This window comes from Pelophylax lessonae (genome assembly GCF_965119305.1).
Source record: "Pelophylax lessonae genome assembly, chromosome: 7".
Classification (NCBI taxonomy): Eukaryota; Metazoa; Chordata; class Amphibia; order Anura; family Ranidae; genus Pelophylax; species Pelophylax lessonae.
Window position 1 is genome coordinate 72,147,362 of NC_138774.1, and position 72,089 is coordinate 72,219,450.

The following is a 72,089-nucleotide window of genomic DNA, read 5'->3' on the forward strand; positions in this document are numbered from 1 at the left end:
TGGCACCCCCCAAACTTAAAAATGTACAAACACCCAAAAAAATTTGTAATGTTTTCAAGAATATTTATTGTACACATTTCACAGCCCCCCCCCCCCCATCTCTCTAATCACAGTGCCCCCTTTTGCACTCTGTGCCTTCCCTGCACAGTCCTACCTTTGGCATAAACAGATCGCTGATACTATTAGCAATGTGTTTAAATCTGAGTAAGAGATTGGAGACATCCTACAGGAGATGGTCAGAGACTGCGGACATGATACAGGAGAGGGTCAGAGACTGCGGACATGATACAAGAGATGTTCAGAGACTGCAGACATGATACAGGAGATGGTCAGAGACTGCGGACATGATACAGGAGATGTTCAGAGACTGCAGACATGATACAAGAGATGGTCAGAGACTGCAGACGTGATACAGGAGATGGTCAGAGACTGCAGACGTGATACAGGAGATGGTCAGAGACTGCAGACATGATACAGGAGATGGTCAGAGACTGCAGACATGATACAGGAGATGGTCAGAGACTGCAGACATGATACAGGAGATGGTCAGAGACTGCAGACATGATACTGGAGATGGTCAGACTGCAGACATGATACAAGAGATGGTCAGAGACTACAAACATGATACAGGAGATGGTCAGAGACTGCAGACATGATACAGGAGATGATCAGAGACTGCAGACATGATACAAGAGATGGTCAGACTGCAGACATGATACAAGAGATGATCAGAGACTGCAGACATGATACAGGAGACGGTCAGAGACTGCAGACATGATACAGTAGATGGTCAGAGACTGCAGGCATGATACTGGAGATGGTCAGAGACTGCAGACATGATGCAAGAGATGGTCAGAGACTGCAGACATGATGCAAGAGATGGTCAGAGACTGCAGACATGATACAAGAGATGATCAGAGACCGCAGACATGATGCAAGAGATGGTCAAAGACTGCGGACATGATACAGGAGATGGTCAGAGACTGCAGACATGATACAAGAGATGGTCAGACTGCAGACATGATACAAGAAATGGTCAGACTGCAGACATGATACAAGAGATGGTCAGAGACTGCAGACATAGTACAGGAGATGGTCAGATACTGCAGACATACTGCAGGAGATGGTCAGACTGCGGACATGATACAAGAGATGGTCAGAGACTGTGGACATGATACAGGAGATGGTCAGACTGCGGACATGATACAAGAGATGGTCAGAGACTGTGGACATGATACAGGAGATGGTCAGAGACTGCAGACATGATACAAGAGATGGTCAGAGACTGCAGACATGATACAGGAGATGGTCAGACTGCGGACATGAAACAAGAGATGGTCAGACTGTGGACATGATACAAGAGATGGTCAGAGACTACAGACATGATACAGGAGATGGTCAGAGACTGCAGACATGATACAGGAGATGGTCAGACACTGCGGACATGATACAAGAAATGGTCAGAGACTGCGGACGTGATACAAGAGATGGTCAGAGACTGCAGACATGATACAAGAGATGGTCAGTGACTGCAGACATGATACAGGAGATGGTCAGAGACTGCAGACATGATGCAAGAGATGGTCAGAGACCGCATACATGATGCAAGAGATGGTCAAAGACTGCGGACATGATACAGGAGATGGTCAGACACTGCGGACGTGATACAAGAAATGGTCAGAGACTGCGGACGTGATACAAGAGATGGTCAGAGACTGCAGACATGATACAAGAGATGGTCAGAGACTGCAGACATGATACAAGAGATGGTCAGAGACTGCAGACATGATACAAGAGATGGTCAGACTGCAGACACGATACAGTAGATGGTCAGAGACTGCAGACATGATACAAGAAATAGTCAGAGACTGCGGACATGATACAAGAAATGGTCAGAGACTGTGGACATGATACAAGAAATGGTCAGACTGCAGACATGATACAAGAGATGATCAGAGACTGCAGACATAGTACAGGAGATGGTCAGAGACTGCAGACATGATACAAGAAATGGTCAGAGACTGCAGACATGATACAGGAGATGGTCAGAGACTGCGGACATGATAGAAGATAGAAGAGCACTAGGGAGGCTGGAGAGCACAGGAGGAGCTGAAGGGCATGGGGGGGCACTGGAAAGAAATAGGGGGGGTTGGAAAGCATTGCAGGGGGGTTAGAAAGCAAGGAGGTGGAGAGCAGGGGGGGCAGGGAAAACCAGGGGGACAGAGTACGGGGGAGGGGGGGGGACTGAAGAGCACTGGGGGGGGGCTGTAGATCACTGAGGGGGGAGCCAGGCAGCACAGGGGGGTGGAGAGCACTGGGGGAGTCAGAGAGCATGGGGGGGGGGGAGCTGTAAAGCACTGTGGGGAGCTGAAGAGCCCTGGGGGAGGGGGGGCTAAAGAGCACTGGTGGAGGGGGGCCTGAAGAGCTCTGGGGGGTACTGGAAAGGGGGGTGTAAAGTATGCATTTATTAGATACAGAGCAGAAAAATACATCAACATCAGCAGTTCTATGGCACATCATCATTCTTTGTCAGTTAAACACTCTGACCTATACATATCTGTGAACACTTGCAGATTAATATGTGCACAATATTCTAGGTATATTTGGGACAGTGGCGGCTGGTGCTCAAAATTTTTTTTTTTTTGGGGGGGGGGGGGGCGCAAACAGAAAAATGTAATAGGTATTGCTTTGCGGCAAAAAACGCTGTAAAAAATTGCGTGACTTTGAGGTTGCAAAAGTGTGAAAGGGGCCTTCAGTAATTAAGGTATAGTGTGCCCCCTTTCAATGCAGAGTGGCCAGAGTGCCCCTTTCAATGCAGAGTGGCCAGCGTACATGCCCCCTTCATTGCACAGTGAGCTAGCGTACATGCCCCCTTCATTGCACAGTGAGCCAGCGTACATGCCCCCTTCAATGCAGAGATCAGCGTACATGCCCCCAATGCAGTGACCAGCGTACATGCTCCAATGCAGAGATCAGCGTGCGTGCCTCCAATGTAGTGACCAGCGTACATGCCCCCTTCAATGCAGAGACCAGCATACCATTCCCCCAATGCAGAGATCAGCATACCATTCCCCCAATGCAGAGATCAGCATACATGCCCCCAATGCAGTGACCAGCATACATGCCCCAATGCAGAGATCAGTGTGTGCCTCCAATGTAGTGACCAGCATACATGCCCCCTTCAATGCAGTGACCAGCATACCATTCCCCCAATGCAGAGATCAGCATACCATTCCCCCAATGCAGAGATCAGCATACCATTCCCCCAATGCAGAGATCAGCATACCATTCCCCCAATGCAGAGATCAGCATACCATTCCCCCAATGCAGTGACCAGCATACATGCCCCCAATGCAGAGATCAGCGTGTGTGCCCCCTTAACTACCTGGAGCAGCAGCGGTGGCGGGCGGCTTCTTCCGAGTCCCGGTGACCGGCGGCGCGTCTCCACGAGTCCTTTCGCTTCTGCCTCCTCCTCCTCGGCTAATGGCAAGGGGTTTGCCTTGCGGCCAATCAAGAAGCGCGTATTGGACGCGCTTCCTGATTGGCCAGGAGGAGGATCGGTGTGACAATAGCGAATTTTCATTCGCTATTGTCACACAATGGGTGGGATCGGGACGCACTGCTCTGCGCCCCGGGTCCACCCTTTGCATCGCCCTATTAGAGCCTCTGGCTCTAATCAGGTGATGCCAAAAAAAATCCCATTGAACTCCATGTACCCTCTGTACACGGCCACCACTGATTGGGGGTCTTTTACAACCTTATGGCACTAACCTTCTTCCTCCTCCCTCCCCCCCTTGGGCATTCACCTTCTTCCTCCTCCCTCCCCCCCTCAGGCACTAACCTCCCCCCCCCCTCAGGCACTAACCTTCTTCCCCCTCCCCCCCTCAGGCACTAACCTTCTTCCTCCTCCCTCCCCCCCTCAGGCATTAACTTTCTTCCTCCTCCCCCCCTCAGGCACTCACCTTCTTCCTCCCCCCCCAGGCACTAACCTTCTTCCTCCTCCTCCCCCCCCAGGCACTCACCTTCTTCCTCCTCCCTCCCCCCTCAGGCACTCACCTTCTTCCTCCCCCCCAGGCACTAACCTTCTTCCCCCCCCTCAGGCACTAACCTTCTTCCTCCTCCCCCCCCTCAGACACTAACCTTCTTCCCCCCCCCCCTCAGGCACTAACCTTCTTCCTCCTCCCCCCCCCCTCAGACACTAACCTTCTTCCCCCCCTTCAGGCACTAACCTTCTTCCCCCCCCTCAGGCACTAACCTTCTTCCCCCCCCTCAGGCACTAACCTTCTTCCTCCTCCCCCCCCTCAGACACTAACCTTCTCCCCCCCCCCCTCAGGCACTAACCTTCTTCCTCCTCTCCCCCCCCTCAGACACAAACCTTCTTCCCCCCCCTCAGGCACTAACCTTCTTCCCCCCCCCTCAGGCACTAACCTTCTTCCCCCCCCCCCTCAGGCACTAACCTTCTTCCTCCCCCCCCTCAGGCACTAACCTTCTTCCTCCCCCCCCCCTCAGGCACTAACCTTCTTCCCCCCCCCGGCACTCACATTCTCCTTCTCCCCCCCCTCCCCGGCACTCACATTCTTCTTTTTCTCCCCCCCCGCACTCACATTCTTCTTTTTCTCAACCCCCCCCGGCACTCACATTCTTCTTCTTCGCCCCCCCCCCCCCCCCCCGCTTTACTTCCTTCGGCTCTCAGCTCACCTCAGCGCTGCAGCCAGAAGACGGAGGGGGTGGAGGCGGAGCCAATGCTAGGCGGCAAGGAGAGGAATTTGAAATCCTCCTCCGCTCCGAGAACCTCTTCTGCTGTCACATGAGGAGAGGAGGAGGATTGCATTGGCTCCGCCTCCACCCCCCTCCGTCTTCTTCTGACTGCAGCGCTGAGGTGAGCTGAGAGCCGAAGGAAGGAGGAGCATGTTTGACACTCGGGGCTATTGATTAAAAACGATCCACACGAGATCCGGGGCTTTTTGGGGGCACACTCGGGCTGAAGCCCCGGTCAGCCCCCCCCCCTGCCGACGCCACTGCTCCCAGGCCTTGTGGGGATATACAGACAAAAACATGGGAAAGAGGGACATAAGGAAGAGAAGGAAAGAAAAAACAAGAGCAAGAAAACAAAAGAAGAAATGAACAGTAATGGATTAGGGCCATCTCTCTCATACATATAAGGACATATGCTGAAATCAAACAGATGCTTGGGAAAATGTGGACTGAAATAAATTGTGCACAGTTTCCCATAGTGCTAATACTATTAGAGGAAGGGTTTGTATGTGAGTACCTCGTTGATGCCAGGAGGTATAGTGTCATTGAGGTATTCTGTCCAGTATGTTTCCTGTTGCAAAATGTTTTTGTCCCAATCCCCACCATGAGGGTCAGGAGATATCACCTCCAAAATGAAGAAGGAAATAACGGAATTGTCATATTTGTGATGGAGGCCAATGTGGCGTGTGACTGTAGTAAGAATTTTACCTCCTTCCGAGTAATATAGGTGGTCCCCTATGCGTTGGTTAAACTGTCTAATTGTCTTACCTACATAGTAGGCTTTACAGACACATTGCATCAGATATATGATGCCTCTGGTGGTACAATTTGCATGTTGCCTTGCTCTATACCAGCTACCGTTGGGTAAGCGTATACCCCTGCCCTCTACAACCCAGCTGCACCGTGTACATTCCCCACACCGATATGTTCCCTTACGTGCCAAATGATTCGACCTGTCAGTTTGAAAGTGGCTGGACGTTAGACTGTCACTTATTGATGGAGCACGTCTGAACACTAAATCTGGGTGGGGTTTTAAGTATTTGTTGAGCGTGTAATCATTGGTTAAAACATGCCAATGTCTATCAATGATTGTTCGCAATTCCTTTTCATGTACAGAGAATTTAGTAACAAATCGGACCGTATCAGCTTGTGATTTGGGACAGGTGTTGTATTTTAACTCCTCTCTAGATCGTTGTTTTGCTCGGTTAAAAGCTTTTCTCAATATAGACTTGGAGTAACCCCTTTCCAAAAGGCGGTCCCTAAGGGCATCGGATTGATTATGAAAATTGATTTCACTTGAACAATTTCTTCTAAGACGAATGTATTGGGCATAGGGAATACTATTGACCAGGGGGGTGGGATGGGCACTTACTGCACACAGTACGGTATTGCCCGCACTAGGTCACAAACATTATTCAAGATGCTAATTTACTCACACATCCTACTTGCATCATTAGTCTGGACATCCACAAGGCTTTTGACAGTGTCAGTTGGTCTTATCTAGAGTACCTCCTTCCTAAATATGACTTAGTTGATACATTTTTACAGGGTTTTAGGGCCCTATATGATACTCCTCAAACTAGAGTCAGGGTCCCTGGTTGTAATTCTGAGTTTTTCCAACTTTAAAGAAGCACTAGACAGGGTTGCCCCCTTTCCCCTCTATTATTTGCCTTGGCAATTGAACCATTTGCTTGCGCTATTAGAAATAATCCCAACATTAGAGGTTATAGTAAAGGTAATAAGGGATTTAAAATCAGTTTAAATGCCGAAGAAGTTTTATTGTTTCTTTCAGATCCTCATATTTCACTCCCCAATCTAATTTTTGAGTTGAAGGCCTTTCAGGAAATCTCTGGTTTGGGGGTGAACATCTCTAAATGCTCAGTTTTGTCACTGAATTTACCAAACTGGTTGACTGTCTCCTTGAAAGAAAGTTTTTCTTTCTCATGGTGTTTAAAGTCCTTTAGATATCTAGGCGTACAAATCACCCCACGTTATGAATCTCTGTACTTGGCCAATTATCCTAATTTGTTTGCTCATATCAGATCTCTTATATCCTCTTGGTCATCATTTCATATTTCTTTCCTTGGCAGAATTGCGGCTGTAAAGATGGTAATGTAGCTGGCCAGCTAGAACCTGTCCTAGGTTGCTAATATGACCTACATGCATATACAGCTAGACGTGTTAATAACCTCAATACAGTGCATATGTTTATATGTGAGAGACAAAAGCAGAGTTATTTACTGTAATTTCATGTTTGGATGTCACATAACAGTTGTATGTTGTGTTCACAGAAGCAAAAGGAAATTTGCCTGTAAGATTCATTTGTATGCGTGTAAGGTAAGCTCAGACACAGCAGAGTTGAAACCAGAAAGCACAGAGTTAAACTTTATTACCCATAAGGAGTTTGTGGCCAATCACAGCCAATCTCACACTCAGCAACAGTCTTGGCCAATTACAGCCAACCTTACGCCCATTTTTTCTCTGAAGCCTCATGCTTTAGCCAACCTTCTCATTCCACTACAGAGCAAGAGAACTGAATAGACACACAGATCCACAGAGCAGTTTTATGGAAGCAAGTGGCCAAAAATAGGTAATTAACAGTTATACATGTTCCTATTGTTAGTAATGTGATTAGAGCTGTATACTGAACTAGTTATGTGTTCACTTGTAGTTCCACGAAAACAAACTCGAACACGAAATCAAACAAACAAACTATCAAACTTCAAAAGTTATATCGAATTTAAACTATCGAACAAACCCAAACAACTCTAACAACTCAAAACCAAACCCAAGCAAACAAACTCAAACAGCAAACAGCAATAGAGAGAGAAATATATCCACCATTTGTTATACTGTATTCAGCACATGTTGTACATGGACTGTCTGCTGCAAAAGTGTCAGTGTTATCTATGAAGAAAAGTTGAAGTTAATAAAGAAGATATCTTAAGCGTTTGGTGTGCTCTTTAAACCTACTGCTTTCCATAGAACGGTATTAGAGGAATTTATAGAGTAACAGACAGTCTGGTTAGACTGAAGTCAGAGAGATCCAATTCTTCTAATGCCACAGTGCATAAGGCACTTTGTAGTGCTGCGCCTGCCACAGTGGAACTATTTAGCCCTTTGAGGGCAAAGTAATAGTGCTCCTCAACTTGCAGAGTAAAGAGCGCATTTGAGCAGGGGAGCTACATAGAGGCCATAACGTGTGGTTTTAGTAAAACTGCAGCCGGCTCTTAAAGTGGCAGAACGGCAAAGGCAAGATAGACACAGAAAGAGCGCCAACCCTCCTGCGATTCCTAGAGAGAGAAAGAGGTGTGGGAGGCCAAAGTCCAGAGCTAGAGTGCCTGCACCGCTACCCACGGAGAGACCACGTACTGCAGCCAGCTAGTTTCCCGCCACTAGGCCCAAAGTCTGCAGCACAAAGCATCGCAAGTCAGCGCAGAGCATCGCAAGTCAGAGCAGAGCATCGCAAGTCAGCGCAGAGCATCGCAAGTCAGCGCAGAGCATCGCAAGTCAGTGCAAAGCATCGCAAGTCTGCATAGAGCATCAGATCAAGAAAGACAAGTCTCCTTTAAGATATTTGTTCCAGCAACCTACAGATCGCAGTATCCTGCTCTTCAGAATAAGGTCAGAACTTTCCTTTATTACTTATCATTGCAATAGGCTTGACAAGAAAGAGACATTTTCGTGTTCAGGAATAAAAGGACTGTAAGTAAAAAACAAGGGGCAGTTGTAGTACACGGACTCTAAAGTATTTAAAGTGAATGTCATTTTTTACTGCCTGCACCTATTGCTATTGCACTTAAAGTGAAAGTCATTTTTATTGCCTGCACCTATTGCTATTGCATTTAAAGTGAACGTCTTCTTAATATTCTTATTGAGTGTTATAGCATTTAGAGTAAAAATGTCTAAGTCTAGTATTGCTATGCCACTGTTAGAGGATACAAGGATAGATAAGTTAAAAAGTGAAGAGCAAGGGAACCTGTCTGAGGTAAAAGAGTCAGATGCAGCATTAGTCTTGCCCCAAACTGATATATCCCAACCAGACGAACTAAGACGTGCAGAACGTATCAGAAAACCCGACCGCAAAGATGCTGGAAAATTTGGAGAAAGAAGCAGCATTAAAAGGAAAAAAGTTCACCAGAATGTATGATAAGTGGAAATTATACATTAAAGATGTTCGTAGAAGGCTAAAGCAAGAAAGTATAAAAGGAAACTTGTAACTAAATAAATCCGCGCTAAGGATGTCAAGGGATTGATAAAGTATGTGCACAAATAAGCTGCAGCCTCCCTTAAACTATAGCCAAAGGCTATAAAGATAGATAAATAAAATGGAAGGTGATGGCGCTGCTTATAGCGCCATCACCTTCCATTTTATTTATAAAAGGAAACTTGAGTGATATTGTAGAGACGATAGAAGAATCTGAATCAGAGCTCATGGCAGCATATGTCAATCTGCGGTCATCCACGACACCTTCCCAGGATATTGTAAGGAACATTGACACGTGTACTGCAGTCACTAAAGGTTTAGTAAAGCTCATGAGAGAACTATCATCTGAAGCTAACTATGATGAAGTTAAGGCAAGAAAGAGAATGAACGAGCTCTTTATGAGAGACTATGCTAGGTCGTTAGGGGGAACCACAATCTCAAGTAGGACTTCCTTCACTAGCAGAAGTGCCAGTAACATATCAGAGTCCTCAAGTACCTTAATAGCCAAAAGAAAGGAACTGGTCGAACAACTTGCTGTCAAGAAAGCAGAAATTGAGATGGAATCTGCCATTGAGGCGCAGCGCCTGCGAAAAGCTGAAATGGAAGCTAAAATGGAAAGTCTGGAAAGGCTGAAAGAAGTCAAGATTATAGAAGCCAGACTGAGAGTACACGAAGAGGACATGAATAGTAATCATAAGTCCAAATCTGTACTAAGTGAAGATGCAGACTCCTACTTCCTTTCATACGCCCAGAAGAATGAAAGGAAATCACCAGTACGTAGTGAAGAAAAAAGTCAGTGCCCTTCTATCCCTGCTCAGAAAGACAAAGAGAGAGACTTACCTAATTCAGAACTAGGTGAGAAAATAAAACTAGATGATCCTATTCCTAGATGTCACTGCAATGATCAGGAAAATGTTGCAACTATTGTCCCAGCAAGACGACAGAGAACAGTCCCAGCAAGACTGCCCGTTCCAGAACCTGCTGTATTTTCAGGAGACATACTGAAGTTCATAGAGTGGAAGGCGGGTTTTGAAATGATCATTGAGCACTATTGCTCCAGGCCAGTTGACAAGTTATTCTACCTTCAGAAATATGTTGGTGGAGAAGCAAAGAAAGCTCTTGAAGGTAACTTCTATAGAACAGACGGAGAAGCCTACAAGCAAGCTTGGGAAAAGTTAAATGCAAGATATGGTCATCCTTTCTTAGTACAAAGAGCCTTTAGGGAGAAATTTAATAACTGGCCTAAGATAGGTCCTAAAGAACATTTCAAACTCCAAGAATATGGTGACTTCCTGCAAGCATACAGCAATGCCATCCCACATGTACGAGGACTAGAAGTACTGAACGACTATCTGGAAAACCACAGGATGCTAGCTAAACTACCTGAAGGAGTGGCTTCTAGGTGGAATCGCTATGTGACTGAACAGTTAGATCTAAATAAGGACTTCCCAAGTTTTGAAAAGTTCTCTGAGTTTGTCAATAAGGAAGCACGAATAGCATGTAACCCAGTAACAGCATCTTATGCCTTAAAATCCTTAGAAGAAAGGCCTGCGAGAGATATAAGACGTTCAAGAGCAGCTAGCTTTGCAACCAACACAGCAGCTAAAGGTCTAGATACCTACGAGAGCAAGTTCAAAGTCACTACTGGGATCAGTAGAGAGACAGAACTGAAAAATCCTCAGACTACCTTTAAGTGTATGTTCTGTGGAGAGAACCACTCCATACACAAGTGCCAACAATTGAAAGAGAAGTCCTCAAATGAAAAGAAAAAATTTGTACTTGATAATCAACTGTGTTTTGGATGCCTAAGAAAAGGACATATTACTAAGGAGTGTAAGAAAAGGGCCACATGTAGTGTTTGCAAAGGATGCCATCCTACACCACTACATGAAGAACGTCCAAAGAAGGATGAATCCTCAATACCTAAAGATGCTGAGGAAGAAAAGAAAGTATCAATATTCTCTTGCAGAGTAAGGGAAGGAGAAAGCAACGACACATCAATGGTCATACCAGTGTGCATTTCAAATCCTAAAAGGAGGAATAAGAAGGTATATGCCTATGCACTATTGGATGCCCAAAGCGATGTTACCTTCATTGATCAAGAAATCTGCAAGAAATTACAAGTGGCTACAGAACCAGTGAAGCTCAAACTCACCACAATGACTGGGAGACATACATTAGTGAACAGTCAAAGAGTTAAAGGATTGAGAGTTAGAGGACTTCATTCAAACCTCACATTAAATCTACCTCCAGCCTATACGAAAGACGATATACCTCTAGATCGAGATCACATACCTACCTGTGAAACAGCCAATAAATGGGAACACCTATCTGTCATATCACATGAAATGTCCCCGCTGAAGGAGTTTGGTGTTGGACTGTTGATAGGCTACGATTGTCCCGAAGCTTTGGTACCACGAGAGGTAATCCCAGGAGGAAAGGGTGAACCCTACGCTGTTTGAACTGATCTATGATGGGGTGTTGTTGGAGGAAAAACAGCAGATTGCAAACTCAAGACAGGTGACAGGATTGTGTCATCGAATATCCGTCCAAGAGTTACCAACTGTAAGTTCAGCAAAAGTAATCAAGATCCTTGAGTCTGACTTTGCAGACATAAGTTCTGAAGAAAAGAGTGTATCTCAAGAAGACATAAAGTTCGTACACACTCTAGAAGAAAGTATTCAGCAGAATCAACAAGGTTATCTTGAAATGCCCTTACCCTTTAGAGAACGACCTTGTCTGCCAAATAACAGAAATCTTGCCCTAGCAAGATTGAAATGCCAGAAGAAAAAGATGGGAAGAGATCCCAAATTCAAGCAAGATTATTTTAAATTCATGGAAGGCATCCTTGAAGAAGGACATGCAGAGAAGGTGAATAACCAACCTAAAGAAGGAGAAGTTTGGTACATCCCACATCAAGGTGTTTACCACCCAAAGAAACCAGATAAGATTAGAGTAGTATTTGATTGCTCAGCAAAGTATGATGGTGTTGCATTGAACGATCATCTACTAAAAGGACCAGACCTTACAAACACTCTGCCTGGAGTACTCTGTAGATTCAGAAAGTATCCCGTAGCGGTCATGTGTGACGTTGAATAGATGTTCCACCAGTTTCATGTGAAGAATGAAGATAGAGACTTCCTGAGGTTTCTATGGTGGGAGGACGGAGATACAGATACAGAGCCAGCAGAATACAGAATGAAAGTACACTTGTTTGGAGCAGCATCGTCTCCAGGTTGCGCCAATTATGGTATGAAGTACCTGGCCAACAAAAATGAAGAGGATTGCCCATCAGCAGCAAATTTTCTTAAGAAAAACTTCTATGTAGATGATGGTCTTATAAGTCTAGAGTCCACAGAATCTGCAATCAAACTAGTAAAAGAAAGCCAAGAGTTATGCTCAAGAGGAAATCTGCGCCTTCATAAATTCATCTCAATCAACAGAGAGGTACTGGAATCCATCAGTGACTGTGAACGTGCATCAACAATGAAGGATGTAGATCTCAATTATGATCATCTTCCAGTTCAGAATGTACTTGGATTGGGATGGAATGTAGAGAATGATGAGTTCTTCTTTGAAGTATCCTTTGAAGAGAAAGTTGCAACTAGACGTACCATTCTTTCCGCAGTGGCTTCTATATATGATCCATTGGGATTCTTGGCCCCAGTGATTCTCAAAGCAAAAGAAATACTACAAGAATTATGCAGACGGAAGTTGGGATGGGATGAACCCATACCTGAAGATTTGAGGCCAAGGTGGGAGGCTTGGATAAGAGACTTGCAGAATTTAAGAGAAGTTCGGATACCCAGATGTTTTGTACCTCATGATTTCAGAGAGTACAAGAAAATAGAACTTCATCACTTTTCAGACGCCAGTAGTTATGGTTATGGTCAGTGCTCCTACATCAGAGTGATAGGAGAAGGAAAAATACACTGTGCCCTGGTTATGGGAAAGACCAGAGTCGCACCTACCAGTATTCAGACAATACCAAGACTTGAACTGACAGCAGCTGTTGTTTCAGCATCAGTAAGCAAGTTTCTGAGAGAAGAATTAGAGTTAAAAATAGATGAAGAATACTTTTGGACAGACTCACGAGTTGTCCTAGGATACATAAATAACGAAGCTCGAATACATAACGATACATAAATAACGAAGCTCGAAGATTCCATGAACAGAGTTCAGAAAATTCGGCAAATAACAAATCCGGAACATTGGCATCACATTGATACAAAGCATAACCCAGCAGTTAGTTGTTCTACTTGAAAGTGATAAAAGACACTTGGAAGTTTAGAACCTGATAGAAAATTCCCCAAATTCATGTTCAAATCCTACTATAGAGAACATAGAATTATAGATAATTTTGGTGGGAGTGTAGCTGGCCAGCTAGAACCTGTCCTAGGTTGCTAATATGACCTACATGCATATACAGCTAGACCTGCTAATAACCTCAATACAGTGCATATGTTTATATGTGAGAGACAAAAGCAGAGTTATTTACTGTGATTTCATGTTTGGATGTCACATAACAGTTGTATGTTGTGTTCACAGAAGCAAAAGGAAATTTGCCTGTAAGATTCATTTGTATGCATGTAAGGTAAGCTCAGACACAGCAGAGTTGAAACCAGAAAGCACACAGTTAAACTTTATTACCCATAAGGAGTTTGTGGCCAATCACAGCCAATCTCACACTCAGCAACAGTCTTGGCCAATTACAGCCAGCCTTACACCCATTTTTTCTCTGAAGCCTCATGGTATAGCCAGCCTTCTCATTCCACTACAGAGCAAGAGAACTGAATAGACACACAGATCCACAGAGCAGTTTTATGGAAGCAAGTGGCCAAAAATAGGTAATTAACAGTTATACATGTTCCTATTGTTAGTAATGTGATTAGAGCTGTATACTGAACTAGTTATGTGTTCACTTGTAGTTCCACGAAAACAAACTCGAACACGAAATCAAACAAACAAACTATCAAACTTCAAAAGTTATATTGAATTCAAACTATCGAACAAACCCAAACAACTCTAACAACTCAAAACCAAACCCAAGCAAACAAACTCAAACAGCAAACAGCAATAGAGAGAGAAATATATCCACCATTTGTTATACTGTATTCAGCACATGTTGTACATGGACTGTCTGCTGCAAAAGTGTCAGTGTTATCTATGAAGAAAAGTTGAAGTTAATAAAGAAGATATCGTAAGCGTTTGGTGTGCTCTTTAAACCTACTGCTTTCCATAGAACGGTATTAGAAGAATTTATAGAGTAACAGATAGTCTGGTTAGACTGAAGTCAGAGAGATCCAATTCTTCTAATGCCACAGCGCATAAGGCACTTTGTAGTGCTGCGCCTGCCACAGGTAATATTGCCAAAACTTTTTTTTTTTTTTTTAAAGCCCTCCCTATTAGTGTCCGTATTCTCATATTTCATCTTTACAAAGGGACATTGGTAAATTTGTCTGGAATGGCAACAAACCTAGATGTAATAAACATGTCCTTCATGACCCTCAACAGTTGAGTGGTCTGGGCCTTCCTGATTTCTGGTCCTATTATCTAGCAGCAAAATGTATACAATTTGCTCAGTGACATTCTTTGGGTTGTCTTTGAGCAATTATCAGTCTCTCCCTCTTTTTTACAGTCCTCAATTTGGACTAAGTATAGTGTGTCCAAATCTACGCTTCATTCTAATAAAATAATCAATCACCTTTATCCGATCTGGAACAAGTGCAAGGGTAAATATAAATAAGTCTCTGAGGTTTCGCCGTTGACCACATATTTGGGGGAGCTAGGTGCCCCACCCGTTCCCCTGGACCCTGATTCTTTCACACCTTGGATTTCTAGAGGTCTGGTTCATTTGAGACCCCTCTCTATCAATAACACGTTCTGTTCGTTTGAACAAATACGCTCCATTCACAAAATTCCCAGTACTGAATTGAATAATAATGTCCATATCAGAGATTTTTTTCAAAATCACGGCTCTTTAAAATTGAGTCCTCCCCATACGCCCTTTGAGGTCATATGCTATTCCTCCCCTCGGGGTAAAGGCCTAGTTTCAATGATGTATAACCTTCTTAATGAGACCCCTCTCCCTGACAAACATACATATATGTGGAACAGGAGTTGGGGTGTTCTATATCTGTGCTAGATTGGCATAAAATGATGCATAATCTTCGTAGATGTACTTGCCCCACCTCTAGCAGAGAAACCCAGCTTAAACTTTTTATTAGATGGTATATGACCTCTTCTTTAATCCACTCATTTTATCCTTACACATCTTCTGATTGTTTTAGGGGGTGTTCGGAGGAAGGTACGTTACTGCACTTATTTTGGAGTTGTAGTCATTTGAGAGGACTGTGGGATCTCACCTCAGCAAAATTTTGCAGATAGCAGATAGAGATGTTTATATCACCCTTAAAATGTGCCTTCTCTTTGCACCTATTCCTGATATCCTTATCCCCTTTTAGATTAATTCATACATTATTCAGTGCCATCCAATGGATGATTGCATTTAACTGGAGATCCCCCACAATATTATGGTCCCAGATATTCATAAATATGATACCCAATATCTTGTATCCCTACAATACCAGTATCTGATAGACTTGATATCTCTCATATAGTATGAGATGCCATATCTGTGTGAATATATTGTTGTATATTTTTATATGACCTATATTTTTTACTCAACATTTTTCATTTTTGCTGCTTTTATATGTATTGTTTGGTATTGACTTTCCAATAAAATCTTTTATAAACAAAAGAAAAATTCTATAAATTGACAACTTTGTGTAAAACAAAATGCGTTTTCATTTTTTTCCCACATTTTTCAAAAACTTGTGGAAATGTAATTTTCCCAAGAATTTTGGGAAAAAAATAACCAAAAAACTCACCATGCCTCTTATTAAATACCTTAGACTGTCTACTTTCCAAAAAGGGGTCATTTGGAGGGTACTGTGCTGACATTTCAAGGCCTCAAGAAAGGAGATAGGCAGTCAGTACATCAGGTGTGATCAATTTTCAGTGATTGGTACCATAGTTTGTAGACTCTATAACTTTCACACAGACTAAATAATATACACTAATTTGGGTTATTTTTTTAAAAAAGATATGCAGCAATATAAATGTTGGCCCAAATGCATGAAGAAACATTACTTTTTTGCAAAATGTTATAATAGAAACTAAAAACATTTTTTTTTTCTAAATGTTCAGCTTATATCACAAAAAATAAAAAACCTAGTTGTGATCAAATACCACCAAAAGAAAGCACTATTTGTGTGAAAGAAATTATAAAAAATTTGTTTGGGTACAGTGTAGCATGACTGAGCAATTATTATTCAAAGTGTGAGAGTGATGAAAGCAGAAAATTGCTCTGGGCAGGAAGGGGGTGAAAGTGCCCTGTATTGAAGTGGTAAAGCGGTTCTTCAGTCACCTTTCAAAAATTAAAAGTCTGCAGCTACAAAAACTGTAGCTGCTGACTTTTAATAATTAGACACCTACCTGTCCCAAGATCCAACTATTTCATCATCTGTTTCTTTACCAGACTTCAGTCCCTGGCAGCTGCATATTAACTGTGGGCACCCGACTGTGACTGCTTGCAGCTTTACAGCTGACTGCGCACTGCGCATGCGTGAGCCATGCTGGGCTACTTGAATGGTCCCGCAGCTTTCTGGGTCCTGTGATGTGTCCCAGAAGGCTGCAGGGAAAGGGGGGGGGGAAACTTCTGCACTTCCAGAAGTGAGAGCAGGTACCTGTCAAAACCAAACACCTGCTAACCCCCCCCCCCCCCCCCCAAAAAAAACATGTGCCAAATGTGAAGGAGGAGGGGGTAGGAGGAGAAAGAATGGAACTTCCCCTTTTAGGAGAAGTACCACTTTTAATTAAAGACCATGTGTTCTTTGATACAATGCAGAGATCAGATTACTTGAAGAATTCCTTTTTGATTTACCAAGAATCACTGGCCCTCGTAGAGTTAAGCCCCGTACACACGTACCAATCGTCGGCCGAACGATCGGCCGTCATTTGTCCAGGGCTGTCGGTGTCTGTTGAAAAGTGCAAAAGACTGCACAAGAATTTTGTCTGCCGACTACAGCCGACTGCAGAAGTGATGTCATGTAATGGTTAACTTTCCCTGTGTTTTTTCTTTTCTGAGCATGCCCAGTCTTGCAAATCTGCTGTCTGTCGGCCGAATTCTGTACTGACTGGCGAACAATAGGCCGCTCTGGTGTCGGCATACAAAAATTTTCATGCTTGCAAGACAGATTCTTTTCGGCCGAAAGTGCGCTGTTGGCTGTCGGAGGCATCATACTAACAAGCCGAAAATAGGCCGATCGTTCGGCGGCCGAACATTTTCGGCCGACAATCGGTACGTGTGTACGGGGCTTTAGGGTCCTTTCACACGAACGATCCGATCACATCCACCTGTCCGTTTTTCAGGCAGACCTGATCGGATGCCCCATGCATCCCTATGGGGCAGCGGATGTCAGCGGAGACACCCGCTGCTATCGGCTGCCAATCCTGTCCGTGAAATCCAGACGGGTGGAAACCCTATTTTCCATCCGTCCAGCATATCAGATTGGATGGGATAGGATGAGAACGGACAGGCGGTCCGTTCTCATCCAATTCCCCCATAGAGGACAGCGGGGATCTGACAGCTCCGTCTATGCACACAGAGCAGAGATGGAGCTGTCATTCGCCTGCTTAGCGAGGATCGGCAGATCGATCCCCTCTGAGCAGAACAGAGTCTGTCGGCGGATGCGGACCGTGTGAAAGGACCCTACCTCTTAGCAATCATTATTAGTTCTGATGGTAAATTGAGTTCCCAGCTGCAGCTGGAGCTATGTTTTCATGTCTCTGGACAGTGTTGCGGATCCAGCTCCACCCAATCTAAAGATCTGAGGAGTGTGTTGCAGGTGTGTTATAACGTGTTTTATATATTTGTTGTATAATACCCAGTGGAGCCCTTAATGCCAATACCGATATGCGATCGGCAAAATATCGGTATCGGCACCGAAAAAACAATATCGGTCGATCACTACTTCCAATCCAGGGATGTGCCAAAGTTCTGTCAGAATAGCGCTACCTATCAGATTTTGCTACCAGAAGTGACATAAGGACTAGAACTTACTGCGCATGCGGCATGCAATCCAACATGGCCACTATGCGTTCCAATAGAATTCCTAATGTTAAAGAACATCTTCTTACACCCACGCAAGTCCTGAATTTTACATTTATTTTAGCAGTAAACTCACCTTATAGAATAAATAACAGTATTACTTTTGTGTTATTATTGTATTCTAGCAAATACAGCGAGAAACCTGCAGCCAGAAGGTGGTGACGGCCATCTTGGTACACTCCGCACTGCTCAGCGACAAACTGATTATATAGTGAAATAGACTATTTCACTCCCGGCTTGTGCCCCACATCACTTCAATTTATGTTTTTCAATGTAATTGGGATGTGGTACCTTTAATTTATTATTGATTTTTAAAGAGAGACGTTTTTTGAAATTATATATTTCAGTATATAAGGTGAGTTTACTGATAAAATAAATGTAAAATTGAAGACTTGCGTTGGTGTAATAAGATGTCCACAGCTGCTTCATGTTCTGTTACATTAGGAAACCCATTGGAACGCATAGCGGCCATGTTGGAACACATGGCGCATGCGCAGTAAGTTGTTCTAGTCCATACGTCACTTCCGCTAGCAGAATCTGATAGGTAGCGCTATTCTGACAGAACAACGGTACATCGATGGGCAGGAAGCGGTTAAAGGGGGGTGGTTTGACTGCCCATGTTTACTGTCCCCCAAACACAAGTTTAAAGTAGCATTTCACTATGTCCAATGATCATCAGCATGAAAATCACACAGGCTGCAGGTGCCCTGTCACAGTGTCACATGGCTGCTGGGGGTGCTGACTTTGATATGCAGTAACACTCAGTACAGCAATAGCTTAATAAAGTCAGCATCCCCAGCAGCCATGTGACACTGTGACAGGGCACCTGCTGCCTGTGTGATTTTCCTGCTGATGAACATAGGACACAGTGAGGACTCATTCCTCTGTTCTTCACTCACTGTGTCCAATGCAGCCACGCTGTCCTCCTGCTGCTCCCTGTCAGCTGCTGAGCCGTCTGCCTCCTTACATGATCACTCTCGGCACCTGAATACAGGAGGCGGGAGCTGAGCAGAGAATAATTGTAACCCTCTGCCAGACAAGGCAGTTGACAGCAGCAGCAGGGTAGCAAATCAACATGGGACTACATCTCATGTATACATGCGCCCCTGAAAATGAAAAAAAAGTCCCATCACTGCACTCACCTCCTGGGCCCTTCTGTTGACATAATAGGGCCCAGGAAAATGTAATTACACCCCCAAGAAAGTAAAAATTAGGAAAAAGTTTAGAAAAACCTATTTTTTTTAACATGCAGAAATGCTGCCTGGGCCCCTTGTAGAGCTGATGGAGCCCGGGGCTTGGTACAACAGGGCTGGTTGTATTGCCCTTTCAGCAGCCCTGGGGGGAGAGGGGTTTGTACTGCCCTGCCATTTTAGCACTTCAAGAAATGAGATAGGCAGTCAGAAAGTAAAAGCTGCGTAAATTCCACTACATACACCATAGTTTGTAGACGCTATAACTTCTGCGCAAACCAATAAAAATACACTTATTGAGATTTTTTTATCAAAGACATGTAGCTAAATATATTTTGGCCTAAATGTATGACAAAAGTTGAGTTTATTGGATATTTTTTTTATAGGAAAAAGTAAAATATTTCATTTTTTCTCAAAAATGTTCGCTCTTTTTTTGTTTATATCGTAAAAAATAAAAACCGCAGAGGTGATCAAATACCACCAAAAGAAAGCTCTATTTGTGGGTAAAAAAGGACGTAAATTTTGTTTGGGTACAGCATTCCATGACCGTGCAATTGTTAGTTAACTTCATGCAGTGGCAAATTGCAAAAAGTGGGCTGGTCATTAAGGGGGCAAATCCTTCCAGTCCAGAAGTGGTTAAATGTTAAAAATGTTTACAATTATTTTATTTTACAATTGTTTAAAAATGTTTAAGGACAGAGAAGCTAGCAGCGCTGCGGTGGGGGTGGGGGGCAGTGAAAAGAGGACACACAGGAAAGGGGGGGTCAGAAGCAGGCAGAACAGGGAGGGGGAACGGTGTCGGAGAAGCAATTACAGGAATGATGCCCTATGTCTGCGTTTCTCCCTGCAGCAGGTGAAAGTTGGCAGGAGGAGGAGAGACTGGCTTTCAGCTGCTGCAGAGAGCCGCACAGGGCTTCCTTCTGTAATTGCCCCTCTGCACAACCGCACAATTCCCCGTGCTCTTGGGGTCCCCCCATGTGCTTGGGCCCCCTAAGGAGGGAGGACTGGTGGTCCCCTCCTATCAGCGGCCCTGTTTATAGACAAAAACCACCATTCTTTAGCCCTGTAAAGTTGTTTTTTAGCCCTGAAGAGAGCGGAGCTTCTAGCAGCAGCGGCCGCTCCCGTCCATGCCGCGCATGCGCCCCGCAATGAGGCTAATTTTTTCCCACTCAAACCAATGATGGGATTAGTTTCCCCACACTGACACCAAGGATGGGGCTAATTGTTTACCTGTGCTGCCAATGGTGGTGCTTATTTTATCCCACTTACACCAACAATGGGGCTAATTTTATCCTTCTGACACTAACTACGGAGATTTCCAATTGTCACCAACAATAGGATTTATTTTACTTCAACTGTCATGAAGATCTTCTTACAAATGTTCTAGCCCAAATCAGGATAATTTGTGCAGTTGTGCATAGAAAATATGGAGGGAGAGACCTGGAGGGAAGGGGATACAATAATGTTTGCGCAGTCAACTTTCCACTAAGCAGGTTTGCTTAAGGATAAAAATCACAAAAATCCTGCATTAAAATGAAAATTATATGTGAATAAATAATTTGACAGTGAAAGCAGCTGAAACACTTGATCTATAGAAAATCAAACGATATAGGAAAAACAAAAATAGTGCAGCGATATCATATACGGTGCAAACCATACAATGTAATGCAATAAACCGTGCATTTAAGTGGAAAGAAAGTCCATTTAAAATAAATAAATGTGAATCCAACAATTGTGCACAAGTCCTAGAGCGGGCAGTGGTAGAACAGGAGGCTTGAATCCCAAGGATGGAGCAGGAATACACCCGTGATAAACGTATTAATTGGCTGCTTACCAGAAGCTTAGGCCTCCAATTTAATGGAACGGCCACACACGCTTAGATGTAGATCCTAATAAAATTCCTCCTTCAGAAGTCAGGGAGAGAGATGTAATCTACTACAACCTCTTTGACTAAGAACTCCAGGGGTATTGCCATATGCATGTAGAGGAAAATAAAGGCACATAGTGTAATCCCATATAGAACATATAAAAGGTTTACTGGAAATGCACTTACAATGAGCAGACTTGTATCAAGCACATCAGAAAAGTAAAAAGCCAGACGTCACGTATGACGAAACCGGTCGGACGGTACCGGATGCACAGCTGTCACGCCCCCTAGACGCCGGCTCTTCCATACACGTGGGACGCCACGGTTTTATACTCTTCTGATGTGCTTGATACAAGTCTGCTCATTGGCTGAAAACTGCTGACAGACACCCGCTGTGTACAGTCACAGGGGTGTAGGTGAGCCGTGGCATACACCCGAAGACCCTGAAACAAGCAGCGACATACTGGTACGTCCTGGTGCCTGTGGCTGCCATCTGCGGTGGGTTGGCAAATGGTTAATTACCAAAAGTATTTGTAATATGCAGCACAAAGGGGTTAATGTAATGCCACTGGTCACTGATGCATTAGTAACCAGTGGTAGTTAATTAACTACTTTGTGCTGCATTAGTGGAACCAGTGTCAGTGTTAATTAACCCACTGGTGCTACTAATGCAGCACAAGGGGGTTAATTACCTGCCACTGGTCACTAATGCATCAGTGACATTACCCCCCTGCATGCTGCATATTACAAATACCATTGGTAATTGATCAACCTCCCATCAGCCGCCACCCCATTCAAAGAGTTAATTATGTCATCTGCAGATTCTTACTTGTGTGATGCACTGCTTGGGTCCTCCTCAAACACACTCGTACTGTATGTCGCATCTTTGGCAGGTGGCAGCACTCTATGCTCCTTTCCCCTCCCGGCGTGAAATCACTGAGAGGCCGGCCAGGACAAGGAAGTGCCTGTTGGGCAGAGATTACTCCACCTGACAGGGGAGTGAAAGGCGGGGCTGGTCTTAGGCGTGTGCCGGTACAGGATCGCACTCGGCACATGTTGCAGCTATTACCTATGTAATGTGGCCGGTGTGTACAGTCAGTGTACTTGTCCAGCCACAATTTAACAGCACACTGCCATCACTTTTCCTGCACCCCCCCCCCTTCCTCAAGTGATTGGTGCCGCCCAGGGCATCTGTCCTTCCGCCCCCACTTGTACCGGCTCTGGCTGCACCAGATTCTGAGTGCTAAAATTTTATTAAACTTCCCCTGCCCCCAGGGTGTCTGTCTATTCTTCTATTTAGCTATCTGTTATTTATGTAGCAGCATTCCCAGGCGTTTTGCTGGTTATGGATACGCCAGGGTTACCGCTAACAACAACAGCACATTTAAGCATGTTCTCCAAGTGTGAGCACTGAGACAAGGAACAGTCCGGTATCTTTGGGTTTTTTATGTTTATTGTGAGCTTGGATGGGAGAAGGGATGAGTGGGATTCTCCTCTGGCTCGATTATGCACAATTTTAGTGGGACAACTGAAAAACGCCTATTAACGCCGGATGACGTTGGTTAACACTGACCTGCTGTCTGTTAACTCTGAACTGACTTCTGACACTTTCATGTGGCACAAAGTCCTAGTTAAAGCTTCCTTTACCCCTCTTCACTGAGGTAGCTACTCATAAGACTGCTGCATTGCTTAACACTTCAGGGCCCGCACTGGCACCCTCTTTCACACACACTTATCTTCAGGGCTTAAGCACTGGCACCCCCTTTCCAAGCCCCCTCTACTGGTTAGCTGGCTCCTGGATCCCTCCAACCTCCAAATCCCTCCTGGGCAGTTTACAGTACTCACGACACTGCTTTCCTGGAAACTTCTGTCTCAGCAGCTCCACTCGGTCCTCAGCACACTGGATCCCTCTCTGCAGCCCAGCTCAACCTTCTGTCCTTCAGGCCGACTGCCAAGGACACCTTCACTACCGCTGACAGGAGGAGAGACAGCCATCACCCTCCTCCTGGGACTCTGCTCCCCGCCAAAGACCCAGGATGCATTGCGGCAGATTCTGCCCTCTGGGATAGATACAAGCCCTGCTGTGCTATTGGCCAGGTTTCTTCCACTGTCCAATGAGAGCCCTTATTGGACACAGTGGGGAGACTCCCCCAGTTCAACAGGCACACCTGGAAACACATGACACCCTAGCTGAACAATCAGGTGCCCCTGATAAGCAGGCAGGGCCCCCTTCATAGGTTTTCCAAGCACCTACCTAGGAGGGTGCTAGGAAGTTACTGTAATGCGGATCATGTCCCTCGCCAGACATGCATCCACTCTTCTTACTTGCACTCTTCTTAGCTGTGCCTCCCTCTCCTGGAGCCAGCTGTCCCTCTTTGCCAGGCAAGAGAATTATCCCACTGTCACAAGCACGGTCAATAGTCCTCTCCCCCACACATGTGCAAGTAAGGCCCACCATACTGTCTCCGAAGATAGTCCCACTGCCTTCCCCGGCATGGCCGACTGCAATCTTCAAAGTATCAATGCAATCACTGTATAGAATAAATGTCCCGCTGTCATACAGTAAGCACGGTCAACATCAGTCCATATAGCTTGCACACACACCTGGCCCCTGGTACCTTGCTTCTCCTGCCCCTGGCCACCATTTTCTTCGTCCCTCCCTGGTCCTTTCTCTGTTAAGCAGCTGCAGCTTCAGTTCACTGACATAAACTTCTTCCCTGCTCTCCAATGCCTGATAGCAGAGTACATGTCATAACTGAAGTGGAAGGTTCCCACCATTTTGCAGAACTGACTGGAACATTTGCGTTGCCATGGGCAACCTTCCATGTGCACTTCAATCTTCATCCCACTCTCCCTGCCTCCCGCAGATCCGACCTCACATTTGGCTTGAGTTTTGTAGAAAAGTTCCGGACACAAAAATTGAGGTTTTTGACATTTTCTTTGGTCGTTGCCAAGGGCAACCGATCCAGTAACCCATGGCGAAATCCCGGACGAGCCCCCAAATGTAACAGCATTCCCAGCCGTTTTGCTGGTTATGGGTCTGCCAGGGTTACCGCTAACAACAACAGCACATTTAAGCATGAGCACTGAGACAAGGAACAGTCCAGTATCTTTGGGCTTTTTATGTTTATTGTGAACTTGGATGGGAGAAGGGATGAGTGGGATACTTCTCTGGCTTGACTATGCACAATTTTAGTGGGACAACTGAAAAACACCTATTAGCGCTGACTTGACGCTGGTCAATGCCAGATGATGCTTGTTAACACTGACTTGCTGTCTGTTAACGCTGAACTGACTTCTGACACTTTCATGTGGCACAAAGTCCTAGTTAAAGCTTCCTTTACCCCTCTTCACTGAGGTAGCTACTCATAATACTGCTGCATTGCTTAACACTTCAGGGCCAGCACCGGCACCCTCTTTCACACACACTTATCTTCAGGGCTTAAGCACTGGCACCCTCTTTCCAAGCCTCCTCTACTGGTTAGCTGGCTCCTGGATCCCTCTGACCTTCTGGAGTGGTCCCCTATCCTAGGCAGACCCCTGGGCAGTTTACAGTACTCACGACACTGCTTTCCTGGAAACTTCTGCCCCAGCAGCTCCACTCGGTCCTCAGCACACTGGATCCCTCTCTGCAGCCCAGCTCAACCTTCTGTCCTTCAGGATGACCACCAAGGACACCTTCACTATCGCTGACAGGAGGAGAGACAGCCGTCAACCTCCTCCTGGGACTCTGCTTCCCGCCAAAGACCCCTGTCATGTGCTCCCCTCAGACTTACACCCCTTCCCAGGATGCATTGCGGCAGATTCTGCCCTCTGGGATAGATACAAGCCCTGCTGTGCTATTGGCCAGGTTTCCTCCACTGTCCAATGAGAGCCCTCATTGGACACAGTGGGGAGACTCCCCAAGCTCAACAGGCACACCTGGAAACACATGACAGCCTAGCTGAACAATAAGGCACCCATGATGAGCAGGCAGGGCCCCCTTTATAGGTTTTCCTAGCACCTACCTAGGAGGGTGCTACATTTATATGCATTAAATATGGATTTGTATTTGGGCAGTAGTTAAATAAGGGGCCACAAAAACTATCTTACACAGGGGCCCTTTGGTTATCTGTCCCATTGCCAACATTGTCGAATAAGCTTAAATAAATATTTTGATGAAATATCTTTCAGCATTCCGCACACTTAAAGGGATTGTAAAGGCAGAAGGTTTTTTTTTTCTTTTTTTTTATCTTATGTTAAGATAAAAAAAAGCCTTCTGTGTACAGCAGCCCCCTTCAGTAATGTTGCAGGAGTGTCTAAGCTGCCTGGGACTTCCCTCCTCATGGCTGACACAGAGATTAACTCCCACTGCTGTCAATCAAAATCATTCAGCTAATCAGGAGAGAGAGGGGGCAGGGTTGAGTCACGGCTACGTGTCTGAATGTACACAATAAGCTGTGACTCGGCTCGAGTGCCCCCATAGCAAACTGCTTGCTGTGGGAGCACTCAACGAGAGGGGGGGGGGCCAGGAGCACAGAAGGGGGGACTCGAGAAGAGGAGGATCGGGCTGCCCTGTGCAAAACCATAGAGCAGTTAGTTATGACGTTTGTTATTTAAAAAAAAAAAAAGACTTTACAATCACTTTAAAGGAGTTGTAAAGGCAGAAGGTTTATTATCTTAATGCATTGTATGCATTAAGATAAAAAGACTTCTGTGTGCATCAGCCCCCCAAACACACCCCCCCCCCTCTCAGCCCTCCTAACACTTACCTGAGGTCCTTCTCTATCCAGCGATGTCCATGAGTGTCTCAGCCATTCAAGATTCTCCCTCCTGATTGGCTGAGAGACAGCAGCGTTGCCATTGGCTGCCGATACTGTCAATCAAAGTCAGCTAGCCAATCAGGAGAGAGAGAGGGCGGGCCAGGTCAGGGCTCCATGTCTGAATGGACACAGGGAGCTGTGACTCGGCTCGGGAGCCCCCATAGCAAGCTGCTTGCTGTGGGGGCACTGAACAGGAGGGAGGGGCAAGGATCACAGAAGAGGGACCCGAGAAAAGCAGGATCTGGGCTGATCTGTACAAAACCACTGCAACAGAGCAGGCAACCATAACATGTTTATTTTTATCGAGAAAAAAAATGCATGGTCCCCTGCTATGTGGTTTGATTCCTTCTGCTGGCCCATGTTTCCTGTAGTAACACTGGCTGGTAGAGGAAACCACATAACACAGCAGGGAACAGCAACATTCCACACTGCCAACAGTGTCAAATACAGAAAAACATAGAGCAAGCTTCACCTAAGCCAAGGTCATGGTATAAACAGCAGGGCAAGTAAGTAATACTGCATTGCTTAGAATGGAGACCTTTATTTCATGTTTTAAGATAGCTGTTTGGTGACATTGCGTCTCTCACCTCCAGCCTACTGGCTTTTTCACTGTCTGCTCCACAGAATATCCATGAAATTCTTTATCAATTTAATTTAATGAAGGTGCCCTACTATTTATCTAGTTATTAGCCGTATGCATCTCTTTTCTTTAATGACCTTTATTTCATGTTTTAAGATAGCCAAAGAGTCACTAAAATTGCCTGTAGGTATTAGGTGGTCATTGGGATGCCCTCAGACCTGTAACTTTATATGCTTGGGGGGAATAGACTGTCGGAGCTGGATTCAGTAATTGCTATTCCACCCAAATAAGGATAGTGCAAGAAGATTCTGCTGGAGGTAAATTTGCAAATCTAAGAAAGAGACATTTATGTTCCTTTATCTCTGAAAGTTTAACAGTCTTTTACACAGTTATCAGAATATCAAAACTAGATAACAAGAATCATGCAATTTGTCCAATTTCTCATTGAAATGTATACATTTTATAACCTAGTTGCCATTTACAGCTTATCACATCCTACTTTCATTAATGAATAACAGGGGTAGACGTGATTCTATAGGTATAAATAGTGGGACAGTAGAAGCTCATCAATACGGAAGACCAGAGAGGCACCATGTACACCTTCTTCATTCTTCTGCTCACCATCTGGCAGACTCAAGCTGTCACTTTGGTAAGTCTTAACAGAGATTAAACAATATTAACCACTGCTAAAATTTTAGGGAAAGGTTTCCTGCAAAAGCATTGTATTATTTTCTTTATTTTTCTTAAAAGCACAAACCGCAGTTCATATGCAGATAGAACAATTTGCTGCCAATGTCACTGATTTTCATCTAACGTTTTTTCTCAGTAAATATTTAAAGCCGGCCTATGGCCCTGCATTAAAACTATGTGTTGCAACACTTAAAGCTGAACTCCCAGGAAACAGCTAAATGGAAAAATTGATTAATTATAAGGCCACAGTTTTACCTGTCAAATGATTTGTATTTCTGTCCACTCAGTCAGGAGATTTTTACAGCTCTGAAACACAGCACTGCTCTATCTGGCAGGGCAAAAGACCTGCTTTTTCTCTCCTAAAGTTTAGTAGCACTTACAAGTCTTGACCATCCCCAAGCTAAGACTGGAGACCTGTAGACAGATGAGCTAATCTTTCTGTCACTTTGCTCCATTCTCCTATTAGCATGTCCCCCTTTATTAGCACATGGGCACGTCAGCAACTGACTGCCTCCTTGTGGTGCTTATCCCTTTCCACATCTAAGCTCTGCCGTACAGGGACTGAAAGAAGCTCATACTAGGTGATGATAAAATGTATTGTTACATTCAGAGCTCAGTAGAATTGTCTGCCTGGACTCCACCTTTTTTTTTTTTTAACTTTATTTCTTTATTTTTTCCCTTCAAAGGGCAAAAAACGAACATACAAAAATAGAATCAAACATATAATAATCTCTTTTCACCCATCCCCCCCCCCCCACACACACACACACACACACATCCACCTCCATCCACCCTTTACTTAAAATGATATTATTCAATCAGACATTTTAGATGTCTGCTATCCCAGGTGCAGGGCCAAGAGTTTCTATCCATGGTTTCCATACTTTTTCAAACCTTTTTGTACTTCCTTTTCTTATATAAGCCACCTTTTCTCTAATTATTATATTGTTAACTTTTCTCAACCAGTCTGTTATATATGGTGGTTCAAGTTTCATCCATTTTCCTTTTATAACTTTCCTAGCTTGATATAGGCATTTTAAGACTGCTGTCTGCTTTGTCCCGTACCCTCCTCTCTGCTCCATGTACCTCAATATACATAGTACCGGATCCAATCCATAAGTTTATTTCAAATACTGAGCTTATTTTATCCAACACCTCCTTCCAGTATCTATGTAGCTTGGGGCACCTCCATAAATGTGGATCAAGTCCTGATGAGATACACCCAAAATTATTAAAAGAGCTTAGTGGTGAGCTGGCAAAACCATTAACAGATTTATTTAACCAATCATTAGTATCAGGAGTCGTCCCGGAAGATTGGAAATTGGCAAATGTCATGCCCATTCACAAGAAAGGTAGTAGGGAGGAATCGAGCAACTATAGACCAGTGAGTCTGACATCAATAGTAGGCAAATTAATGGAAACCCTATTAAAGGATAGGATTGTGGAACATCTTAAATCCCATGGATTGCAAGATGAAAAACAACATGGGTTTACTTCAGGGAGATCATGTCAAACAAATCTTATAGATTTTTTTGACTGGGTGACTAAAATAATAGACGGTGTAGGTGCAGTAGACATTGCATATCTAGATTTTAGTAAGGCTTTTGACACTGTCCCACATAGAAGACTTATCAATAAACTGCAGTCATTGAGCATGGACTCCCATATTGTTGAGTGGATTAGGCAGTGGCTGAGTGACAGACAACAAAGGGTTGTAGTCAATGGAGAACATTCAGAACAAGGTCATGTTACCAGTGGGGTACCTCAGGGATCTGTACTGGGACCAATTTTGTTTAATATCTTCATAAGTGATATTGCAAAAGGCCTCAATGGTAAGGTTTGTCTTTTTGCTGATGACACAAAGATATGTAACAGGGTTGATGTTCCTGGAGGGAAAATGGAAAAGGATTTAGGAAAACTAGAAGAATGGTCAGAACTCTGGCAACTGAAATTTAATGTGGATAAGTGCAAGATAATGCACCTGGGGCGTAAAAACCCAAGGGTTATATATATATATATATAGAATATTTGACACAGTCCTGACCTCAGTATCTGAGGAAAGGGATTTAGGAGTAATTATTTCAGAAGACTTAAAGGTGGGAAGTCAATGTAATAGAGCAGCACGAAATGCCAGCAGAATGCTTGGATGTATAGGGAGAGGTATAAGCAGTAGAAAGAGAGAAGTGCTTATGCCGCTGTACAGAACACTGGTGAGACCTCACTTGGAGTATTGTGCGCAGTACTGGAGGCCATATCTCCAGAAGGATATAGATACTCTAGAGAGAGTTCAGAGAAGAGCTACTAAACTAGTACATGGATTGCAGGAAAAAACTTACCAGGAAAGGTTAAAGGACCTTAACATGTATAGCTTGGAAGAAAGAAGAGACAGAGGGGATATGATAGAAACTTTTAAATACATAAAGGGAATCAACTCGGTAAAGGAGGAGAGCATATTTAAAAGAAGAAAAACTACCACAAGAGGACACAGTTTTAAATTAGAGGGGCAAAGGTTTAAAAGTAATATGAGGAAGTATTACTTTACTGAGAGAGTAGTGGATGCATGGAATAACCTTCCTGCAGAAGTGGTAGCTGCAAATACAGTGAAAGAGTTTAAGCATGCATGGGATAGGCATAAGGCTATCCTTCATATAAGATAGGGCCAGGGACTATTCATAGGATTCAGATATATTGGGCAGACTAGATGGGCCAAATGGTTCTTATCTGCTGACCCATTCTATGTTTCTAAGTCCCCCAACATCTGGGGCAGGATGCATCCGATCTTCCTCCCCCCCAAAAAAAACAGTTTTGTGGGAGTATAAAATGCTCTATGAAATATATAAAACTGTGTGAGCTTCTGAGTCACTGAGAGGGATAATGTATCTATTGAAGTTACTATACTATGCCATTGAACATCTGTCAATTTCCCCAAATCCTCTCTACTAGATAGAACTGGACTTTATCCATTACCTTTACTTGTATATTTCTATATAGTTCTGAAATCAACCCTTTTAAAGATGTAGACTCTATCAAATTTTTCAACAGGGGGATTCTACTTCATTCTGATCCTCCTTCCTTAAATTGCATTGCTAGTGCATGCCGCAGTTGCAGATACATATAACAATCTCTATTCAAGAGCCTGAATTATTCTTTAAGTTCCTGGAAAGTCTTCAGTAACCCTGCTTTGTATATTTGTGATAATTTTAGGTATATATTCTGTAAATCCTGAGTATCCAAATAATGATCTTGTGTCTCTCATCTCTCTGCATTTTGCCTGTACTGGATATACATGACAAAGCATCTGATGTGAACTTAAAGGCAATACCATTGTATTTAATATATTGTTGTAGTTATTTTCATAATTTCCAATGATTCTAATTATATTTTATTACTTTTTGAATGTATCTGTTACAGCATTGTATGGGTTAGTAATGTGTATGTTTGTCTTTTACAAGACGCAGAGTTTGATCTCTGAATCTGGATCTGGATTCCTGGATGAGAATGGAGTCTGTTACTGCACCATCAACCTCCCAGATACCACCTTCCCAGCTGACCGCTTTGAGAAGCTGGAGATAGCAAACCGCAACCTGACAATTACTGTGGAGAAGGAAATCACTAAGGTATTAATATTGTATTTCCTATATATATATATATATATATATATATATATATATATATAAGTAGGGACTATATATTAACATATCTCCCAACTTTTTGAGACGCAAAAGAGGGACACACTTTTAGTATAAGGTATGTAGGCAAAGGACAAACCCCTGCGATGCACAAAGGTATGTGGCCATGAAGAATTAATATATAAAAAATGATTGATTAAACCCACAAGTGATTTTTGTTACCAATACGTTTTATTTATACCAGCAATTTAAATGAGCAAATGGAATAATTTATGGTTTTGATATAAGGTTTACTACAATATAACAATTCTAGTACATTTCTTTATAAAAATCTATAAATCAGAACTAAAACTGAGGCATATAAGGAGGAGGAAAAAAGGGACAGACGGATTTGGTTCCTCCAAATCAGGGATAAATGGAAACTATGGATTAACAAATCCAGAAAGTCCACAGCAATTCCTAAACATTGATATTTTCAGCCTATTTTTTTCTTGCATTAAATGAAAACTTTCAAAAGAGAATTTTAAAAAGGCACATAATATTGTTTGTCTGAATACAATTTTGATGAAAATGTAAAGTTTTTTTTTTTTTACATACAATATATCATATACAGGCTCATAGAGTCTCCATGTAGTGGTTTCCTGCTAAATAACTGCTGTATGAAAAGTGACTTAGAGGTACACATGTTCATATATGGTGGAATTGCTCAATTGCTACAGTTTTTTGGAAAGAAATATTCTCTCTAGCATCTAAAATGTTTGAAATAGATATTACTCCAGATCCGGTGATTGCCATTTTAAATTTAAAACCTGCATGCCTGACACGAAAACAATTCAAATTATTCCTTCAGCTTCTTAATGCGGCTAAACAAACCATAGCCAAAGCTTGGAAGAATACAACTTTGAATCTTGTAGAAGTTAAACATAGGATGAATAATGCATTATTACATGCAAAAATGGAAGCCATGGATTGCGATAAATTTAGTACTTTTATAAGCATTTGGGACCCTTGGATTAAACATGGCCTATCACCGGGTTTTGAGGAACAGGTTCTGAATGCTTGGTAGTTAAGACTTATATTTTATTTACTTTGTATTAACTTTTGTGGTACAAGTTCTATTCTTGATGCCCTCTCCTTTACCCACTTTACTCTACCCACACCCTGCTGACTTCTTCCTTTTCCTTTTTTTTTTTTTCCCCCCACAGCCATGTTCTGAATACCTTCTCAAAATCTTAATATCTCAGAATATCATATTAATAATTCTACCTTTTTTTCTTTTGTTCCTTCCTTTTGTGCAAACTTCACTATACAGTATAACATTTATAATACTTCTGTAACAATAACAGTATTTCTACTTCTGTTTTTGTTTTGTAACTTGCTTTTTGGCTGTTTTATAAAACTCAATAAAAGTATTGAACGAGAAAAGTGACTTAGAGGACAAGCATAGACAAAAACATTCCCCAAAAGACTTTAGTGTCAAGTAGCTGCATGAATTATTAACAAAAATCTCACAATACTTTTCTCAAGAACAAAAAACATTTAATCAACATAGCAAAATAATGCATAGCATGTTTTACACTAAATAATTACAGTATTTATTTTGTGAGTATCGGTATTTTTTTCATGAAGCATTGGTATAGCTCCCCCTAAAATGGCATTTGTCTATGCTGTTCTCAGTAGATGCCAGTAGAATCTCCCTCTTTATACAGCATCAAAATCAGGTTAAAAGGTTAATCAGGTTTTGAAGCAGGTTTAAATGTAAATTGTTGGCTGTGAGGCTTTCTGCATTTAAAGGATGGGAAGGAATCTGTAGTGGATGTGTTTAGGAATCTCTCTTCTGCACTGCCAAGAGATAAGAAAACAATCACTAGTATAATGACTAAAGGGGTTGAGGGGAATGGTGTACTAACAGCTAGATGAAAATATATTTTCAAAGAGATAAAGAAAGCTGAACTGAAATGAAGTACATTTTTTGAGTTTTCACAGCTGCTATTTAGTGATTACTAGGGAGCTGTGACATGAGAACAGAAGCAATAAAGAGCTTACAGCAGCTTCTATGAGGAATTGTTGACTAGCAAGAAGAATGGATTGAGTCATGTTCACAGAAACCTGGATTGTGTAAAGCAGTCCATAAAAAGCATTTTTTTTGTTCAAGCAGTGATTTGAATGAAAAAACTAACTTGATTCCCCCATGTACACACTCAATATGGATGGGAGAATCCTCCCCACTGAGCTATTGTATTCTGACAGCAGTGAGATTTCCCCATCATCAGAATACACTGATCAGCTATAGCCTTCGGCACTGATTGAACAGGGAAAATCCACCAGGGCAGCTTTATAGAAGCTGGTCAGTGGATCAACTTCTATACATCCACAGTTTCCCTACATGGATTGAAATTCAGCTGGTTCCTGCTGAATCGACCAAATCTCAATCCATGCATGGCCAGCTTTAAGCAGGGAGCCTTTTCTGTCCTACTTTTATAGTGAAAATCTAGTTGCCTGGATGTTATACTAAATTTGATTCTTCAGTACTCTGAGTCACTGACCCTCATCAATATGTATGTAAGGTGTGCTTACAAATTTCTTGCCCCTTTGATTGGGAAAACTCCTCCTACAATCTGGATAAGGGTGCCAGTTGCTGGGTGACGGTGGTGTTCTGCAGAAACTCATGAAATACTTATTTCTAAGGTGTGGAGAGACTTTAAGGCCACCATGTGAGCATGCACCCTTCTTACTGGGGAGAACCTAGCTGTTAGAATGAGTTCCCCAAGAACTCTTGACATCCTAAGAAAGAGATTGTCAAAAATGTTATTGAAAATCAATACTAGATTGCAAAAGTGACTAGAAACCAGCAAGGCTTGTGCCTGATCCAGTAAGATATGTTGTCTCCGGTGCCTGAGAAATTAGTCATGAATGAGAAAGAGAAGGCAAGAGACCACCAGTATGATGCTGAGGCCAATGGGAAAAGGAAGATGATGGACAGACACGTGCTTATTGTGAGTCTGAAGCTTTTAGTTTGGTTTCTGAAGTGATCAGACAAAGTTGTGGATATACTGAAGCTAACATGTGTGTGATAATTCCCCTAAATGCATCTAAGGCCCTTTGAGTTTTACCTTGAAAGGTCAGCCTATGCCTGCCAATTCTTACATGATAAAGAGTTCTATACCATTGACCTTCCTGATCTGTGTGCTTGTTCTGCCTCAGTGACTTAAAGTATTGAAGAGGCAGCCAGACACCTAGCATTTTTAGAAGCTCAGTTCCACAATGCCAATGTTATTTTTCTGCCTGATCACTGAGCAGGAATCTGTTTATATGAAGGAAATCATGGCTCCTCACAATATTACTTTTATCTCAGATGCCTTCAGTCCTAATAAATTCCTAAAACATCAACTTTTCAGTCATTTAAATGTAAAAGTCCTATCAACTCTTCTAGGAAGCTAAGTTTACCCTATTTCAGGTCATCCTATGCCATCTAAGAGCAAACACTACATGGTGTTTGGTATGACATTTACTCATGAATATTTCCTTCTTTAAAACACTCTTATTATATGGGAGAAACCTGAAATCAGGAAACTTAGCTTCCTAGAAGAGTTGATCCATTAAAGTTTTACTATACCCACAACAGTAAAATCAGTCTGTATATGCAGTACAGCATGCTTGTTATACTCACTTTATCTATGTGGACCACCAAATAACAAATGGCGCAGCTGCTGTGTCTCAGCCAATCAGGAGAGAGAGTCCCGGGTTGGCTGAGGCACTAGTGGACATCGATGGATAGAGAGGGACCTCAGGTAAGTGTTGGTGGGCTGCTGCACAGAAGGCTTTTTATCCTAATGCCTTTTGTTCAGGTAAAAAATGTGCATTTATTTTTAATTTAAAACCGGAACCTGCGAAGTATTGCACCGGTCATTGGCAGATAAAGGGTGCAATGTCAGGCTCCTGCAAACATTGCCTACAGCTCTGTTGCCTATACCTCTGTATGGGCTGTCATTTACAGAGCTGTAGATTGGAGATCGACCGACTATCGGCAACACCGATATATCGGGGGCCGATATGCACTTTCCCCGATATATCGGAATCGGCCCCTGAGGTTACCGATATTGCCAATATTTAGGGAAAGTACAGGTCTTGGGGTGATGCCTGCAGCTAAAGGCATCACCCCAGTACCGGTGTCCATAGCCGACGGTCGGCTGACTTGTAATGACGACCGATGCTGCTGAGAAGCCGCTCGGCTGCCATTACAAGGAGCAGGAGGGGACGTCCCCCCTCCAGCCGCCTTCCACGGCTCACCCGGTCTGCCGTCCCACCGGGAGACCCGGGCATCCTACCTCCACCACTGCCACCGAAGAGATGACCCTGTGTAGCATGAAGATGTGTCCCTGTGAAAGCCGGTATCCCTGCTGCAAGTGCGCATGTGCCGGTCTCCATGTAAAAAAACCCGGAAGTGACATTACTTCCGGGTACTCGGGGCTGAATTAAAAAAACTGACAGCATTCAAAACAGCCAAACTTGGCATTTTGAATGCTTTTCAGTGCCGAGGAGGGGTTTGTGGTCTTTTAGACCCCCAGATCCCTCCACAAGGAGTACCTTTAGAAAAAATAAACATTTTTTTACATGTCCAAAAATATCAGCCGATACCGATATCCGATGACCAAAATATTGGTATTGTTTGGCATTAAAAAAACAATATCGGTCGATCACTACTGTAGATAGAGTAAATTTAACAGGTATGCTGATCAGCGTGCTTGTAATTCATTTAAACTACAAGTCTGTCTGCCATGCTAGTAGATGGGACTGGTAGATGGTAGTTTCTACATTCACAGATTCCTGTGAATGAATGGTGCAGCTTCATGGGTGAATCCCTGAACAGCCATGCTGTTGTCAAAATCTGACAGTGGGTGCGGGGAGAAGAATCTCTGCCTGCTGTCACACTGGGAAGGGGGGATGCTGAGAATGAGAGGGAGGCAACTAGAACATGTTATACATTGAATACAAGTGTAACATGTTCTGAAAGATTAACTTAGCCGGTAGTACATGTGCAGTGTTTTTTCTTGCTCAGCCCACTGGCTGACAGATTCCTTCCTCCATCCATACAAGTGGGTTGGATTCGGGAATCCCCCCTCACTGGTACATTGTATTCTGACAGCAGGCACTCTCCCGTACCAGAATACACTGATCTGTACTGCAGCTGTTTGGCTGCAAGCTGCTAATTGATCAAGGATTTCCAACAGTTCCTTTCAGCAGAGGCTGATATAACAATCGGTTTCTGCCTAACAGACAGAGCTACACACAGATCAAAATTCAGCCCCAGCTGAACCAGACGAATTTTGATCTGTGTACCCAGCTTTATCTTATGTCTTGCTTCAGTAGGCTCCATGCAATGTTGGTACTGGTCCCCTGCGGCTCCTGTTTAAGTTAAGACTGACTGCGGTCACACTCCCAGCCTCCACTTTGTACCATACAGGGGTAATCTTCCTCTATATCTGATGATTTTCGGTTTTCGGGAGGAGGAGAACACTGGAGCTGGCTGGAGCATACTGTAGAATCAAGTAAATGTGAATAGTGAATAGGTTAGGAATTAGTGGGACATTTCAGGTGCTCCATAGATGTATTCCACATACACATTTAGACTAAAAAGAATGATTTTTAATAAGATATAATGTTTATGTAGAATACATCTTTGAAGGACTTAAAATGTCCCACTAATTACTAACCTATTCAAGAAAATAATTTTCCCTTTAATAAATCTACACTGAAAAGTGTGGGGCAGGTTTACATCACAGTAAAGTCGAAGGGATTGCATGAGGACTCGAGGGCATACAATGCGATTAGAGGAGAAGCATTTTAACCTCAGGCAACGTGGCGGGTTCTTTATTGTTAGGGCTACAAGATTGTGGAATTCTCTACCACAAGAGGTGGTTTCTGTGGGAAGTATGGTGGCTTTCAAAAGACTCTTAGACGTACATCTCAAGGATCAGAACATTCAGGGCTATGTGAGATGATTACAGCCACATACACCTACACAGGTTGAACTGGATGGACTATTGTCTTTATTCAACCTCACCTTCTATGTAACTATGTAACTAAGTAAGGAATGCAGAGCAGTCGGGACTCACAGAAGAGGATTCAGTCTGTCATCCATGCTTTAAACACCTTCACTCACTGGAGGAGGAGGAGCGCTGGAGGAGCGCTCTGCTGTGTGCTGGATGGGAACCAATCTTCGATGCTAAAGTGAAAGATTCTCTTCAAGTTCTGCAGTGGGCCTCCTTCCTGCCATCTTGGGGCCTCCCCACGGTGGTGGAATGCCAGGGCCTGGTCGCAAGTGTGACCTTTGCGATCCTGGAAGTTCACCCACTGGTGTCAGTAGTTTTTATTTTCTGGTATTTAATTGTATTTTTTTATTATTTTTTTTTTTTTTTTACAATGTCACTGACTATGACTCTGTCCATTCAGAAAAAGAAGGAGCTGGTAAAATACATCTACCGACCCCTTCCTGGTTCTCTATTGTGACACATCCCCTACAGCAGCCGGCAGGAGAGGAGAGGGCAGCACAGTGTGGGGGGGGGGGGCAGGGGAGCACACAGGGGCTCAGAGACAGCAGAACACAAGTGAACTGGATAGGAGGAGTGGTGGGGGCAGCATACAGAGGAACACAGGACCCCTGGAGCATGGGGCCCAGTTGCAATTGCAACCCCTGTAGTTACGCCCCTGGCAGAAGCCCCTCCCGCCCACTGCGTGTACCGGCCCTGCATATATCAGTTTGAGTTGTTGTGCATTCATTTTGAACACTAGGTGCACTTTTATGTTGGTTTACGTTTTGTTGAAGTCCATTGTTCAGGGTTTTTAAAGGTGCAGCAGCCGTTAATCCCTTCTTTAAAAATAAGCACAGGGTTCTTTTTGGTATGCATATCTGAAAATGTTAGTTGCTTGGCTGTCATACTGAATTAGTTTCTTCAATAATCTGAGTTACTGACCCTGATCAATCTGTATGTAAGTGTGCTTACATATTTGTGGCCCATTTGATTGAGGAAACTCTACTTACAATCTGGAGAAAGTGTGCCAGTTGCCAAGCGAATGAGGCATTCTGAGAGTCTGAAAAGGGAATTATTTTTAAGTTGTGGAAAGACCTTGAGGCCACCATAAGAGCATGAACTGGGGTTTCTTCTTACTGGGGAGAACCGAGCTGTTAGACTGTGTTCTGCCAGGTACACTGGAAACCTGAAGACAGAGATTTTCAAAGATCTTGTTTTTTGTAATTCCTTTATTTAACTATAAGTTGCATTATTAGACATGTGCAAAAAATAATGCATAACAAGGTAACATGAAAAGACAAACATGAAAAATTAGTGGCAATGAAATAAGATCTTATTCAGAATTAATAGTAGATTGCAACAACGTTGTGACAAGCTTGGGCCTGATCCTGTAAGATATGTTGTCAGCAACCACCACAAGTGCCCCAAAAATAACTTTGCACTTTATGGCAATCTTTTGGTTGTGCTGATGACATAACTTATCCATGTACTATATCTAGATCAGTTGTGAGTTGTTGCAGCACCCTGACAAGTACGATGCAAGTATGGTGTGGGTTGGGAATATGCTATTGATTTAGTGATGTCCTGTTACTCTGAATTGAGTTATTAGTAATGTTTAACAAAAAGCAAAGAGATGACTTTGTACGTAATCCAGCTATAAAAGTACTTGTGCAGGGGGGATGTGAAGTGAGTGTGATTGGGGAAATGAAAGAGGACCAGAGTGCCATGTCACCATAAATTGTAGGGTGGCTACAATGTGGGAATAATGTTTTTCTCACCTCTGGTAACTGAGAAAATAGTCATAAATGAGGAAGGGAAGGCAAAAGACCACCAGTGTTGTGCTAAGACCAATGAGTAACGGAAAATGAAGGAGGGGAACTGGATATCTGTGAGTCCGAAGCTTGTGGATTGCTCTCAACATTGATCAAAGGTGTTGAAAAACTGAAGTTAAAATGCGTGTGATGATTCCCTTTACTGCACCTAAGGCTCTTTGAGTTTTACCTTGAAAGGTCAGCCTCTGCCAGCCATCTATTATATGCAGATCAAGAGTTCTAATCTGCTGACTTTCAGGATCTGCATGCTTTTTCTGCCTTAGTGACTTGAAGTATTGCAGAGGCAGCTAGACAACAAGCATTTTCTGAAAAGTATAGCAATGGCAACCTCTATATTGGTCTTATTACAAGAGGCAGCGTTATTTTTCTGTCTGATCACCAAGTAGGAATTTGGCAGTATGAAGGAAATATTGGTTCTGCACAATACAGGTACTACTTTTATCTCAAAGATCTTCAGTCCTTTTTAGATTTAGATCAATTTCTAAAATGTAAACTTTCCAGTCATTTAAATGCAAAAGTCCCATCCAAGAGCAAAAACTACAAGGTGCCTGGTAAGACATTTGCTTGTCAATATTCCCACCTCTACAGCACTGCTATTATACAGGAGAAACTGAAATAAAGTATACTTAGCTTTCCCAGTAGAGTTGATCCCTTAATTTTGGTGGCATTGGATTCTGACTGCATTTCATGTATTCGGATGTCCTGAGCAGAATTCAAATTTCAGTGTTATATTTTTTGGTTTGCCAAAAGGTTTATGAGTGCAATGTGACCTCCAAAGGACCAATCAGAGACTCTGGAGAAATGTCATATCTCCGCTTATATAAAAAAAAAAAAAAAAGCCTTCTCCGAGCATCCCTCACTCTTTACTGTGGCTATGATAAAAGGCAGTATACATAAAAGTTGTCACTGCTTGTAGAAAAAGTGTGGTAGAATAGAGTGTGGAAGGTTAGAGCGTCAGTGATTTACAGCAGTGGGCTGCAGCGAGAAGTAGCACAGGCTATTAAGGCTATTGCCCCCTGCCAGGGCCAAACCCTGAGCAACTTCTTATTATTTCTGGTACAATTTTTGGAATGAGTGGCTCCTGCTGTTTGTGCACCTTTGCCTTTTTCTCCAGTTACTTTACTGCCCTAAGGCTCTTGCACCCTGCTGAGCCTAGACTGTGAGGTTTCCTCCCACACTCCAAAGTATAGTGGTAGTGGTACGTTAATAGGATTCTGTCTAAATTGGCCCTAGTGTGTATGAATGTGAGTTAGGGACCTTAGATTGTAAGCTCCTTGAGGGCATTGACTGATGTAAATGTGCAATATATATGTATAGCAGGGAAGTTCTGGACTGGGAAATGAGGAACATTCGCCCCCTGGGCCACTACTAATAAAATATATCGGGCTGATGGTCCTGAGTGGGGATACTTCACTATTTAGTTTGAGTGGGACCTACAGTAATTAACACATGCTGGACATCATGTAGCTTCCTGATCCCTGTTCAGACCTGTGATCACAGTATCTTGCAAAGGGAATTCTACCAACTCTGACTTACTTTGTGGTTTTGCGATGTCATGTGATCAAATGACCAAAACCACAGAGGAAGCTCAACATGGAAGACATTCACCATACCCACCATTCACTGATCACATATTATGACATACTTTGTGTCTTAGACTTTCTTCTGCCTATAGAAATCTAGCATGAACAGGTCAGTTAGTTAAAGTTGCCTCCCAGGCCAAAAGTTCTTAGTCCTTCTTTGAAAGTAACACAGGATAGTGATTGTCATCATGACTGCAGTAACATTAACATGGGATTTATTACCTACAAATAGTCACATCAGTAACTAACTCATAATGTTATTGAGGAGACCTCAGGAGGACAAATGGGAGCTGCATGCTGCATCAGTATTAACTACAGATGTGAATTCTCCATACAGATCTACATCTATCAGAGCACACTGACCGTGTACATACAGCAGCTGAAGAATCTGACCAAACGCGTGGAGATCATGGAGAACGGAGGTCTCTCCTACACTGAACTGGACTTTGAGCTCATCAAGTTGGAGATCAAAGAGTTGGAGATCCTCATAGTGCAGCTAAAAGAGTCATTTAATGGCTCCAATATCATAATAGAGACACTCTACCAGGAGGTAAGACAAAACTCTGTACTCTCACAGTAGTGTAATGACCTTGTTACTTTTCTTAAATTGTGCAATTCACTAAGAGCAATGCTACCTTAATGCTTAAACAGAACCTGCCCTCCAATCTTTTATTTCAACAAAAATCTTCCCACATATGTTAATTTAACATATTTAATGCATGTTATTTAAAAGCTTTACATGTTAATGTGCATCCAAAAGAGCTGAGACTGCTGCTGGGGACCACCATCTTGGATGTGATATCAGCAACCCTAGCTAACTCAAACAGGGTCACCATTAGACATTGTTGGGCTCCACAGAGCCTGCTATTGTCCTCCTCTTTGTCCCCAGCCCCTGCTGCTAAACTTATGGGGCCTGAGAACGCAAACCTAATCACTGGGAGCCATGGCCTCTGTAATTACTGTGAATGAATTAAAGGGTATTTGAGGAGTCCTCTTTCTGCACCCATTCCCTCTGCTGCACCGATGAGGTACAGAAGAGCCAGATCTACCCCCCTATCACCAGCCCCAGACTCAGAACTATTATTGAAATGATACACTGCAGTATTCCCCTTTGCTTTTTTCCCCGACTGTTACATAAAAGAGAGTGCTATAGAAAACAAGGAGGGTGGGGCAGTGCTATCGAATTTCACCCAAGGGGTAATTTTTATCACCTTCTTACCTCATTCCCTGGGTAGGGCTTTAATAGCATAATCACCCACCCATTGAATCCAGTACTGTCCAGCTACACCTGGGTTCCACGCCACCATCTTTTTTTGTGAGGCCAGATGTATTTTCCGGGTCCTTCTGATCACGTGCATTTTGTATGCACAATGTGTTCTACATAGGCCCATAGACACCTGGGGTGCATGATGTGGCTGTCTCAGGAAGCTTCAGATGGGGGAGGGGGATCCTTCTCACCTAGGTGCTTGACTTTGCGCCACTGAAAATAGATATCCATCCTTAAAAAAAAAGCTGCATTTTTTCCCATTCATATGACGGGTTCATATGAAATACCATAAAAAAGTATAAATGCCCCTTCCCCATTACCATCATATTTCCTTGCACACTATTCTAACAAGGTTACTATGATTTATATCATATGTTGAATAATTTGGTCCTCCAAATATGATCATTTTCAAAAACATTTCTTTATCTGTCTTAACTTATTCTATTTACTAATATTAGCACTACCTGTCTAATTTCTGTGAAATGCAAACTTTATAACCATGTATTTTGTTTGTTTTTTTAACTTTTAACAAAGGAAATTTGAGTGATAAAAACATGAATGAAAAAAATAAAAAAAATATGTACTTTGTTAATGTGGGTGTTATTTTTTTAGGTGCAGTTTTTAAATGTACGTTTTAACGTGAAACCCCTTTTTGGATATAAAGTGACTTGAAAAAGTATTCATACCCCTTGAAATGTTCCACATTTTGTCATGTTACCAAAAACATAAATGTATTTTATTGGGATTTTATGTGATAGACCGATACAAACTGGCACATAATTGTGAAGTGGAAGGATTATGATCAATGGTTTTCAAACTTTTTTTAAAAATTAATATGTTAAAAGTGTGGCGCGCAATTGTATTCAGCCCCCTTTACTGTGATACCCCAAACTAAAATCTAGTGGAACCAATTGCCTTTATAAGTCACCTAATTAGTAAATAGAGTCCACCTGTGTGTAATTTATTCTCAGTATAAATACAGCTGTTCTGTGAAGCCCTCAGAGGTTTGTTAGAGAACCTTATTGAACAAACCGCATCATGAAGGCCAAGGAACACAACAGACAGGTCAAGGTTAAAGTTGTTAGGTTATAAAAAAAATCTCAAGCATTGAACATCGGAGCACTGTTCAATCCATCATCCAAAAATGGAAAGAGTATGGCACACCTGCAAACCTACCAAGACATGGCTGTCCACCTAAACTGATTGGCCAGGCAAGGAGAGCATTAATCAGAGAAGCAACCAAGAGGCCTATGGTAACTCTGGAGGAGCTGCAGAGATCAATAGCTCAGGTGGGAGAATCTGTCCACAGGACAGCACTCCACAAATCTCGCCTTTATGGAAGAGAAGCAAGAAGAAAGCCATTGTTGAAAGAAAGCCATAAGAAGTCCCGTTTGCAGTTTGCAAGAAGCCATGTGGGGGACACAGCAAACATGTGGAAGAAGGTGCTATGGTCAGATAAAACCAAAATTTTACTTTTTGGCCTAAAAGCAAAAAGCTATGAGTGGCAGAAAACGAACACTGCACATCACACTGAACACACCATCCCTACCGTGAAACATGGTGGTGGCAGCATCATGTTGTGGAGACGCTTTTCTTCAGCAGAGACAGGGAAGCTGGTCAAAGTTGATGGGAAGATGGAGAGCAGAAGAAAACCTGTTACAAATACAGAGCAGAAGAAAACCTGTTAGAGTCTGCAAAAGACTTGAGACTGGGGAGGAGGTTCACCTTCCAGCAGGACAACCACCCTAAACATACAGCCAGTGCTACAATGGAATGGCTTATATCAAAGCATATTCTTGTGTTAGAATGGCCCAGTCAAACTCCAGACCTAAATCCACTTGAGAATCTGTGGCAAGACAGACGCTCTCCATCCAATCTGACAGAGCTTGAGCTATTTTGCAAAGAATAGGCAAAAATGTCACTCTCTAGATGTACAAATCTGATATACCCAAAAACAAGTGCAGCTGTAATTGCAGCAAAAGGTGGTTCTACAAAGTATTGACTCAGGGGGACTAAATACAAATGCACGCCATGCTTTTCACATATATTTTTTTAAAAAAAGAATTGAAAACCATTGATCATAATTCTTCCACTTCACAATTATGTGCCACTTTGTGTTGGTCTATCACATAAAATCCCAATAAAATACATTTACATGTGTAGCAGATTTTCCAGGCATTGGGCCTGATATGGGTCTGCCATTGTTACCGGTAACTCTTCTAACACATTTAAGTTGAATTCCCCAGTGTGAGATTGGAGACAATGACCATTCCGGCATCTTTGGTTTGTTTTGTTTATTTTGTAATGGGGATTGGAGAAGGGAATGAGTGGGATACTCCTCTGTCTCAACTAGGTTTAACTGGGACTCCTTACAGAAAAATGCCTGTTAGCGCTGTCTTGACGCCAGCTGAATGCCGACCAAGGCTTCCTGGCGCTTATAGATACTGTTTTGCTGAACTGTGCTAGAACTTCGACTTTAACACTCTGGTTAACTCAGAAGACCCAGGACTGTAATACACTTGACTCTTGACACTCAATTTAGCTCAAAAGTCCAGTGAACAGCTCCCTCCAGCCCTTCACTGACTGAGGTAGCTACTTGTAACTGCCTGTGCTGCTGCAACTCAACACTGTACACTGCACGCTGTACACTTAACTCTTCAGGGCCCAACCGCTAGCGCCCCCTTTACACTTCAGGGTCCTCTTACTAGGCACCCCCTCTGACACTTCAGGGTCCTCTCACTAGGCACCCCCTCTGACACTTCAGGGTCCATTCACTAGGCACCCCCTCTGACACTTCAGGGTCCTTTCACTAGACACCCCCTTTACCGCTAGCTAGCTCCTGGATCCCAGGGACCTTTACTGGAGTGGTCCCCTTTAAGCTGGGAAGACCCCTAGAGGTAGTTCACAGTACTCATGAACTTGGAATGCTTTCCTAGAACTGAACCCCTCTTTCTCCACTGGTCCTCGGCACACCGGATCCTCTCTGCAGCTTAGCTCAGCTCTCTCTCTGTACTCTCAGGCAAGCCACCCGAGACACCCGATCCTTCTGACAGGAGGACAGACAGCCGTACTCTCCCTCCTGGGACTCTGCTTCCCACCAAAGATGCTGTGTCATGCGCTCCCCTCAAACTTATACCCACTCCCAGAATCCTCTGTGGCAGAATCTTCCTTCTGGGGTAGATACAGGCCTTAATGTTCCTCTGATTGGGTTTCCTCCACTGCCCAATGAGAATCCTCTCATGGAGCCAGTGGGGAGACTCCCCTCTCAGCAGCCACACCTGGGAGACATGACAGCCTAGCTGAAAATCATGGCCCTTCTGTCAGGCAGCCAAGGCCCACTATACTTTACCTAGCACCTACCTTGTAGGGTGCTACACATGTTTGGTTGTAACATGACAAAATGTTGGAAATTTGAAGGGGTGTGAATATTTTTTCAAGGCACTGTAGCAGGAAAGGGTTAGATCATCTGTCATTTTTTCATCGCTGTCTGAGCTCCCTTTGCAAAAAAATCAAGATAAGAGTCACACGCCCATTCGAAAGCCCAAATCAGAGATACATTTAAAACACCCTCCCACCCCTCCCCTGAACTTTGTGCTAAAAAAAAAAAAAAATTCCAGTTATTACTTACCTTACATGATCATCATGTAAGGGTACTTCTCTGTTCTATTTGATGCCTGGATGAGTTTGGGTGTCTATGTGACATGACATGCATAATTCCCATTGGCTGGACAAACGATGGGCTCTCTCACAATCAGAGGTGTGCTGACATGGGACTGAAGGGTATGAAGGGTATGAAAGAAACCTAACATACGGCTCTAGACTAGTGGGTCCACGGGTGGAAACAGCGTCAGTGAGGGACTTGGATGGGGAATTCAGATGAGTATCACAGGCTTCAACAGGTAAGGAAAAATAAATAACTGGCAAGGATAGGTTAGAGGGAATGGGGGTGGGAATAAGAGATTTTTTTTCCTGGGTTGGGCTTTAAATAATAAATACAGCAGGTGCTGGCTGAGTGCAGGGGATAGGTCACACTCTACACCAATGACTTTGAGACCCGCAACAGAAAGAAGTGGGCAATGATGTAAAGGAGAAAGGGAGGAGGCATAGACTGGACTAGCACCAAGAAGACCTGTATTGGAGTGTGGCATTCCAGCTAAAATATCAAGGGGAAACAGATCATTAAGGCATGAAAGGTATGCTGATTCCCTGATACCTGGCCACACATTCATAAAACCCACAGCTTTCTGTCCATATTGGTGTCTCGTTGCTTAGTTTCTTTTCTTTTTTTTTTTTTTTTGCATGGAGTTCAGCTTTAAGCATTAGATGAATTTAGTTTTGGATGGATATAGAATGATCCCTCTCTGGCTTTATATATGAATAGAGGACACTGGCAGCAAGATCCCCCTCCCTAATCTTGCCACAAGCCACTGTTACCCTTTAATAACTGTTAGTCATAAGATGATCTTACTATGCATGATGTAATCCACCAAATGCAACTCAAAACTTAAGCTGAGTATACAAAGTTATTTATTTATTTTTTTTTATCCAGCCATATTTTTCCATCCGCCCAAACAACATGGATGGAGGAGTCCCCCCACCAGGACATTGTGGTGTAACAGGGAGATCTGCCCCCGAATACACCAATCAGAGGCTGCAGCTGCTAATGGGCAAAAGTTTTCCAGCATGTTCCTTCGACAGAATTCAATCAAACAATTGACTTCTGTTGAGCAGGGACAGCCACACACTAATCGGAATTCAGCCGATCCTTGCTGAACTGAACAATCTTTGATCAGTGTGTGGACAGCATTACATAAGAGACAATTCAATGCATCACTTCGGTGAGCAAGGTGGGGTCAGGTCCATTCTAAATGCAATCACAAGTACAATGTTCAACTTTAGAATTGTTCTACCAATTTGTTTGTATTTTCTTTGTAGATCCGAAACATTTCCATCATAGTGAACCAGTTGGAAATCTATGATAAGAACAACGTGCTGGTGATTAGACGGGAGATTGTGGCTCTGAAGAAACGTCTGGAGGATTGTGAGAAGAACCATACAAAACCAGGATATCCTTCCCTTCCCTCACCAGATATTGGTAGGTTAGAAGAAAGACTGAATTTCAGTGAATGCAAGTTATTTAGACTCTAAGCTCTAAGAAGCAGGGCCCTCTGATTACTCTTGTATTGATTTGTATTGTAACTGTACTGTCTAATATGTGGAAAAAGGCGCAAAAAGAATGAACACTTCTGGAAATAAGAATAAATCACTAAATGTTTGATAGTATAGTCCCAATAATAACTATAAAGTCCATTCATGGGTTAGGTACAGTACATAAAAAAGAGATTGTCCATTCACTAAGGTTGCAGGCTTCATACAGGGAGAAGAAGCTGGCTTAAATACATGTAAAAAAAGATAAGAGAGAGAAGTGCCTCTAAGTATACACACTTTATAAAATGTACTGCTTAAAAAGTAACTCACATGAGAACAAGTTATAAAGGCACATCCAAACACCACCAACAATAGGTCACCGCATGTAGTAGGGGCGCCGCTGGTCAACGCTGCTGTTCTATCCGCACCAGGAAGCTAGCTAGGAGATGTCTGGATACTGTAACAGAGGGCTGGAGCGCTCTTGGTCCACAGCATCGAACGTGATGGCATCACCTGGGCAGGGCCGGTGCTAGACTATTTTACGCCCTAGGCAAGACAAGCTACTTGCTCCAGCCCCCAAAAAAATAAAATTTAAAAGGGAAGGGGTTAAAAACTCCTCTATGTCATACCCAGTGACCCTGATCTGATGGCTCCTCTATGTTATGCTGTCATACCCAGTGACCCCCATATTTCTCCATGTCACACCTGGGGACCCTAATGTCCCTCTATGCCACACCAAGGGACCCCAATGATCGTCCATGTCACACCAGGGGCACCTGATGTTCCTCCATGTCATACCCGGAGACCCTGATGTTTTTCCATGTCACACCTGGGGACCTTGATGTTCCTCCATGTCACACCTGGGGACCTCAATCCCCCATGGCACACCCAGGGACCCCAATTCCTCATGGCACACCTGGTGACTCCGAAACCCTGTTACACCCGGTGACCCCTATCCCCCATGGCACACCTGGTGACCCTGATTCCCTTTCACACCAGGGAACCTCCATGTCACACCCAGGGACCCTGATCCCCTGTTCTGGGGACACTCACTGGGCGGTATGAAGAGAGTGGCCCGCACTCTGCCCTCCTTCACCATGATCTTGCTTATTCCTTCTCCCAGGATACTCCTCTCCTGGACCACAGTGCTCACCACAGCTCCAACCGGCTCCTGGTGGAGGGAGAAGCAGCAGTCAGAGAGCTCAGCACATCCCTAATCCCCAACCTCCTCAGACCATTCCGGTGCCTCGTCGTTTCTGCCCCAGTAAAGGTTCCGCCCTCCAGTGCCGAGCTCCGGCTCAGGTTCAGCCTTTCTCCGCTCCCTGCTTAATACCGACCCAGGGAAATGAACGGCTGCCCACCAGCTCAGTGCAGAGAGTCACTTCCTGCCCAGGGTTTAGGCCGCTCAGCTCCAGCCAAAGAGGATCATCATGCAGGCAGCACTCCTGTGGGCTCCCTTCCTGCTTCTTGCCCCCCCCCCAACAGTGGTGGAAAGCCAGGGCCTGGTAGTTAAGCCACTGCCCCAGACACCTGGCATCTTCCTCTGTCCATTCTTCCTCCCCCACTGCGGCCCCCTCCCCTCAGCTCACAAGGATCATTCATGATGGACAGAGAGTGCCGACTCATGACTGCGCCCCTAGGATGCAATGCGCCCTAGGCGGCTGCCTAGTTTGTCTAGTGGAAGCACCGGCCCTGCACCTGGGAACTGCAGCCTTCTGTTCTGTATACAGACATTTCCTAGCTGGCTTTCTGCTTCAGATAGAGCAGCAGCGGTGACCAGAGGCATCCCTACTATATGCAATGATTAATATTTAACTTTTTAAAACAATATACAAAATATTGACAGATAGTTGTAGGTTACAGTTTATCTTACAGCCTGAAGGTAGCACTGCGCCGTTCCTCCTGGCTAGTCAGAGCCTATTGAGGAAGGTTGTCCTCTATTGGGTCTATAATATAGGAGTAGTGTAGGGAGAGGTTCCAGATGAAAAGGCATAGAGCAGGTTTCCCTTTCAGGGTGTTACTCTGCACTGCTTTCTGGAGCAGGCTCTTACCGATAGCCACAGGTCACAGGTCACTTGGCTATAACAACATTTAACCACAGTATGGCTACCCCTACGACAGAAGCACTTCTCCGGCACCTGTATATGTGAGTAAATCTAATACGCTGCTTTAAAGTTGCCTCTTACTTTGAAATCATTTGTCAAATAGAAAATCTGTATACTCCTCTCATACCAATTCCTAGATTATATCGGTCTTGTTAAATCTGTTTCAAATCTTGACAAGCAAATGCAGTGTCAACTGAGTCAGTTTGGTGATTTCTCCAAAGTTCAGGTATGTTTGCTAGACCCTGCTTTCAAGCAATCATGGGCCCCTGCTTACATTTTTTGTTTGCATTTTTGATGCACTTGAAAAAAAACCATGTAGCGCACCCCCTAAAGATCCGTGGGTAAACTTGGCTAGTATTCTGCCCCAGGGGCAGAGCCCCTGCACAGTGGTCTCCTCCACCAGGACTTGACCCAGGAACTCTGCACCTGCTGCCTCAGGCCTTAGACTATTTATGGGCTCTCCAACATCCTACTGGGCACGTCTCCCCAGGAATTGGCTGGAGTTCCATAAATATTCAGACTGCCCACTCTTTTCTTTCTCCCACTATAAAGTTAGAATCCTCTAGAATACAGGGGAAAGTAATTAGAGCACCAGCCTGTGAAACACTGAGCAGCCTTAAATAATCAACCCCTGCTCCTCTGATTACAGAGGAGCCACCTAAATTTACCTAGCAGCCTACACTACACTAAGAGGGTGCTAAATCTGTCATGAGGTAAATTTGGAAGCTGCCTTTGCAGTTTTATCCATCTAAAAAAAAAAAAAAAAAAAAAAAAAAGTCTAGGTACCTGGTTGACATGCTAAAGCTCTGGCTTTAATTTTTTGAGTTACAGTCCTGCAACAAGTATAAAGATAGAGTAGTGATTTTTTTGATCTGAATACTTGTACTGGGTCATATACTTAAATTGATTAAAGTGGGCGAACATAACAGCCAGGCAACTAGAATTTTTAGAAATGACTGACCTTGTGTTTCCTTTATGACATGTACAGTACCTCAGTCTAAAGCCCCGTACATATGGGCCAAATACCGGATGGTATCGGACGGTTCAAGAGAAACCAGCCGACATTCATCTCATGTGCATAGCCGGCGTCTGTTGAAGGGGCAAGGCTGAAAAAAATCTGCCGATCGGCATCCGAACGCAATAGCGCAGCGGGGAGATGGCTGTACTATTGTCTGATAGTTCTGATAGTACAGTGGCTCCTCTGGAGCTCCTCAGTTTTTTTTCCTTCTGACCTCTGGATTGACCAAAAAAAAAACTGATAGTGTGTAATAGACACAACGGTTTTACACCTGCCTAATTGTTATAAACACAAAATGACTTTTAGGTGAGGTCAGGTCAGGATACAATAGAAAACCAGAGAATAATGTCTATGGTAGTTCTCTGGGAGAGCACAACTGTGTAGGTTAGAAAACTTGCCTTAAATGTGGTTCTCCCTTAAGATTAATGTGGTATCAGGATCTGCCTATGCTGCTCTCACATTCTGTTTCCTGTCTATGTTGTTGGAAGGTTTTTGCACCTTAGGAGCTTTGTGTCCTTAGGAAACATAAGTCATCAAAACCACTGCCCTCTCTGCTCTGTGGTGGTTCTTTCCCCTGGATCCGTACTGCTGGCTGCATGTTCTTTAAGTTACCAATTGCCGACCGGGTCATAGCTGAATGACGGCTACAGCGCTGATAGCTTATTCTGGGAGAACGTAGAATGACATCCTCCAAAAAATCGGGCTTCTCGTGCACCCCCTGGGGCATGCACACAGAGATGTCCATGCTCGCCGGGTTCACTGGACCTGGTGCATCATGGATCGTGGAAAAGGGCCAATGACAGCAGCCCTTTATCACGTGATCGCTCCGTTCAAGGATGGAACGATCAGTTGTCAACAGACCAGCGCAAGTCCGCTTCAGCTATCTCACACACTGAACAAACTGATTGGTACAGCATGCGAAGAGAGGAGGGAAACTGCAGCAGTGCTCACCCCTGCCTCACCCGTGCCTCATTAATGCCTCATTCATGTCCATCTGTGCCTCATCCTTGCCTCATTCATACCCATCCATGCCTCATTCATGCCCATCTATGCCTCATTCATGCCCATCTGTGCCTCATCCATACCTCATTCATGCCCATCTGTACTTTATTTGTGCCTCATTCATGCCCATCTGTGCCTCATATGTACCTCATCCATGCCTAATTAATGCCCATTTGTGCCTCATCTGTGCCTCATTCATGCCCATCAGTGCCTCATTTGTGCCTCATCCATGCCCATTCACGCCACATCCATGTCTCATCCATGCCCACCCATACCTCATCCATGCCCACCCATGCCTCATACGTGCCCATCTATGCCACATCAGTGCACATCCGTGCCTCATCAGTGCTCATCCGCGCCTCATCCATGCCACATCAATGCTTATCCAAGCCCCATCAGTGCTCATCCATGCCACATCCATGCCACATCAGTGCTCATCCATGCCAAATCAGTGCTCATCCTTGCCACATTAGTGCTCCTCCATAGCACATCCATGCCACATCAGTGCTCATCCATGCCACATCCATGCCACATCAGTGCTCATCCATGCCACTTCAGTGCTCATCCATGCCAAATCAGTGCTAATCCATGCCACATCAGTGCTCATCCATGCCACATCCATGCCACATCAGTGCTCATCCATGCCACTTCAGTGCTCATCCATGCCAAATCAGTGCTAATCCATGCCACATTAGTGCTCATCCATGCCAGATCCATGCCACATTGGTGCTCATCTGTGTCACATCAGTGCGAATCTGTGGCACATCCATGCAACATCAGTGCTCATCCGTGCCACATGCATGCCACATCAGTGCTCATCTGTGCCTCATCCAAGCCACATCACTGCTCAATCCATGCCACAATCTATGCCACACCCATGCCACATCAGTGCTCATCCGTGCCACATCCATGCCACATCAGTGCCCATCCGTGCCACATCCATACCACATCAGTGCTCATCTGTGCCACATGCATGTCACATCAGTGCTCATCCGTGCCACATCAATGCCCCATCAGTGCTCATCTGTGCCACATCCATGCCATATCAGTGCTCATTTGTTCCACATGCATGCCACATCAGTGCTCATCTGTGCCTCATCTGTGCCACATCAGTGCTCATGCATGCCGCATCAGGGTCACTACAGTGCTTATCAGTACCCTACAGTGCCTCACAACATTTTAATGGGTAGTCAGGAAATTAGATTTATAATTTTATGTCCCTAGAGCACCTGATGGTTCGCCCTGAATGTTGGGCCTCTGTATGTGGCCAGGCTGTGTAAAAGTCCCACATATGTGGTATCGCTAAACTCAAGAGGAGTAGAAGAAGGTATTTTGGGGTGTAATGTTTGCTATGTACATGCTGTTAGAAATATCTTATAAATGGACAACTTTGTGTAAAAAATATATATATATATATATATATATATATATATATATATATATAATATATATTTTTCATATTCTTTCCACATCTTCCAAAAACTTGTGGGGAAAAAAATGACATTTTCAAAAGTCTCATAATGCCTCCAAGATTGTGTGTTGGGGTGTTTGCTTTCCAAAATGGAGTAATTTTGTGGGCGATTCCTAGAACTCCTGGAGGTGCTACCTCTGTGTGTGGCCAAGCTGTGAAAGTCTCACATGTGGTATCGCCATATTCAGGATGAGTAGCAGAATGTATTTTGGGGTGTAGTTGCAAGTATGCCTATACAGTGTGTGAGAAATAACTTGGTAATATGACTATTTTGTGGGAAAAAAAATCTTCATATTGCAAAGAATCGTGGGAAAAAAAATTACAACTTCAAAAAACTCACCATGCCTCTTACTAAATACCTTGGAATGTCTGCTTTTCAAAAAGGGGTCATTTGGGGGGTATTTGTACTTTGCTGGCTCGTTAGTGTCTTAAGAATTGAGATAGGCCATCAGTACATCAGGTGTGATCAATTTTCAATGATTGGCACCATAGCTTGTAGACTCTATAACCTTCACAAAGACCAAATATATAATTATTTGGGTTATTTTTACCAAAGATATGTAGCAGTATAACTTTTGGCCAAAATGTATGAAGAAAAATTACTAATTTGCATAACCGAAATGAAGAAATGCATTTTTTATAGTGCAAAAAAATAAAAAACCCAGTGATGATTAAATGCCACCAAAAGAAAGCTCTATTTGTGTGGAAAAAAAGGACAAAAATGTCATATGGGTACAGTGTTGCATGACTGAGTAATTTTCATTTACAATGTGAGAGCAACGAAAGCTGAAAATTGGCCTGGTTAGGAAGGGGGTATAAGGGCCCAGTGGGTAAGTGGTTAATTATACAAGAATCATTTTTTTCGATTAGCCAGTGAGCTGATCGAAAAAAAAAATGAATGGATTCCCCAATCTTCACAAGCAAGTTGGATGGAGGAATCCTCCACATTGCATTATTGTCTTCTAAAAGCGGGCACCCCTCCAGTGTCAGAAGACACTGATCAGAAACATTTTTCTAACATGCCGTTTTGTGAGAAGCCGATCATTAGATTGACTTCTCATGAGCAGGAATTGCCATAGATGGATACAAACTTGCACAGCCCCTAGTGAACTGACCAAATTTCATCCATCTGTGGCCAGTTTAACACTCATTGTTCCTTTCTTCTACTGTGAATAGTCTTCCTCTTTCATCTGTGCCCACTTTCTTTCCTCCTCTACGGTAATTCATGCCCATTCTCCTTCCCTTGTTCTCCTTTTGTTTTTGAGTACTCTCCTCCATTTCCATCCATGCATTTCTGTTATGATTATTTTTCTCCACCCCCCATCCTAGATGGATCATTTAACAAAAAGATGCACCAAACAAACAATGGTTACCTTAAAGCTGAACTCCGGAAATAAAATACCCCTGCAGTGGAGCTCCCCGCTGATCTACAAGAGTTAAATGCTAATTTTTGCCCTGGGTACCCATAAAAGGGACTTTTCCTTACCTTATACCTCACTCCTCCAGCAGCTGGCAATGACTTCCTTTCTCTGACGCTCCAGTTTGTGAGTGGTCTCTCACTGCTTGCAAGGTCCCGCATTGTACTTAATGATATCAGCATGCAATGGCCAGCATGGAGAGCCTTAGAAAAGAGGCTTTGGCAAGTTGCATATCATGAAGGGAGCCTGTGGAAGTTAGGGATTAGGTAAGTAAACCCCTTTTCCCTTCACCCTAAGCAAAAACTAGCATTTAGCCTTTGCAGGAGGGGGGGGGGGGAGTGCTGTATAAGTACTTTTTCCCTGTAGCATAAGATAAGTGTTAATGTGGATATAACATAAACGTAACAGTAGGGCAGTTTTGCCAGTAGCTAAGATGCGATCAAGTAGTGGTGTTTGTAGATATTGTTTCATTCTGTGTTATTAGAGATACAGTATTCCCTTAATCAGTCACAGACATATGTTCCCCAATTAGCATTTGAAAAGGACAGAGCAAGCTTCTAGGCACCTAGATGCCAATAAAATGATCCCTTCCATGTACAGTAGACGTAGATTTCTCACCTTTTCTGTAATTATGTTTCTTTGTATATTGTTTTTTTTTTATATTTTGGGATATTAAGATATATAATAATACAGGACTTCTGTGTGCTGAGCTAGGCCTGGAGAGATTGTTGCATTTTAGGGGTTGATTTACTAAAGGAAAAATAGACTGTGCACTCTGCAAGTGCAGTTGCTCCAGAGCTTAGTAAATGAGCAGAAGCTCTGCTGACTTCCATCATCCAATCATGTGCAAGCAAAAATGCTTTTTTTTTTTTTTTAATTTTCCTTGCACGTGATTGGGTATTCTTTGCAAAGTGAAGCTTTACCTCATTTACTAAGCGCTATACCAAGCGCATTTGCAGAGTGCAACTGCACTTTTCAAAGTGCATGGTCTACTTGCCTTAACCTCCCTGGCGGTATGACTCTTTCTGATTTTAGGTGCTGAAAGCGGTACAATTATTTTTCTAGTAATTCTTAAGGACGAGCAGCCCAAACCAACTATTTACATATGATTTTTTTTTACTGTGCGTTCTTCTTTATAACATCTCGGGTATGATAAAGTTTGAAACACAAAATCAAAAATTATAATATAATAAATAACTATAAGTAAGTTAAAGTATATATATACACATATATATATACATACATATACATATATATATATATATATATATATATATATATATATATATTACAGTAAAACTGCAGGAAAGGGCACTGGGGGGCAAACTAATATCAATTTATTGTATTTAGTAATGAAATCAGTGTGTTTGTGTTTTTTACTTTTCAAATTTGCCACCGGTTCCACCCCCCTGCGAGTGTCACGTCGCAGGAGATGGAAGCCGGGGCTCACAAGCATCGGGCGGAAGATCCAGCCGCCGTATGCTGCAGGGACACATCGCTGGATCCCGGGGACAAGGTAAGTAACCTATACCAGGATCCAGCGATGCTCCCTGGCGGTACCCCGAGTGTGGCTCGGGGGTTACCGCTTATGGCAGTGAAATCCCACCCGAGCCAAACTCGGGAATACCGCCAGGAAGGTTAAGTAAACCGACCTCTGTGCATTTGCTCTAGAGCTTAGTAAATAACATAAAGCTTCACTTTGCAAAGAATACCCAATCAGGTGAAAAGGAAAAAATAAATAAAAAATGAATTTTTGCTTGTACATGATTGGTTGATGGAAGTTAGCAGAGTTTCTGCTCATTTACTAAGCTATAGAGCAACTGCACTTTGCAAAGTGCACAGTCAATTTGCCTTTAGTAAATCAACTCCTAAAGGCCCGTACACATGTAGCGATTGTCGGCCGTAAATATTCGGCCGCCGAACGATCGGCCGATTGTCGGCTTGTTAGTATGATGCTTCCGACAACCGACAGCGACTTTTCGGCCGAACAGAATCGGGTGTGCAGGCTATAAAATTTTTGTTGGCCGTCACCAGAACGGCCGATTGTTCGCAAGTCAGTACAGAATTCGGCCGACAAACAGCAGATTAGCAAGACTGGGCATACTCAGAGAAAAAAAAAGACACGGAAAGTTAACCATCACATGACATCACTTCTGCAGTCGGCTGTTGATGGCCGACAACATTCGTGTGCTGTCTTTAGCACTTTTCAACCGACAGGACAGCACCGGACAAAAGACTGCCGATTGTTCGGCCGACATTCGGTACGTGTGTACGGGGCTTTAGTGTCTATGTGCTCTGTTCTAAGTTTATTGACAATCTGTTTGCAGATGCACTGTGTGTTGGCAGATTGCTTGCAGATTGTAAAGTTGTAGATCTGCCAGGTCTAAATCTGTGCATGTGTGGTTGCCTAGCAGACCAGCCTGTGGACAAACTGATGAGTGGTGGCAAGCTTTGGTTTGTGGTGTGTCTGGTTTGTGGGTGTGTGGACAGTGGGAAGAGTGATTAAAACCAGGGTTTTAGCTTGTAGGATAGCTGGAGGAATCCTAGCAGTGTAGGTTAATTGATTAACCTAAATATAGTTTAAAGCTGGTCATAGACGGTGCAATTTTCTTTCTTGCAACTATGGGTTGGAAAGGAAAGAAAATTGCTTGATTCACTGACTGTGTTGATGGTGGGTGTCCCTCCCGTGAAGCTATTGTGTTCTCACAGCAGGGGGTGGGGGGGGGGGGTAGTGCGGGGAGACATCCTGTCCAAGAGAACACACAATGATTATTGCTAACTGCTAAAACCGCTGCATTAAAAAAACTGACATGCTGGTTGTACCCAAGTTGAACAACTTGGGTACAATCAGCCTGCCCATACATGGTTCAAATCTCCGCCGGTCCCTGCTGAACTGATGGAGATTCAAATGGTCTATGGCTGGCTTAAGCCACAGAAGACATTCCTTTTCAAATGTAGCTGGCAATGCTTGACATAAAAAAGTGTTCTTAGCAAAGTCATGGATTACCTAGATGTTGCATTTTACTGCAGTTATATTTTGTTTTAGCGTTAAAACATGTATATCTATCTATTACTATTTTCAGGTACTTGTGAACATGGACAAATCAACAACATCAGCGAACCATTTATTGTCCAACTCAATGGGATGGGACAAAACTATAAATTTGGAGGATGGGGGAGAGATGCATTACTAGGAGCCGATCAGAATCTCCAGTGGCTTGCTCTTCTAAGAACAGATGGAGGGCTTATGGAAAATCTGTACACCTACCCTTCATCTAATGATTTGAAACTCTATACCAATACCTTTCAGAAGACCTTTACAGTACCTAATAATGTATATACTAATTGTGGTCAAGGTAGTGGAATGGTCTTTTACAACAACATGTTGTACTATAACTGCTACAACACCCCGAACATCTGTAAATATGACAAGACAAACAATGTGATCACCCGAGCAGCTCTCCCTGGTGCCACATACACAAACCGGTTCTCCTACTCACACACTGCTTGGCAGGACATTGATTTATCAGCTGATGAAGAGGGTCTTTGGGTCATTTATGCAACTGAGGAGAATGGTGGAAATATCGTCGTCAGCAAACTTAATGATACCAGTCTTGCAGTATTGCAGACCTGGCGCACCTCCCAGTACAAACCTGGAGTCAGCAATGCTTTCATGGCATGTGGGGTCTTGTATGCTACTCGAGCCATCAGCACAAAGCAAGAGGAGATCTTCTACACATATGATACCAAAACGAATGAAGAAGGGAGGATGAGTGTGATTTTCGATAAGCTTAAGGAAAGAGTGCAAAGTCTGTCCTACAATCCTAATGATCACAGGCTTTACCTGTTTAACGATGCCTTCCTGGTCCATTATGACCTCTCTTTCTCTTCACTATCCAAACCCAAATCTAAAATTATACATTCCAAAATAAACCCTATCCATAACAAATAGATGAACCAATATAAAATAAATGTAAGCTATTCCATGTCAAATGTGTCAGATATGGAATAATATCCTATTTCTTCAACTATGATCAACCCAAACCAATCATAACTAAAAAGATGCAAGTGTGGGAAGATTTCCAGATTGTGGCAGTCCTGAGAAAACCAAGATAGATGGGAATGCTTGTTGAAAAACCCTAATAATTATATTGAGGATTATTTAATTTCTGTCAGTTAACATTTGTTCTGAATCAAAGGCATTTAACAATAACTGAATTCTATGTAATTTCTTAAATAACAAAAAATAAATAAACACTTGAGCATGGCATATGGCGTCAGTGAATTTTTATTACGCTTTTTTCTGATGAAATTTGCTGCCTCAAACTAAGCTGTTCATTAGAACGCCATGAGTTTATGACCCGAATCAGGGCATCAATGGGGAATATTGTTGTACTTTAAAAAGAGCGAAGAAGGGTTAAAACCTCTGCCAGGTTGTTATTCCTGTCTCTGTTTCTATCAGGAAGATTTCCCCTCAATTCTTGCCCTAGTGGCACAACAGCAAGTGAGATCAGATTTCTACAAAGTGAGGGGAAATTCCACTTTTATTAGCAGACATCTGAACAAGTGTCCCCAGCCCAATTGGTGAGTTCCTTTCTACTCTTATTCTGGGGACAGTTGCTAGATTTACCCTCACTTCCTGTACCAGTGGCAATGATTACCAGTGAGAATGAATCTCTCCAATGGGTGCACAGATGTCAATAAAACACAAGGTTCTAACCCTTCTCCAATAAATAAAACAGAAAATAAAGTTTTGCTGGATTTTATTTCCGTGACACCTACAGCCATGTACTGTAAATAAGTAACTACGCCATGGAAATTTTTGTTCATCATAGAACATTTTAAAAGCAAACCTTGCATTGATGCAAGATCCACTTTATAATAGAACTTCAGTCTCCCACCCTTGGGTACCGCCCTTATGGCACTGCGCAGGTGCACCCATAGGCTCAGCCCAGCCTGTGGGTCCTAGCAGAGCCACTCAGCTCATGTGTATGTGGGTCATGTGCAAAGACAGTGAAGGTTTTCAGCTTCCCTACAAGGGAATTTTGCGCATGCATGGCGTGCACATATACCGGGTACCTCGATGCATGCACAGATGTGCCACAGGACTCTTAGGATCCAAGCCCAGAGTCACATCTGTTCACATTTCACGGATAAGCACGGAAAACTGTTTAAAAAAAAAAGAATGTCCATTGCTAAGAAACAGTTCCCCACACATTGCTAATGTGTAAGTTAAAGTCTACAGGCTTAAAAAAATGTAGTTAGTAAATGGATATAAAACTGGCTTAACAACTTTTCCTACTGGAGGATTTTGCTGTCTTACGTCCAGGCCACTTTTTGCGATTCAGGCAATGTGCGAATTTAACTGACAATTGCGTGGTTGTGCAACGCGGTACCAAAACAAAATTTGCGCCCTTTTTTCCCCACAAACAGAGCTTTCTTTTGGTGGTATTTGATCACCTGTGCGATTTTTACTTTTTGCGCTATAAACAAAAAAAGAGCGTAAATTTTGAAAGAATAACAATATTTTTCAAATTTTTTTATATGAAATTCCCCCCAAAAAAATGTAAAAATCAAAGTTTTTATAATTTTTTGCCAATTTGTTTTCTGCTACCTATGTTTGGTAAATAAAAACACAATAAGCGTATTTTGATTGGTTTGCGCAAAAGTTATTGTGTTTACTAACTAAGGGAAAGATTTTTATCATTTTTGGTGTTTTTTTTTTAACGAATAATGGTGGCGATCTGCGATTTTTTTTGTGGGACTGCGACATTGCGGCGGACAGATCGGACCCTTGACTGACATTTTTGACACTTTTGGGGTTACCAGTGACATTACTACAGTAATCAGTGCTATACATATGCACTGTTACTGTAAAAATGACACTGGCAGGGAAGGGGTTAATTTTATTGGAGAGGGAGGGGTTAATGTTTGCCTGGTGCTTACTGACGTGTGTGGGGGGAGGTGACTGAGTGACACAGGGACAGATCGCAGGTTAAGCTATGCTGAACCCTGCAATCTGACCCTGTCTGTCACTTAGGAGATCCGCCCGCTTTGTTTACACAAGCGGGCGGATCTCCAGACTCGATTCCCAGACGATCGAGTAAGAGCGGCGGTGATCACCGCCTCTCCTCCCCTGGCCTGACTCCCGCTGTGACTGAATACAGCGGGAGCGAGCCTCCGGCGGCGCGCGCGCGCCGCCCACAAGGAAAGGGGTCCAGCGACGTAGGTTTACGTCGCTGGACGATAACGAGCCACATTGCCGCAGTAGCAGCAATTTGAGCGGTCGTAAAGTGGTTAAAGACCATATTTAGAAAGTAATGATTAATTGTTCATACTCCGAATGGTCTAAGGTTATTAGTGGTGTTCCCGAAGGTTCAGTGTTCTGATCCTTACTTTTTAACCTATAAATAATATAGAGCAGTGATGGCGAACCTTTTTGAGCTTGAGTGCCCAAACTGCGACACAAAACCAGCTTATTTTTTTCAAAGTGCCAACACTGCAATTAATAACAGCCACAGATAATGGCCGCAAGGGCCTATCACCAATCCCAGGGACACAGCAACACTTCCTCCGAACAGATGTCCACTCATTCTCCGTTGCCCGTGGCAATACCCGCACCTGGCACTGCAGGGGGGGTATCCTCACAGCCTCTCTGTCCCCTGGCATACAGTGTGCTGCTCCAGTCTTTCTCACGATCTCTCACAATCTCACTCACGATCTCGATCTCTCTCCCCATAGTCTTGCAGGACTAAATGTCCCATGGTGCACTTGTCAACCTCCTCATTGGTGCTTGACTGCAGCCAATGGGGAGGTAGGAGGAATTAGAGCAGGCGGCAATCTCTACAAGCGCCGCTCTGTCCCTGTCCAGCGTTGCTTGACAGAAGGGGGGCGAGCGGGAAAATACACTGACAGTCAACACTCGCCTCCCCCCTTGTCACTGCGCCGCTGCCGTGTGGGGGGAGGGAGGATTAGAGAGCCCAGGCATCAGCGGCAGCTTCCCAGTATAGCTGACATGCCCACAGAGAGGGCCCTGCATGCCAGCTGTGGCACGCGTGCCATAGGTTCACCATCACTGATAAAGAGTCTGGGATAAAAAGTACCATTTCAGTGTTTCCAGATGACACCAAGCTATGTAGTTAAATAGCACCCTAAAGGATGTCTCCATTTTACAAACCGACCTCAATGCACTATTTAGTGCATTGAGGTAGGAAAATGAGGCTGTAGAAAATGAGGTCTAACCACTTCAGCTCCAGAAGGTTTTACCCCCTTCCTGATCAGAGCTTTTTTTGCAAATTGGCACTGTGCTGTTTTAACTGGTAATTGCGCGGTCATGCAACGCTGTACCCAAACAGAATTTGCATCCTTCTTTTCCCACAAATATAGCTTTCTTTTTGTGGTATTTGATCACCACTGGGATTTTTTATTTTTTTTTTCAATAAAAAAAAAAAAAAGATCGCAATTTTTTTTAAAAAATATATATATTTTTGTTATGAAAAAATCAAACAAACTACATTTTTGTCAAACATTTAGGCCAAAATGTATTCAGCCACATTTCTCGGGTAAAAAAAAAAATTCAAAAAGTATTTATTTAATGGTTTGCGCAAAAGTTATGGCATCTAAAAACTATGGTACATGTTCTTGAATTTACGCAGCTTTTAGTTTATGACTGCCTATCTCATTTCTTGGGGTGCTAAAATGGCTGGGCAGTACAAAACCCCTAAAATTACACCTTTTTTGGAAGTAGACACCCCAAGGAATTTGCTGAGGGGCAGGTTGAGCCCACAGAATATTTCATTTTTTTTGTCACAAGTGACTGGAAAAAAAAAAAAGAGAGAAAATTAAAAAAAAAATTACACAAAGTTGTCAGTGAAATTATATATTTCTCACACATGCCATGGGTATCTGTGGAATTACACCCCAAAATACATTCTGCTGCTTCTCCTGAGTATGGGGATACCCTATATGATACCCTATATGAGACTCTTTGGGAGCTTAGCCGTTGACAGGACCCCTAAAACCAATCACCACCTTAAGAATTTCACAGATTTGGAGGCCCTGAAATGACAAGATAGCACAACCCCCCCCCCCCCCCCCCAAATGACCCCATTTTGGAAAGTAGACACCCCAAGAATTTGCTAAGAGGCATGTTGAGTCCATGGAATATAATAAATGTTGCCACAAGTTTTGGGAAAATTACACTTTTTTTTTTATTTTTTAACACAAAGTTGTCACTAAAAGATAAATTGATCACACATGCCATGGGTATATGTGGAATGACACCCCAAAGTACATTTTGCTGCTTTCCTTGAGTACAGAGATACCCATGGACTCAACATGCCTCTCAGCAAATAGCTTGGGGTGTCTACTTTCCAAAAAGGGGTCATTTGGGGGGGGGGGGGGGCATTTGAACTGTCCTGGCATTTTATGCCAAATATTAGAAGCTTATGTCACACATCACCCACTATTCTATCCACTTGAAGACCAAGCCCTTTTTGATACTTTTTGTTTACATGAAAAAATTACTTTTTTGTGCTAGAAAATTACTTTGAACCCCAAACATGATATTTTTTTTTGAAAGCAGAGGCGCTAGAGATTAAAATGGTGGGTGTTGCATTTTTTTTTTCATACAGTATTTTCGCTGCGATTTTACAAACACAATTTTTTGGGGAAAAAAACACTTTTTTGAATTTTAATGCACAAAAAACACTATATTGGCCAAATGTTTACTAACATATGAAAGATGATCTTATGCCGAGTACATAGATGCCAAACACCGCATGCTTTAAAATTGCACACAGAGGTGGTTTACTGCTAGAATTACTGCCCTCAATCTGACGTTCGCAGTGATACCTCACATGCATGGTGCAAATGCTTTTTACATATGACACGAGACCAATGCTTGCGATTCACCTTTGCGCGCGAGCACGGGGGACAAGAGTGCTTTAATTTTTTTTTTTAATCATACATTTTGCCTTTTTTTATTTCTTTTTATACTGTCCTTTTCATGTTTTTTTTAATTATTTTTAGTGTTATTTTACACTGTCCTTTTCATTTTTTTTTTTTTAATTATGTGACAGGTACTCTTTTTGGAAAAATGTTGGGATCTATTAGATTTTAGATCTCTCCTCTGCCCTTAAAGCATCTGACCACATCAAGAATGGTGTGATAAGATGTGTTCCCAATTTCCAACTGACGCTTTTATATCCAGGAAAACCGAAGTCATGAAATGCTCGTAGCTTCCGGTTTCTTAGGCCATAGAGATAATTGGAGCCATTCTGGTCTCTGATCAGCTCTATGGTCAGCTGGCGGAACCACCAGCTGCATGCCCGGGTTCCCCAGTGGGACAGGAGAGCCAGAGAAACCATGGAAGGTGGGGGGGAGGGGGGGGCATCCCATCCCACTGCTTGTAAAAGCAGTCTAGCCGCTATTTAGCCACTAGGATTGCTTTTACATGAAAGCAGACTGCTGGCTGAAAAAAACAATACCAAGATGATGCCTAAATCTGAAGGCATCATCTTGGTATGACCACTCAAAGTCCAGCGACGTACCAGTACTTTGCTGGTCCTTGTTGAGCATATATTGTAAGGTTCTTTTTTTTCATGCAGCCTATGGGCTGAACGAAAAAAGAGAACCTAACAGATTCCTGCATTCACATCGATCGATTGGTGGTATGCCCACCATTAGAATACCACCCTGCATCTACCCACTTCTAATGATGGGCATACACTGTTCTTTTCGTTCAGCTCTTGGGCTGAACGAAAAAAAAAAATCAAACAGATTCCTTTATTCACATCGATCAATGTGAATGAAGAAATTTCTGCCAAGAAAAGTGAATAAAAATATATTCTGAAACATAGGGGAGATCTGCCCTCTGTGTCCACCCCATCCCCTATGCTTCGCCATATATGTTTTTTTTTAAACTGTGGTGGTAAAATCACCTCCTACAGCGCTGCAGTCACGGTTTTTGTATCGTAAGAGCAAACGCTGTTGCTCCCAAAATAAATAAATTAGTGCTGCAGCCGAGTGGCGTACCTATAAAGCAAACAACGGTTAATGATAAAACACAGTATAAATAAAACATTAACTTGCCAAAAAAAGAGTAAAAAAAAATATAGCAACGCATAGTCAGAGAGACTATTAACTGTACTTCAAAGAGATAAAATGCATATCTGTTAATATTTATAACAATAGTAAGTAACAATCGTTACCAAAGAAAATCTGTATGTTCAGTTTACACACTATCTGACAAAACTGACACAATGACCCCTTATATAACATTTCCCTACTATAGATTCCTTTTTGTGTCAATAAGCGATAATTGATTACCTGAGGGAAAAGAACCCATAATATATGATTCATAATAAGGGCTGCGCATATACATATATATATATATATATATACAGTATATATTTACTCGTGCACATATGCACATATATATAGATACCCGCATATATACACACATCAGACTCATCAAACCTTTTTTTTTTTCCAAATATCTGGTGTGTTAATGAGATGAATGGGCGGTAAGCCATTGTTCACTTAACTGGCATAGTGTCAGCATCGCCCGACAGACAGTCATAGTAGCTTTTATAGACTAAGACGTAAGCATAAAGCCTAACTATTGCCATAAACCGAATTTCAAGGGATATCCAACTATAAATTGCAAGTATAAAGGAAAAAATGAGAAAAAGAAAAAGCTTGCAAGAGAAATTGAGCTCCGTGTTCTCACTTCACATCAAACATTTTGGATGTGGATATCAGTCTCTTCTGGGTTTACTATGAACAGGAGACGAAGGGAGGCTGTTCCCTCCTGGGTTGCGATGGTAAGAACGTGATGGTGATTTTGGTGGAGAGAGCCTTCTCCTTCTTGATGAGTTAGGAGACCTGTCATCTGGAATTTCCATGGCACAGCACCTTGCAAATTAAAAACAAAATGTTTTTTTATAATTGCAGTTGCCTGGCCTGCCAGTGAGTGTCAGGTCCACAGAGTGTACTGTGCCCACTGCAGTGCCCACCACTCATATATATATATATATATACGGTGGCACAGCACCTTGAAAATTAAAAAAATATATATATTTTATAATTGCAGTTGCCTGGCCTGCCAGTGAGTGTCAGGTCCACTGAGTGTACTGTGCCCACTGCAGTGCCCGCCACTCATATATACGGTGGCACAGCAGCTTGCAAATTAAAAATATATATATTTTTTATAATTGCAGTTGCCTGGCCTGCCGGTGAGTGTCAGGTCCACAGACTGTACTGTACCCACTGCCCAACACTCATATAGGGTGGCACAGCACCTTGCACGCATAGTACCACAAATCTAAAAAAAAAATGACAGGCAGAGGCAGGCCACCCCACAGGGGCCGTCGTGGTCATGGTGCTGTGATTTCCTTTGGCCCTAGAATAATGCCCAGTGTTCAGAAGCCACGTACCCTGAACTCAAAAAATTCTGAGAACATAGTTGACTGGCTTACACAGGACACCCAATCTTCTACAGCTTCCGCTCAGAACCTTGATGCACCATCCTCCTCCAGCTCAGCTTCGGGCACCTCTCAATTTACCACTCGCCAGCCCACCGGCACCACCACCAACACTAGCACCACAACCGCTTCACTTGATCTGTCAGAGGAGTTATTTACACATCAGTTGGAAGAAATAAGTGATGCGCAACCATTAGTGCCAGAGGATGTAGATAACGGGGATATGTCTCAGTCAGGCAGCATTATACACATGGACGTGCATTGTGATGATGATGATGATGTTGTACCTGCTGCTGCTGCCTTTGCTGAGTTGTCAAGTGAAGCGGATGATGATGATGATGTGTCAGTGGATGTCACTAGTGATGTCGCGAACATAAAATTTAATGTTCGCGAACGGCGAACGCGAACATCGGCAAATGTTCCGGAACCGACGAACATTGCGAACCGCCATAGACTTCAATAGGCAGGCGAATTTTAAAACCCACAGGGACTCTTTCTGGCCACAATAGTGATGGAAAAGTTGTTTCAAGGGGACTAACACCTGGACTGTGGCATGCCGGAGGGGGATCCATGGCAAAACTCCCATGGAAAATTACGTAGTTGACGCAGAGTCGGGTTTTAATCCATAAAGGGCATAAATCACCTAACATTCCTAAATTGTTTGGAATAACGTGCTTTAAAACATCCAGTGTGTGTATACGATCAGGTATGATGTTGTATCGATCAGGTAGTGTAAGGGTTACGCCCGTTTCACAGTGACAGATCAAACTCCCCGTTTAACGCACCGCAAACATCCGCAAACAGACCACAACCAACCAAAATGGGACAGGAACTGGGCTTTAAGGGTTAGGGTTAGGTTTAGTGTTAGGGGATAGGGTTATGGTGAGATACTTAGGGTTAGAGTTAGTAACCCTACCCCTATGCCTCTAACCCTAACCCTCTAACCCTAAGCACTAAAAATAACCCTAACTCTAACCCTAGCCCTAACCCTAATTCTATTTTTTTTTCTGGTTCTGGACATGCTACAGAGCTGAAACTTCACAGGCACACTTTTTAGACCCCCCAGACAATAAATCCAAAGAAATTATTATTTTTTTAATTTTTCCAATAATTGGCTCTCTATCAAAAATGACAATTTTTAAGAACGTTTTTGTGTGTGATTTAGTGTCTGGGGGGTCTAAAAAGTGTACCTGTGAAGTTTCAGCTTTGTAGCATGTCCAGAACCAGAAAAAAAGATACTTTTTCAGTAGAGCAGGGATGGTGGGAACCCTCCTTTTACACCTATATGATCTTTTTTTTCTGGTTCTGGGCATGCTACAGAGCTGAAACTTCACAGGTACACTTTTTAGACCCCCCAGACAATAAATCCAAAGACATTTTTTTTTTTTTTAATTTTTCCAATAATTGGCTCTCTATCAAAAATGACAATTTTTAAGAACTTTTTTGTGTGATTTAGTGTTTGGGGGGTCTAAAAAGTGTACATGTGAAGTTTCAGCTCTGTAGCATGTCCAGAACCAAAAAAATATATAATTTTTCAGTAGAGCAGGGATGGTGGGAACCCTCCTTCTACACCTATATGATCTTTTTTTCTGGTTCTGGGCATGCTACAGAGCTGAAACTTCACAGGTACACTTTTTAGACCCCCCCCCCCCGACACTAATCCCAAAAAAGTCATGCCTGCCTCCAAAAATGCCTGATAAATATATAGAAAAAAAATACTCAAATACCAGCCCTAAAAAGGGCTTTTGGGGACAATAGATATATATATATATATATATATATATATATATATATATATAAATTACACAAATACCAGCCCTAAAAAGGGCTTTTTGGGGACAATATAGATATATATATATATATATATATATATATATATATATAAAAAAAAACTCAAATACCAGCCCTAAGAAGGGCTTTTTGGGGTGCTGTCCTTACAGCAGGAGTGTACCAAGAACACTGACTAACAAGACCGGGAACACTGACTAACAACTGTCCCTAGCTATTAACAGCAGCAGCAGCAGCACTTTCCCTGCTCTCACTAACACACTGCTTCAGAAATGATCTAAGATGGATGCTGCCCTTGCTTATTTATAGGAGGTGGGAGGGTGTGGGAGGGAGGGTATGCTGATTGGCCTGGAATGTGTCTGCTGACTGTGAGGTTCAGGGTCAAAGTTTGCCTCAATGATGATGTATAGGAGGCGGACCGAACATCGCATATGTTCGCCCACGGAGCCGAACGCGAACATGCGAAGTTCGCCGGGAACTGTTCGCCGGCGAACAGTTCGGGACATCTCTAGATGTCACCTGGGTGCCTGGTCGAAGAGAAGAAGAAGAGGGGGAAAGTTCAGATGGGGAGACAGAGAGGAGGAGGAGACGAGTTGGAAGCAGGGAGAGGTCATCGCAAGGAGCTAGTGGCACAGTCAGACAGCATGTATCGGCACCCGGGGTCAGCCAGACAGCACGCCAATCAACGCTGTTGCCACCACCAGAATGCCGTCATTGCAAAGCTCAGCAGTGTGGCATTTTTTTTTGTGTGTCTGCCTCTGATAACAGTGATGCCATTTGCAACCTGTGCCAAAAGAAACTGAGTCGTGGGAAGTCCAACACCCACCTAGGTACAACTGCTTTGCGAATGCACATGATCTCACATCACAAACGCCTATGGGATCAACACATCAGTACAAGCAGCACACAAACTCAAAGCCACCATCCTCCTCCTGGTCCAGCATCTTCAGCCACATCAACCACTGCTGTCCTCCTTGCCCCCTATCAACAACCCGCCACTCCGCCTCTCACCTTCAGCAGTTCCTGCTCATCTGCCCACAGTCAGGTGTCTGTCAAGGAAATGTTTGAGTGTAAGAAACCAATGTCAGAGTCACCCCCTTGCCCGGCGTCTGACAGCTGGCTTGTTGGAACTCTTAGCCCGCCAGCTTTTACCATACAAGCTGGTGGAGTCTGAGGCCTTCAAAAAATGTGTCGCTATTGGGACACGGCAGTGGAAGGTACCCAGCCAAAATTTTTTTTCACAAAAGGCAATCCCCAACCTGTACTCTATTGTGGAAAAGGAATTAATGTCATGTCTGGCACACAGTGTTGGGGCAAGGGTCCATCTGACCACTGATACCTGGTCTGCAAAGCATGGTCAGGGCAGGTATATCACTTACACTGCGCATTGGGTAAACCTGCTGGCGGCTGCCAAGCATGGAATGCGTGGCTCTGCAGAGGAGTTGGTGACACTGCCACGACTTGCAGGCAGGCCTGCTGCCACCTCCTCTACTCCTCCTACTCCATCCTCTTTGCTAACCTCCTTGGCTGAGTCCTCTTCTGCTGTTGCGTCTTGCTCCAGACCAACTGCACCCCCCCAGCTCCCCAGGGGCTATTCCACATGCCGGATACGACAGTGTCACGCCGTCTTGGGGTTGACTTGCCTGAAAGCAGAGAGTCACACCGGACCAGCACTACTGTCCGCCCTGAACGCATAGGTGGATCAGTGGCTGACCCCGCACCAACTGGAGATCGGCAAAGTGGTGTGTGACAACGGAAGCAATTTGTTGGCGGCATTGAATTTGGGCAAGTTGACACATGTGCCGTGCATGGCACATGTGTTGAATCTGATTGTACAACGCTTTGTGCCTAAGTACCCAGGCTTACAGGATGTCCTCAAGCAGGCCAGGAAGGTGTGTGGCCATTTCAGGCGTTCCTACGCGGCCATGGCGCACTTTTCAGATATTCAACGGCGAAACAACATGCCAGTGAGGCGCTTGATTTGTGACAGCCGGACACGTTGGAATTCAACACTCCTAATGTTCGACCGCCTGCTCCAACAAGAAAAAGCCATCAACAAGTATTTGTATGACCAGGTGCTAGGACAGCCTCTGCGGAGCTGGGTATATTTTTGTCACATTACTGGACGCTCATGCACAATGCCTGTAGGCTCATGCGTCCTTTTGAGGAGGTGACAAACCTAGTCAGTTGCACCGAAGGTACCATCAGCGACATCATCCCATATGTTTTCTTCCTGGAGCGTGCCCTGCGAAGAGTGCTGGATCACGCCGTAGATGAGCGTGAAGAGGAAGAGTTGTGGTCACCATCACCACCAGAAACAGCCTTATCATCGCTTGCTGGACCTGCGGCAATGCTGGAAGAGGAGTCTGAGGAAGAGGAGTCAGAGGAGGAATGTGGCTTTGAGGAGGAGGAACACCAACCACAGCAGGCATCTCAGGGTGCTCGTTGTCACTTATCTGGTACCCGTGGTGTTGTACGTGGCTGGGGGGAAGAACAGTCCTTCAAGAGATCAGTGAAGACGAGGAATTGGACATGAGTAGCTCGGCATCCTACCTTGTGCAAATGGGGTCTTTCATGCTGTCATGCCTGTTGAGGGACCCTCGTTTAAAAAGGCTGAAGGAGAACAACCTGTACTGGGTGGCCACGCTACTAGACCCCCCGGTATAAGCAGAAAGGGTCTGATATGTTACCAAATTACCGGCAGTCGCAAAGGATGCAGCAGTTACAAAACAATTAAAAAGTATGCTTTACACAGCGTATAAGGGTGATGTCACAGCACAACAGGAATATAACAGGGGAAGAAGTGAAAGTAATCCTCCTCCTACCACGACCACGCCGGCAAGAACAGGACGCTTTACAGACGTGTTGTTAATGGAGGACATGCAGAGCTTTTTAAGTCCTACGCATCGCCACAGCCCTTCGGGATCGACCCTCAGAGAACGACTCGAACGGCAGGTAGCAGACTACCTTGCCTTAACTGCAGATATCGATACTCTGAGGAGAGATGAACCCCTTGACTACTGGGTGTGCAGGCTTGACCTGTGGCCTGAGCTATCCCAATTTGCGATAGAACTTCTGGCCTGCCCCGCTTCAAGTGTGCTGTCAGAAAGGACCTTCAGCGCAGCAGGAGGTATTGTCACTGAGAAGAGAAGTCACCTAGGTCAAAAAAGTCTAGATTACCTCACCTTTATTAAAATGAATGAGGCATGGATCCCGAAGAGACTGACAGTGGGGGATGCATTTGACTAAAAAAGGCCTGATGAGATGCCTTGGGCTAAAAATGGTCCACGCTCTGCTGTATTTAATCTCTGCATGCCGGATGACTTACGTGACTTCTCCGCCACCAACTACGGTTCAAGCTGTAATGTTTTAGTGCACTTTCTGCCTGGAAAACCTAAATTTTTCAGGCCGCTGCTACAGCAAAATACCTGCTTTTTCAGGCATGTGTACATGCCTAATTTTTCTGGCCTCTGGTGCTACACTGTGGCTGCAAAAAACAAAACACAAAAAAAAAGGCACATACATGTGTCAATTCCCCTTCGTGATCGTTACCTTGTTGTGGTGAAGGGGCTTGCGTATAACACAATGAAGCGATCACCTCTAGGAGTGTGTTGGCAATGTTGGCACACCCCAGATGATAAGGTCGTTGCTTCATCGTGAACAGACCAAAAGCGATCCACTGGATAATTTTTCATAGAAAAAACATTACCGTAATTTTCTTTATGATCATCTTGGGTGATCATTAAAGCCTACTAGGCCAACAATGGGCCCACACTGCAGAATCATTGTTTTCTGGGTCACTTAATTGTCACTGAACTACCTCAGCACGACCATAGGCTTTGAAAAACCGCCATCGCCTGCAATCTCCCAAACGTGCGCATGAGCACAGTCATCACTACAGCAAGATTGACGCATAGAGGAATAAAATTTATGTCATGAGTGTGTCAACTATTGACAACTCTTTGCGGTTGTCTAAAATCTATTTGATACACGTCCCCTGATAGGGGACGTAACAGGGATTAAACTGATAAGAATAGTACTACTTAACACACCACTCATATAGGATGGCACAGTACATTGCACGGCGCACACGCAGTGCCCAAAATTGGAAGTAAGAGGACAGACCAACCATCTTTTTCCATCTCCCGGTTCCTAAAATCTATTCCATACACCGGCCCCTGATAGGGGACGTAACGTAACAGGGATTAAACTGATAAGAACAGATTTTTTTAATTTAAAAAAAAAGAGGACAGCCTCTGCGGAGCTGGGTATTTTTTGGCCGCGTTACTGAATGCTCATGCACAATGGCTGTAGGCTCATGCGTCCTTTTGCGGAGGTGACAAACCTGCTCAGTCAAACCCAAGGCAACATCATCGACCCCATCCCATATGCATTTTTTCTGGAGCGTGCCCTGCGAAGAGTGCTGGATTAGGCCGTAGATGAGCATGAAGAGGAAGAGTTCACCACCAGAAGCAGCCTTGTCATTGTCAATTGCTGGACCTGTAGCAACGCAGAGAGAGGAGTCTGAAGAAGAGAAGTCAGAGGAGGAAGGTGGCTTTGAGGAGGTGGAAGACCAACCACAGCAGGCGTCCCAGGGGGCTTGTTGTCACCTTTCGGGGACCCTTGGTGTTGTACGTGGCTGGGTGGAGGAAGAGACATTCAATGACGTCAGTGAGGACAAGGAACGGGACATGGCTAGCTTGGTATCCAACCTTGTGCAAATGGGGAGTTTGCGGTTGTGCAAATGGACTGACTGACTGTTAAATGGGTATTAGGTCACCTGTGGCCAGGTGACAACTGCACCCTGTTGGAGGAAGGGGCGCAGCGCAAGGTAGTGAACCCGATAGCAGACTGCTGCGGATGGACCGGAACGTGAGCCCAAGATTCCCCAGGGCGCGGAGTCTAAGACCCAGCAGGTGTTCACCAGAGCCTCTAGTGGTGAGGATGGACTTGGCTGCAGCTGGGCCCAGGTTGCGGCCCCTGGGGTCCCCCAGGTCACGCTCCGTAGGGAGAGAAGGGAAGCAGCCACTCAGGACACACGGAATGG

The 72,089-nt window shown here is 43.6% G+C and overlaps 1 protein-coding gene across 1 annotated transcript; it reads left to right on the forward strand.

Annotated features, from left to right (window-relative positions):
* The first annotated feature begins 27,138 nt into the window (after positions 1-27,138).
* LOC309559632 (olfactomedin-4-like) lies at positions 27,139-57,734 on the forward strand. The gene is made up of 5 exons (XM_082262969.1): positions 27,139-27,222; positions 30,716-30,880; positions 40,677-40,889; positions 46,542-46,701; positions 56,852-57,734. Exons 1-5 carry the CDS (start codon positions 27,166-27,168, stop codon positions 57,718-57,720), a joined length of 1,464 nt encoding a protein of 487 aa, XP_082119095.1. The 5' UTR covers positions 27,139-27,165; the 3' UTR covers positions 57,721-57,734.
* Positions 57,735-72,089: the final 14,355 nt, after the last annotated feature.

Bases quoted from the DNA above. Each gene is read 5' to 3' on its own strand.
- LOC309559632 (XM_082262969.1), top strand. From the start codon at position 27,166: ATGTACACCTTCTTCATTCTTCTGCTCACCATCTGGCAGACTCAAGCT. The intron at 40,890-46,541 runs GTAAGACAAAAC...TTTTCTTTGTAG, and splicing joins TAGAGACACTCTACCAGGAG to ATCCGAAACATTTCCATCAT. The intron at 46,702-56,851 runs GTAGGTTAGAAG...TACTATTTTCAG, and splicing joins CCTTCCCTCACCAGATATTG to GTACTTGTGAACATGGACAA.